The sequence below is a fragment of the Hyperoodon ampullatus genome, assembly GCF_949752795.1.
Source record: "Hyperoodon ampullatus genome assembly, chromosome: 11".
In the NCBI taxonomy this organism is placed as follows: domain Eukaryota; kingdom Metazoa; phylum Chordata; class Mammalia; order Artiodactyla; family Ziphiidae; genus Hyperoodon; species Hyperoodon ampullatus.
The window spans coordinates 41687760-41757701 of record NC_136924.1 but is presented as its reverse complement, the minus strand read 5'-3'; the positions used below and the strand labels follow the sequence as shown (position 1 = coordinate 41757701).

Genomic DNA, 69942 nt, shown 5'->3' with positions numbered 1-69942 from the left:
CCCCGGCACCCAGCACAGGTAGGAGAATGTGAGCTGAGACCCAAAGGATCAGTAGGTGTCGGCAGGTGCAAGAGAAGAAAGGATGTCCCAGGCAGAGGGTGTGGCACGTGCAAAGGCCCAGGAGCCTGAAAGGGTAACTGTAGCTCACTGTGGCCAGAAATGAGGAGTGGGCTAGGAGGGCAGGAGGGTGGGCCTGGGGGTGGGGGTGGTCAGATCCTTTGGTCAAGTTGAAGACGCTCACAGGGGGAGAACCAGGCACCCCCGTAGCCTCGCATCTCTGCCTCAGAGGTGGGCACCACCTCGGGCCAAAGGAGATGGGAGCCTCTGGGCACCTGGAAGCCTGTGGGGAGACCCCCGAGTGAGAGGGGGCTGTGCTCGGGGTCCTTCCCAGCTGGGCTTTGGGACCAGAATGAGGAACTCACCGGGCCACGTTCTTGTGGATGCCGGACGAGCAGTTTAAGGCTGCGTGAATCAGTAACTGGTTGAAGACGTCTCTCTGAAAGGTCAAGTGGGCACGTGAGGCTCTGTGACGTGGGATGAGGGATAGGGACGCCTGCCCCCTCCCCACTGCAGGCTGGCCTGTTCTCAGGGACAAGCTTACTGGGGGGTGTGAACGACAAGGACTCTCCCACACTGTGGGCGCCAACACCGCAGAGACAGAGGCTGTGGGGCACAGGGGCTCCCGGACTGGCCCTCGCGCTGCAGCTGCTGCCTCACCTGGGCGTTGCTGCCTCCGATCTGGACAATCCGGTAGCGGATGGGCAGGAGCAGTTCCACCACACCGTCGGGGTTCCCGCTCTGGGCCTCCACCAGGGCCTGGCACAAGGGCAGCCCCACGTCGCGGGCCAGGAGGTGCTGGTAGTTCTCCCCTGGGGACCTGCCAGCCCGAGAGGGTGCCCTCAGAGTCCTGCAGGGCCTCGTGCTGCGCCCCCCACCCCGACTCTGGCGCCTGAGGTGGGGGCTGTCTCCTCCTCAGCCCGGCATCCCTGGCTCCATGCCTGACACAGTAGGTGCTTTGATCAGGTGACCTGACAGAGGACAAGCCGCCAGGGAGGGGAGAGAACTGGGCTCTAAACTCAGTTCAACTGCGACGTGGCCTTGGGCAGATGCCCCACGCCTGGCCTCGGTTTGCTCATCTGTAAAGTGGGAGTAGCAGTGCCGCCCTCGCAGGGCAATGCAGGTAAAGGCTGGCACTGGAGTTGGCGCCGGCCCCCGGAGTGAACAGCTGTGGCAGGCTTTGTCTTCCCGTTGCCCTCAGGTGGTGGTTGATCTGGGTCGTGAGGGCTGGGGGCCTGAAGCTACGTCCCCAGCCAAAGCCCGCAGTTCATGCAGTTCAGCCCTGGGAGGAGGGGCAGGGCAAGAGGCCGTGGGTGGCTACCCTCCCCCAGGCGCCCGGGACAAACCACCAGGGCTCGTGGGTCCCACAGCTCTAGCCCTACAGGCAGGAGACGAGGGCTGGCCACCTCCTTGGTGGCCTGTGCGGTGCACAGCCCGCTTCCCTGGACTCTCCCTGGCCCCCGCTGTGATTGGGACCGGCTCAGGAACTGTGCTGGGTGTGTGTCATCACGTCACTGCCCCTCACTCTCCTACCAGCCTGTCCCAGCAGATGAGGACACAGGCTCACGTCAGAGAGCTGAGGCCCTGTAAGCGGCGGGTCTCTCTGGTTCCAGGGCTTCGCCGCATCCCCTGCGCGTGACACTGCCATTGAGGCCTAGGGGATGGAGAGGCTGCTCTGTGTCCTGGGGGAGCCATCTATACCCTCGCAGGGCACACCCCGCGGGGACGCACGCCCAGGCGGGGGGTGGGGATTGGACACCTGGGGGCACACAATTGCGGGGGATGCACACCTACGGGGACAAACACCCAGGAGGCGCACACCTGCGAGCAGCCCTCCAAGGGTGTCTGTGCAGCTGTACCCACCAGTGGGGCCTCCAGCCCCCCAGGGCCCTCTCAGCAGGGTGGGGGACACCCTGGTGGCTCCGGGCCCTCCACGTACTCGCTGGCATCCCGCAGGGTGGTCAGCAGTTCCTGCGTGGTCCGGGAGTCCCCAGCGCCCAGGGACGCCATCAGCAAGTGTACATCGTTGAAGAGCAGGATGTGGTCTCGGCTGTGCTTCTGGGTCACAGACAGGACATCTTGCCACCGCTCACCCACAGACGCCCCTGGGGACACGGGAGGACACCCGCAGGCCTGACACGAGCGCTGTGCACACGGGCCTCTGGCACCCACGGGTGGCTCCAGGTGACGAGGCTGGGTGACGCCGGCAGGTGGTGTCTGGCCTCAGGCTTAGGCTTTGGGGGCCGGTTTATATTAACTTTGTTTAATCATAAAAGCGGCAGATGGGTAAGGTAGAAAGCAAATTAAAAAAAAAAAAAAAGCTATGGAAGGGTATTAAATGAGGTCTCTGGACCCTTTGACAAACCCCAAACCACTTTAAAAATCCTTCCCCTGGTTCTCACTGGGCAGGCACCTGACACAGCACAGCACAGTGGAATTCATGAAAAGCATCCTTCCGCCTCTGGGTCTGGATCTCCGGCTCTGGACAGTCCCTCCGCTGCCCCACTCTCCACCACCGCCTCCCGCCTCCTGTCCCTCCCCGCGCCTGCAAGTTTTACCCGAGTTTTCCTACTGCTCCTAGCGGGCTCCTCCCGTGACCTTGTTGTTGCCCTTGACTTCCGTTTCTCCGCCTGTCAGTTGGACGCACCTCTGAAGTTTCCACTCTGCATGCTGAGGGAGCAAGCGGCCTTCCTCTTCCCTCCACCGGCCCCGAGGCACCCACACCGTGCCTCCCAGCCTCCAGGCCGGGCCCCTCCTCAGGCGAATTCAGGGGGGCCCAGGCTGCGCCTCCACAGGCGAAGGGTCAACAGGACTCAACTGCCCCCAGGCCCCTCCCCTCTCCACCGAGTTCCGGATGGTTTTGGCTGGACAGAGACACAGGCCTCCACCAGCCTGGGTTCCAGTGTCCCGGCCTTATCCCCTGGACGGCTGTGAGAGCCCCTCACTGTTCTCCCAGCTCCTCACGGATGCCCCGGCCTCCAGCCCGGCCCCCCCTGGCTCAGCCCCCCTGCTGGACAGAGCCCGGCCAGCCCTGCCCCGCGGGCTCCCCGCAGACCCAGATGAAAGCCACACTCTTCCCCTCCCTCCCCGGCTCTCAGCCTCCTCTGCTCCTCTGAGCGCACGGACCCCACACTCCGTCACTCATCCCCATGACAGGCCACTGGCTTCTGGGTCCTGGGGGCTTCAGATAGGCTGCTTCCCACCTGTAACATCCTGTCCTGTCGCCACCCGGCAAAACCCTACGTTCCCTTCCATGGCTCACATTTCACCTCCTCTAGGAAGCCTTCCCAGAGCCCCCGGAAACAGCCAGTCCTGCCCGGGCTTCATCCCCACTGACCCAGGACCTACAGTGGGTACAGGTTTGGCTCTGATGAGCCTGGGGGAGAGGGGAGAGCTATCTGGTACCCCAGTGGTTGGCCATAAGCCTTCCGTAGCCCTCAGGGCTATGGGCAACCCCATCCAGGCTCCCTGAAGAGCACTGCATGACACTGTTGGGAAAACCCTCCCTCTGAAATCCTAGGGAGTTGAGAAACTGAGGTGGCACCCAAAGACAGGTGGCCAGGCACCACCCGTGCCGTGCAGGCCTGGCAGGCAGGCTGTGGGAACGGCAGGTGCCAGCAGGATTCGGAGCCTGAGGCCTGCACACCGAGGAGCGGAGGGAACTGGGAGAAAGGGCAGCAGTGGCCTGGCCCACTGGCCTCAGGCCAGCTGGAAGGCAGCCGCAGAGCTGGTACCTGAAGCCGCACCGACCCAGGACCAGGAGTGGGCCCTGGAGAAACTCGCTAATGAGCTCCTGCCGGCCTGAGCCCAGGCCGTGGCACCATCCCCTCGGGTGGGAGGAGAAGAGCCAGAGGAGAAGGCCAGACCGGGTACCTTCCATCTGCAGCCGGTAGAGCATGGAGCAGCTGTCCACCACGTCCAGCATTGCCCCGCTGACCCGCAGGCTGGGGAGGATCTGGAAGACAAGGGCACAGAGGGGATGAGGGGCTGCAGGGACGGCCAGAGTCCACCCATCTGGGCTGTGTGTAGGGCCTGGGCAGAGCCAGCCCTCAGCCAACAGGAGCTACCACCAGTGTCCCCTCCACCCCAACTCTCAGGGCCATTCCCCTCTCCAAGGGCCTGGACCGCTCCAGCTGCCCAAGGGACACTGGACAGACTTGAGAAAGAGCCCACCGCACTGGCACCTGGGGGAGCACCTGCCGGGCCCTGGTACCTGTCACCTCCTGCCCCCAGCCCTGGACTATGATGGCAGAGAATCATCTCGCCTGACCACGATTCCACATTCAGCTGGTCTACATCTCACGGCACACAGCTCTTGTCACCCTTCACTCTTTACTACGAAATCCCGACAACTCGAGAGGATGATTTATAGGAAACTTTACTGAGTGTTTTTCTCTGGGGTTTAGATCCTCAAATTACAAGCATTTTTGTGACCCCAGGCTCTGCTATTAAGCCCATGGTGGGGTCCCCAGCAGTTGCAAGTTAGGCTTTTTTTCCCCTCTTAAACATACCTAGGGGGTGGAGGGAGGGGGAATAGGGAGTTAGTGTTTAGTAGGCCAGGAGTTTCAGTTTGGAAAGATGAAAAAGTTCCAGAAATGGATGGTGGTGATGGCTGCACAACCACGTGAATATACTTAATGCTACAGAAGCGTACACTCAAAACTGATTAAAACGGTAAAATATGGTATGTATATTTTACTACAGAAAAAAGAATTCCTGGGGGGCTTCCCTGGTGGCTCAGTGGTTAAGAATCCACCTGCCAATGCAGGGGACATGGGTTCGATCCCTGGTCCGGGAAGATCCCACATGCCGCGGAGCAACTAAGCCCATGTACCACAACTACTGAGCCTGCGCTCTAGAGCCCGTGAGCCACAACAACTGAGCCCACGTGGCACAACTACTGAAGCCCACGTGCCTAGAGCCCATGCTCTGCAACAAGAGAAGCCACCGCAATGAGAAGCCCGCGCACCGCAATGAAGAGTAGCCCCCACTCGCTGCAACTAGAGAAAGCCCGCACACAACAACGAAGACCCAATGCAGCCAAATATTAAAAAAAAAAAAAAAAAAGTCTGTAATAAAAAAAAAAAATTCCTGGGAGTTCCTTATGATCTAGTGGTCTAGGGTTGGGCGCTTTCACTGCCATGGCCTGGGTTCAATCTCTGGTCAGGGAACCAAGGTGCTGCAAGCTGCGCGGCTCAGCCAAAAAAAAAAAAAAAAAAAAAACAAACTCCTATGGGCAGATCAATGTTTTTAACCAAAGAAAAGCAATCTAAAATGACTGGAGGGGGACTTCGCTGGTGGCGCAGTGGTTAAGAATCCGCCTGCCAATGCAGGCGACATGGGTTCGAGCTCTGGTCTGGGAAGATCCGACATGCCGGGAGCAACTAAGCCCATGCGCCACAACTACTAGGCCTGAGCTCTAGAGCCCGCGGGCCACAACTACGGAGCCTGTGAGCCACAGCTACGGAAGCCCGAGCGCCTAGAGCCCATACTCTGCAACAAAGAGAAGCCATCACAATGAAAAGCCTGTGCACCGCAAGGAAGAGTAGCCCCTGCTCTCACAACTAGAGAAAGCCTGCGTGCAGCAACGAAGATCCAACGCAGCCATAAATAAATAAATAAATAAATTTCTTTTTAAAAAGAACATAGAAATACATTTAAAAATAAAATAAAATAAAATAATAAAATGACTGGAGGGAAGCCTGAGATTTCAGAGATGACCAAATGAGATGTGCAATCTACCAACGCCCATGGGCAAACAGAGTCAAATCCCATTCCGGGTTTCGACACCGCTCTGCGAGAGAATCAATGCCGTGAGGTCTTACACAGGAGCTGTGCTCTTGCTCCAGCTGTGGGTCTGGCTGGGGTAATACTGATTGGCTCAAAGATCTGTTAGAGACTGAAGGGTAAATCGCTGCAGTAAACCAAATCGGGTGCAAGCGTGGACTTACGTGGTCATCATAAATGGTCAATGCGGCCTCGTATTCGCCCTGGAAAAATGAAGTTCCCGGATTAACACGTGGAGGAGGTGAAATGTGATGCTGAGACATGAATTGCAAATGGCCTTGACAAAGCCCCCGCCTCACAGCCGTGGTGGGTCTCAGGATGGGAGGAGAGGAACCCACCTCTGCCCCAGCCCTTCGCTCCCCCGTGTAGAAGACACAGCAGCAGCTGCTGCTGCTAAGGGAGCCCTTTCTGCGAAAGCATTATTCTTCCTATGAAGCTCTTGTCAAGCGGCTGCCAGCTTTTTCATGTGTTTCTTCTAGGATTGTTTTTCCCTTTATTTTCCTTACTGCCCATTCAGTTGGGTTCACTGCTTTCTTGGAGACACTGTATCACTGCATTCTGCCTGTGATTACAGGGTCCTCGCCTTCCAAGCATTTCTCTTTGGACATTTAGGGAGCTTCTAGATTTTCTCTACGATAAACTGTAAGACAAACCCTTATAAATGGGACCCAGTGGTGGAATCACTGGGGTCAAGGTGTCCCCACACCCTCATTGCCACTGGGGCAAAGCATTCGGAGGGTCTCATGGTTCATTCAGCTACATCCGTGAGGTGGGAGCCTAGCAGTCCACTACAGCGGCAGGCGCTCGGGCTACCCTGTCTCCACAAATGGCACACAATACACATGATTTCCAAGTCCAGACGGTGCAAAGTACCTAAAGTAGTTTAAGCCTGAAAAGCTATTTGAAAACATGAATGCTCTGTTGCATCAGGACACCACTGAAATGTGCAATCACACCGTACTCCTCCACAGGATACAAAGTATAGCAAAAGGTAGAAAAATACTTCTTTCCTTGGACATCTTTATAGGATAAGACAGCCGGTCATCTTACCTTTTCAATCAGATATAAAGCCCAGTGCCAATAATTATGACAAGCAAGCATATCAGAGTCCTGGGGAAAGAACGAGAGAATGAGAGAAAAATCTGACAGCCTGTTGGGGGGAGGGGGGAAGCAGCTGTTGTTTTGTGCCAATGCAGAGCGCCACAGCTCTGAATGCAGGAAACACTTCTCAGGTACCCGCCCTGGCCGGCCTGTGCCGGTGAGTCCATGCCCCATCTTCTCCTTTGGCTCTGAGCCTCGGTGAGTGGTGTGCCTGAATTTTCTGAGGATGCTGAGGCTGAGGTAGGCTGGCATCTTAGCCCCAGAGCGAGAAGGCAGGAGAACCAAAGCCTCACCTTCCTTAGGTGTGGAGTGGAGAAAATGAATAAGTCTATCCAAATGGCTGCAGGGGCCCACTGCATCCAAACAGTGCAATGCATCCAGTAAAACCCTACGGATCAGTGAGCCCAGGGCCAAACTCCCTGCAGGTCCTGTCAGAGCCCACAGAATAAGGGGAATGGGGTGACATCTAGACGGCTGCAGCTGGTACGCTTTTGGCCCTACCATGAACACTAGCCTACGGGGCTGCGGCTGACACTTCCTTCTCTGCCTGCATACCACCTCCCATCCCCTGGAAAGGAACTGACGATGCCTCCCACGGCCCACGTCTACCTGGCACCTGTATTTGAGGGTGCCAACCCACCCAACTCCCCCCTCCCTTACAGGCCACTGTAGGCCTTGGCGCCTTTGCTTAAGCCGATCCTACATCTCCCTGTCCTCTGCCTAGCAAATACCTACTCGCCCTGCAATACTCAGCTCATACGTTGCCTCCTCCAGGAAGCCTTCCCTGACTGTTTCTCCCTCAAGCCCAGTTGGGTGGGATGTCTCCTCTGGGTTTCCACATTCCCAAGAATGCCCCTGGCATGGTGCGGTCATGCGCTGCTAGGTAACTGCTCGCTCCACTTGACAGGCTTTTTGAGGACAGAGAGGTCTGGGTGGGACTCTCAGTGGGGTCCCCAGGGTGGGGCACAGCCTGGCGCAGTGACTGGAGAATGGACTGAGCCACAGCCAAATGCCTGGGGCAGGTGCTGGAGGAGGAGGAAAGGGAGCCCCAGGCTACATCGTCCACCCCAGGGCTGTGCAGCCAGGCCAGAGGCTGGCAGGAGCCACTGCAGGGACGTATGCAGGCATCAGGGGACGAGCGCCTGTTGGAGATGGCCCCAGCCACCTCGGGCTGCCTATTACAGTCGGACTAACACCGATGGGGACTCCTTCGGGACAAGGGCTTCACAGTTGTTGCAACAGCAGGTTTTCAGGTAAGGAAACCGAGGCTCAAAGGGATCGCGTTCTCATCCTGGGGTGGAGCCAGGCCTCAAGCACCCAGGCCCAGGAAAATCGGAGTCTGGGAGCAGGAAGTAAGTGGAATACAAATGACCTGGCCCTGGCCAGGCCTCCACGGCCTGCCCCTCAGAGGACACGGCAACTCTGCGCTCCCTCCACCCAGACTCAGCACCTGCCGGGGAGCCTGAGGACAAGGGTTCGACCCACACTGTACCCCCACCCCCACCCAGGGCCTAGCTCGTGCCCAGCGTTCAGGGATCCTTAAAAAGATCTGGGGGCTTCCCTGGTGGCACAGTGGTTGAGAATCTGCCTGCCAATGCAGGGGACGCGGTTTCCATCCCTGGACTGGGAAGATCCCACATGCCGCGGAGCAACTAAGCCCGTGAGCCACAACTACTGAGCCTGCACGTCTGGAGCCCGCGAGCCACAACTACTGGGCCTGTGAGCCACAACTACTGAAGCCCGCGCGCCTGGAGCCTGTGCTCTGCAACAAGAGAATCCACCGCAATGAGAAGCCCGGGCACCGCAACGAAGAGTGGCCCCTGCTTGCTGCAACTAAGGAAAGCCCGTGCGCAGCAACAAAGACCCAAAGCAGCCGAAGAAAAAAGAAAGATCTGAGTATGAATCTAATGAGGTTATAGTTCTCAAAGGTTCTCTTACACCAGTTCGCCTGCTCTACTTAATACCCCTCTTGGAGAAGCCAGGAATCTGCCTTCTTGTAAATTACTTCTTGCTGGCCTGTCCTAGGCCAGGGACCTGCTGGGAGGAACTGAGGTGACCATGCCAGTCCCCTGTTCCCTGCCTGGTTCCTGGTCTCTCTGTGGTTTGCTCAATCACTGAGCATCTGCTGCCCGGTGCCAGGCCCTGGCAGAGACTCACTGTCGTGGTTGGCGGTGCCCTGGGAAGCCCACCATAGCACAGAGAAGGGCAGGGCAGCAGACCGCACCTGGACAGGTAGCCAGGCTGCATGCCAGAGACAAACTCAAGGACAACAGGTGCGTGCAGAGGGAGGGCCACAGCGGCTGGGCGCAGGCAGGCGCCGGGGGTGGGAGCAGGGAGGCCCCTGGGTGTTAAGGCCCCAGGAAAGGGTCTGGAAGGGCTTGAGGGGTCTGGATGGCATCCACGCTGCTGCCTCACCAGGGCCCTGACCCCGCACACCAGCCCCACCGACAGTGGCTGGGCCGTCATCCCTCCCGTCAACCCCTGGCTGCACCACGTGCTCCCTGAGGATGCTCTCTGGTTCTGGGGTCTGTGTCGAGTCTGCTGGCCAGTGAGCTCACAGTTCTCACCCCTGGTGGGCTCTCGTTTCCCCTTTCTTATCCATTCCTTCTACAACCTCAGGCCACAGCCAATTCTAGAAACACCTTCAAAACATCAGCAGATGTTGGGGAGCTGTGGGGTTCCCAGGGGATTCGGTTGCTTGACAGAAATGCCTCCAAGTGGAAGATGAGTTTTCCCCAGAACTAAGCCACGCCTTGTAACTCCATCTGTTAATCCCTGGCTTAACTTGGGGGAACAAACAGAATTTTCCAGGCAGGTGGACGGACAGGAATCGTACCTTCCAGTGGGTTTCTGAGCGCTGCATGAACTCCAATCCATCCTGGACCTCTGCTTTCATCTCATGAATATGGGCGATGGTGTGCACCGACCACGCGTCCGTCGGGTTAACAGATAAAGCCTACGTGGCGGGGGTGTGGGGGTCGGGTGGGGGACAAGTCGAGATAACGTGGGTGAGTCAGGCTGCCCGGTGACAAGGCATCCCCAAGCTGTGCAGGGGCTCTGCCTCAAAATAACGACCCCAAAGACCAGCCCGTTGACCAAACACCAGATGCTGCCAGAGAGGGTATCACTGCCCATTTCACACATGAGGAAACTGAGGTTCAGAGAGGCTAAGTGACTTGCCCGGGCCCACACAGTTGGGTGGCACTGGGGTCTCTCCAAAGCAGGGGCTCATCCAAGCCCCTGGCCCCCAGCCCCCTGCATACAGCTGAGTCACTGCCCAGTTTCCCCTGTGGTGAGACTTAAGGCCGCCTTCCTCTCGCAACTGCCGCGGAGGCCAGTGGACACTGAGTGTGTGTGCTCCAGGGGCTCTCGGCTGCCCCTCCCGACTAGCACACATGCAAGGACCACATGTGTGGCTTTCCGGGCTCGTTCTGGTATCACTGCTAGTAACAACAAGAGCTGCTCCGATGACTGTTGGACTTGACAGTGACGACATGGCAGGTGGGACACGAGGTCCGACTCCCATCTCACGGCAGGTAGTTTAGCTCATGGTTACTGAGCGCCTACTGATCCTGGCACAGAGCAGTAAGCCGAGGCTCACCATGGGCCTGTGGACCATCCACACGAGCCCAGGTCCTCCACACCTGATCACGGGGTCCCCCCAGCCCTGCCACCTCAGGCGCCCACGCCTTTCACAGAAGCAGAATTGGGAAGGCCCAGTACCTTCACCCCTGGCCTGGCACCTGCTGTGGGGTCTATGCTGGCAGGTGGTCCCCAGCAAGCCCCACCTCCCTGCTGCAGCCCTGACTTGCATGGGCCCAACCAGTCCACGTGGGGACACAGAGAAAGGTCACATCTGTAGGGAACGATGGGTAGCCCAGGGCAGAGCCCTGCAGGACCAGGACCCTTCAGGAGACCCCAGGGGCACAGCTGAGCAGGCTGAAGGGACCTGCTAAGCACGCTGTGGAAGGCAGAGGCTCGGGGCAGCAGGGCCGCTCTCATCCCCCTGCTAGGATTAAGCTCCCCACCCCTCGCTGAGGGGTTCCTGACCGTCTCCCTCCCAAGGTTCCCTGGGACAGAGCCTACAAGGCCAGAGCAATCCGGCCCTGCCTGCCCCCAGACTTTGCTCCCAGCACCCGGCCCACCCGCCTCCGCCCTAAGTCTCAGTCTATCAAGTGCTCCATGACCCTGAACTCTGGCTGCCGCTCTCCTTCCCCGACAGCTGCCCTTTGCTCTTCCTGCCCTGGGCGTTCAGCCTGCAGACAAGGCCCACGCGTCACTACTGTGAGGCCTCTCCAGACTCCAGTGGAGCCTGTGCAGCCCACCCTCACTCTCCTAGAAGCCTGGCCTTGCCCAGTAACCATCTGTGGTGGGCTGGTGCTGGGGTCAGAGTGTGGGTGCCTGAAGGAGAAGGGGCGTGAAGGGAGCAGAGGGGGGCACCCCGTGCCACCGCTTCCTGCTGCTGGCGGGTGTGAACCTGCACCTTTTGGTCACTCTCTGACTTCTTGAACCATCCTGCCAGCCCTCAGGTGCCCACATAGACGGCACCCAATGGGAGGGTCCAGCTGCCAAGGTCTCCAGGGCAACCTTCCTACAGCTGACCCCCTGGATGATGGCGCCTGGTCACCCAGGCTGTGGAGCCAAGATTGCCGTGAAGCTCCCTGTGCCCCTCGGCGGCCTGACTCAGGGCTAAGGCACAGACCCCATCCTACTGTCAAATCTGGGCTCTATTCTATAAGTAGAGTGGTCATCAGAGACCCCACAGGCCCTGTGGGCCCCCGGAGGGTGCCGGCTGTCTCCCAGGGAGGGGTGCTGGGAGCCAACTAGGGCAAAGACTTGGGGGGAGAGCCCTGGCTGGGTGCTGGGGAGCAGGTCTGTCCAGGCAGCATGAAGGACTGTGCTCAGGTGGCCTGGGGGACTGTGGCTCTGCCTTCTGTGAGCTGTATGGCCATGGCCTTGGCCTCTCTGGGCCTGGTCGCCCTCCTCTGGGCAATGAAGAGTTCAATGCCCCACTGCAGAGGATCGAGCTGACAGGAGCGGCGTGTACACTGAGTGCCAGCCCTGAGCCAGGCACAGGAGTGGTTGTCACCCCCTTGTGCGTGGCGGCCCCTCCCTGGGACTGTTTCCACTCCCGCGAGAGGAGGAGCTGGAGAGGGCCTCTGAGAGCCAGAGATGCTGAGGCTCCCGGGCCTGCAAGCGAGGGACGTCCACGGTGCCAGCCAGCCCATCTCCACCAGCAGGGAAGGAGGGGCCCGGGCCGGCAGGAAGCGCTTAGCATCCCACCCTGTTCTGTACCCTTGGCCGCTGCTCTCTCCGGATGGGGGCAGTGCTTAAGAGAAGGGCTGGCCAGCAGGACCCCAACGCCAAGTCAGGGCCCACTGGAAGCAGTCTGATGAAATAAAATTTATATCTTAAGGCAGGACAAGAAAAATTGAACATCAAGTTCTCTCTCTGGGCTTGTTGGAGCCTCCTCCCTCCCTCCCTCATGTGCAGTGTGCACGTGTGTTACACATGCACCAGTGCACCTCAAAGATGGGAGTACCTGCTGGACTGTAAAGGTCAATTCTTCCCTTTTTTCTGATGCCAGTAACGTAAGTTCTTAAAAGAACGTGTGCTTCCCAGCTCTGCAGGGGGTCATGGTGACTCACTGCTTGCTTTGTCTGTGCTTATCCGGACTATGTATCCTTGGTGACCTCTACGTAAAATATCAGGATGTCATTTTGATGTACGATCCTTTGTCTCCAAAAGGCAGATGACTGTATGACTGTACCTTTGAGTTCTAACAGGCTGAACAGTTCTCAGAACTTTCTGAGAATCTGCTTCCTGGGTTACAATCCTCAGCTTGGCTTGAATAAAATTCCCTTTTTTTTTTTTGTTTTTTCTTAACTTGATAGTTCATTGAATTTTCGGCGACAAGCCTCACTCATCACTCATCTGTCAGCTCCTGGAGGCTTGGTGAAGTCAGTGACACTTAGAAACGTGAGGTCCCAGCTGGGAGAAGTAACGCTGATACTTGCTTCCCCACCTACAAAGTCTGGGTCCAGCAGCGCAAACTGTGGGCCCTGGAGACACGGAGCTGGGGGCATGCAGAGCTGCCACTCTGTGTGACCCTAAGCAAGAGGGGTGGACAGAACCTCCCTGGGCCTCATTCGCCTTCATGGCCTGGGTGGGGAGTTTGCTGAGCAAGGCGGTTTTGCAAACCCAGGGTGGGGAAAAGGGGAGGGAGCTGCCCTATCTGTTAACATGAGCCCTCCTGGTAGGAAACGAGGTCCTGAGTAGGTGGGGTGCAGCGTGCCTGGCGTGCTCTCCTCCACCTGACCCCACTTCACAAGGGCTCAGGCATCTCAGGAAGGGGCCACTTACTTCTTTGGCGAGCTTTTCTGCCCGATCGTAGAAGTTGGTTTCCATCAGTCCAAAAGAATAGATGCCTTTCACGTAGCTGAAAACAGAAGAAAATTATTTTTTTTAAAAGTGCACTAGAACCGTTCAACCCACAACATGACCCATGTCGGTCAAACTGTGTCTCCCCCAAAATGGTACGTTTAAACATATGCCCTAACTTGGAATTAGAGTCTTTGCAGATCATCATCAAGCTCAAGTTAAGATGAGGTCATCCTGGATTAGGGTGGGCCCTATATCCAATGACTGATGTCCTTATAAGAGAAAGGAGAAGGAGGAAGGTTTGGACACAGGCACACATGGACACACACACAAAGGACAGACAGTCATGTGGAGAGAAAGGCAGAGACTGGAGTGATTTCAGACTTGCCAGTCCCCACAGTCACAGGAGCCAGTTCCTTAAAACAAATACCTTCCCCCCCATACACCCAACCCTGCTCCATATATATATGTAAATAGTATAGATATAGATACAGATATACACATCCTATTGGTTCTGTTCTCTGGAGAACCCTGACTAATACAGCTCTTCAATCTATTAGTCCACTTGACCTTCACAACAATCCTATGACTAAAATGCAACGGAGGTGATCATGTGTGGTGGTCCCTAGGGCTGTTCATGGTTAATCCAGGCCTCCCTCTCCTCCCAGCCCAAAGTAGAGTTGCACTTCCTGACCCCCTGTGAGTGGGTGACTGGATTTGACCAGTGACTCGGGAGCTGCAGGGCACACCCTTCACTCTGAGCACTAATGCCATTGTGAGTCCCCCAGGAGAGCTCTTTTCCCTCTTAGCAGCTGGTGTATCCCGAGAGCAGTTACTTCATCAGCTGGGATCCTGGAGGGCAACAGTGGCAGGGGTGTGGAGCCTCAGCTCTCCTATGATGGACAATGAGAAACTAACCTTTGCTGTAATAAGCTTCGGAGAAAAAGATCTAGAGGATGTTTGTTACTGCGGCAAAAATTATCTTGTGCTGACTGATGCATAATAGTACTACCTCATTCCCAGGACGGGATAAAGATCAAATGAAGACGTGAAGCCTTTTCACCTTTTTTTTTTTTTTTTTTGGCCAAGCTTCGCGGCTTGCAGGATCTTAGTTCCCCAACCAGGGGCTGAACCCACACCCCCTGCAAGGGAAGCGTGACGTTCCAACCACTGGATCATCAGGGAAGTCCCACCTTTTCACTATAAAGAACTAGGAAATAACAACAGTAGTCTCACTAGTTTTAGGGCAGGGCCAGGAGAGTTGCCATGTTTTTAGGGCAGAGGAGAGAGACTAAGAAACAGAAACGATGTGATTTCCAGCTGGCAGCTACCTGCTAAGGGGGATGTCGGGTGTCCAGAAGGGATAAATTCGAGCCACAGAATCTCTCATCTGTTCCTGGTAGCCCAGGTAAAAATAGGCATCGTGGGAAAATTTCAGGGCCAACATGTCTGTCGGGTAGTCCTGGAGAATCTGTTCCCACAGCTCACAGGCTTTTGGAAGGTTCCTGGAAGCCAAGAGAAGTTTCTCAGCAACACTGAACACAGTTCACACACGAGGAGTGGAAAAGGCTTAATTTCCTGCCAGTGTCACAGCCTGAACTGAACTGGTTAAAAGATACATGTAAGTTTCTACGTTAGGTTGTGGCTCAGAAAATTGAAAAGCTTCAGTGGGAAGTTTTACTCTCTAATTCAAGAAAAAAAAAAACTAGTTTAACAAGTTACCAAAGACAATTTCACCTGAGACCGTGAACCAGCTGCAGGAAGCCTGAGAGGTGGAATTCCACCCCTCTGCTGACATCCGTACCCACTTGCCAGGAACACCAGGACAGAACTCTGTCACTGCTTCAGAACGCCTGTAGCATCAGCTCAGGTCACCCAGCTCTGCGGGCATCTCTCCTGCCCAAGCAGACACAGGGGCTGTCCTGGGGGCAGGCAACAGGGTCAGGACTCCCACACACAGGGGGACAGACAGCCGTGGGAATGACAGATGCTCACAGGTGTGTGAGGGCCAGGAGCATAAGGGCGAGGGTTTTCTTCTTTCTCCTATCTCTTACCTATTTCTGTACTGTGGTCCTACTATTTTTGTAATGAAAATAATAACCAATTTATTTAACGAAACACAGTAAGTTGCTTTGCATGCTAACCTGGGAGTCCTAACCAACCACGTCCTCATTCAGCAGTCAGCTGAGGACACAGCAGCAGGCAGGATGCGATTCTCAATCAGGCGGGCACGGGAGTCAGGGTGAGAATCCCCCCGAGGCCCCCTCCGCATGGCGTGGGGGCGGCCCGTGGCATCACCCAGTGTGGCCTCGGAGCACCAGCCCCTGGCCCAGGGAGGCCCCTCACCCCTTGGCAAAGGTCTCTACTGCAGACACGTGCAGCCGTTCCCGCTGCGTCAGGGGCTGAGTTTTGGAAATCTCCACCATCGTCTTCACAGCCAGGTCCAGCTCTTTGTCCAGCCTCACGGAGCTTCCGGTGCCAATGAGAATGAGGCCATTAGCGATGGCGTGGCCCAGGGCTGGCGGAAGGTGGGAAAATAGCTGGTGATTCGGATGGTCCCACCCAGCCCAGCCCAGCCCCGCATGTGAAATAAACACCCAACGTCCCAGGAGGGGCAAGCCAGGTGGCCGCTAGGGTGTGTCCCCACCGCCAGTCCAGAACTCAACTCCTCACCAGGCTCATGGAGGGCATTCTGGGGAGTGCCAACGTGTGGAGCACCTGCGCCCCCTCACCAGATGAACTGGTTAGGGGCTGCCTATGGGCTCCTCTGGAGCCCCGCTTGCTTCCCTCTCAGCTGCTACTGTCACTACCACCAGCACAGGGCCTCCCAAGGGCCACCCGGTAGATGCTGGTCCCCAGGGGGGGACTCCTGGGGGGCCGGTCCCCAGAGGACAGAAACCATGATCCTGTCTTGGCTGCTCTCATTGGCTGAGAGCTTGGGGGCCGAGGAAGATGGGGGTGCGCCTTGTGGCCCTTGTAGCACCCTTGCTGGCAGGTGTGCTGGCCCCCAGGTCTTACCTGGGCTTCCCAGCCCCCACCTTGACAGAGGAAGGGTATCCGCTGGCGTTTGGAATTCAGTCCTTGGCCCACGCTTGGGATCTAGGACCCAACCACAGTGCCAGGACCACCCATGTGGCCCCTGCTTCTGACCTGGGGCCAGGGTCTGCTCGGAGAACCTGAGGCCACGCCTGGACACTGGCTCCCGTGACAGCTCCCTTCATCCCCTATTCTGCGCCCCGTGCCCTCAGTGGGACCTGGCCACAGTGGGGGTCCCTGATGCCCTCCTGTCCTCAGCCCTTCTGCCCAGCCCAGAACCTCACCCACACTGGGCCACCCTCCTGGGGTTCCAGAATGCACTGGGCTGACCCCGTCCGTGTGCCTGCCACACACATGGCTTGCCTGTGATGGCAGCCTCTGTCACCAGGTCGGCCCTCCCGGTCACAGCTGCTGTGGGGTTGGCCTCGCTAGTGCCCAGAGAGGCTGCAGTGGCCACTTCTTGTGTTCCGAGGGGTCCAGACTTTGGACTGAGACAAACTTGTCTGATCCCAGTGCCCCAACTACCAGCTGGGTGGCTTTGGGTATATTTCTTACTCTCTACTCTCTCTGAATCTCAGTTTCCTCATGTGAGAAATGGGATCAGTGTCTTCCCTGCACAATTGACGTACGGTTAAGGAGAACATTTGAAAGACACCTTCTATGGAACCTGGCATCTTTACGGAGCAGCTGGTACTCCAAGCACAGTGGTGGCTATCACCTTCCCTCCCTCCCAACCTGGTCACTGCCACCAGCCCTGCCCTCCCCAACCCAGCTGAGTCCTGCAGTCAGGGAAACAGTGAGGGGCTGGACTCGTGAAACGGGGCTTCTCAACACAGGGAAAGCATCACTCACCGAAGGTCGGATCTGCTGCTTTGAGCTTTGACAGGCAGCCCTCAATGCCACCAAGGCTCTGGTCATTGGTCCATTTTACGTACTGAAATTTAAAAGGTTAAACAAAGCTGTCCCCAGGGAGTTTTTAGTTCATGTAAATGAAGATTTGTTTCAAAACCTTGATTTTTTTTTTTCTTTCTAGAACACTGGTATTTTCTGGACCTTAGCTCAAAGAAAACATAACTGGGTTGATTTCATATGAAGAGACTGAATACAAGGAACTCAAGGCACATTTTCTAGGGCTGGTGAGGCCACCATTTCCAAAAAAGAAACATCTAAAGGAAGGTTCTTCCTGACAGGTGACCTGCCCACAGTGTCGGCCTCGTCAGCCCCAAGAGGGGCCTTGACATTGGGTACCAAAATAGGAACCTTGCTACTTCCTATTCATTCCTTTAAAAAAGAATCACAGTAAACATTCATTATAGAAAGGAAGAGGCATGAAAGCCAAAAGATCAAAAATATCCTTAATCTCATCTCATTATCATTTTTGACAATTTGGTGTATTTGTTTCTAGTCTTTTTTTAATGCCTAATTTTTTTAAATAAATTTATTTATTTTATTTATTTTTGGCTGCGTTGGGTCTTCATTGCTGCGTGTGGGATTCTCAACCACTAGGCCACCAGGGAAGCCCCTAATTTTTTTTTTTTTTTTTTTGTGCGGTACGCGGGCCTCTCACTGTTGTGGCCTCTCCCATTGCGGAGCACAGGCTCCGGACGCGCAGGCTCAGCGGCCATGGCTCACGGGCCCAGCCGCTCCGCGGCATGTGGGATCCTCCCAGACCAGGGCACGAACCCGTGTCCCCTGCATCGGCAGGCGGACTCTCAACCACTGCGCCACCAGGGAAGCCCTAATTTTTTTTTTTAATATTTATTTATTTTTTGTCTGTGTCGGGTCTTAGTCGTGGCACGCGGGATATTTATTTCATTGTGGCAGGTGGGCTTCTCTCTTGTTGTGGCGCGTGGGCTTTTTTGCCCTGTGGCATGTGGGATCTTAGTTCCCCGACCAGGGATTGAACCAGCGTCTCCTGCATTGCAAGACAGATTCTTAATCACTGGACCACCAGGGAAGTCCCAGCAAACACATTTTAAATGAAAAATACCTGGCCCAGGTCTTAATTTTTAAAAATCCTAAAACCATTATAATGCATTAGATTTTAGAATGTGCCCTATCAGTTGTCCAACTTACATCTACACAGAATTAGCACATGTATTTTAACAAGACACAAGGGAGTTGCCACAGAGACGCAGACGCACAGCAGGGGCGGGGAGAGAGGTGGGGTGGCTGCCGCTGCACTGGGGAACTTTCCCTGCAACAAACTGTGCTCTGCAGAGGCCAAAAGTTGCGGGAAGGGGACAAATAGACAAAGAGCTCAAATGCACACAGCGGAGGTCCTTGGCAAGCTGACGGCATTTCACCAGTTGTTTCTTGTATGGCCCTTACGTTTCTAGAGGCTTCCCTGGCCCTTATGCTGCATGGACAGAATCAGTAGGTAGCGATTTCACCGCCCTTGAAAAAGCCCAGCTCTAGTTTTCCATCAGTGTGTCTAGACCTAGGTGCATCCTGCCGCTCTAACTCACTGCAAAAGTCAGCTCAGCTCTCTGGACCTCAGTTTCCCCACCTGTCAAGCAAAGTATTTGGACCTTACCTCTGAGACTCCCCTAGTTCTAAGACTATAGGCTCCTTCACTGGTGTTAGAAATGACTGGTAATACGGTGGAAGGTCTTAGAACAGCCATAGGTGGGAGCAGTATATTCACAGATTAGCCCCAGGAGAGGGGCCCCATGCCTTAAATGGAGGAGCCCCACACCAAACCCTCAGCACCCTCACAGGCTAACGCCTGCCACCTGGGGGACCTCTCAGCCATGCCCTGGGCAGGCAGAACTGTTCCCACGCCCTGGGGGTACAGGTACATGGATTCTGTTGCAGTCGATTTCTCAAGTCTGCATGCAGTTTAAAAAGCATCCATCACTTGCTGAGACATCGACTGTGGGGCTTTGGAGCGACCTGAGCCATTGGTCCTGTGCAAGCATGCTTCAAAGCATTATGAAGAACGTTCAGGTCCCCGGGAAGCCCTCATATACTCAAGTTTACCAGGAGATTTGGGCAGGAATGGGGTTAACGGGCTGCATTGCTTATAGAATCAGGATAAAGATGTAAGTTTTGAAAGCTTCGAGTCCCGTGCCTGCTCACGTCATCACTGACCAGCTTTACTTGGAGAGCACATCAGCTGACAGGCAGTTTGGCTGTAAACTTAAGCAAGCTGTGTTAGCTGGAGCTAGAACATCACTGTGCACGTGTGGAAGTACCATTTACTTGCGGCACGAATAAATGCAGCTGTAAGATGCACCCAAAAAAATGTTTTCATGAAAATAAAAACCATTCACCAATTTAAGAAACCGCCCTCTGGACCGTTACAGAAGGGGCCACCACTTCTCTCCACGGGCATACCTGGGTCAGGGTGGCATCAAACAGCCTGCAGGCCTCGTTGCTTGGGGTTGAGAGAGGGAGCCCGGCATCCTTCCAAGCCTACACACAGCAAGAAGGGGTCTTATTCCATGTAGCCCTCCAAACAAACACACACACGAACCCCAACCCCCAAGCACCGAAGATGCTAATGCCTATCATCCTGCAGGTATGGGCTCCCATAAGACCCATCCCTGTGGGGCAGGCACAGACTCCCAGATTTCATAGATGATGCCGTGTAGAGAGAGCTGAGCCCTGGGGGGGACAGATCCTGATGCAAATCCCAGGGGCCTCTAAGCAGCTGAGTGCCCTCAGGCAAGGTCCTCCCTCTGACCCCTGTCTGGCCCCTCTGTGAAATGGGGCTCTGGAGGATACGTGGGGTGACTGTAAAGTGTCTGCCAGGGAGCAGACGCTCAGTAAGGAGGAATCCCCGATCAGGCCGCAGGGAGGTCTGCCAGGGCAGAAGAAGGGCTAGTGCTGGAGGTCAAAACCAGGAGGGTGGTCCTGCCACCTGGCTGGCAAGGTGCCAACCACCAAAACAATTCCTCTCATCTCCCCATTTTACCAGATAGTTCAAACCTTCAGGAAACATCTCCAACTAACTGAACTGTTCACTGTAATCGCTGTCTCGGTGTCTTGCCAGGGGCGCACAGACAGGCGACTCCCCGGTATGGAGAAATGACCTTTACTCCGGCCAGCCCAGCGGGCGGCTCCTCGGAGTGGCTGTGCGCAGGTCCCCTCGCTCCTCTGAACGCCCCTTCCTCAAGTGCAAAATGGGCCCAGGCTTCCTGCCCCCACGGGTCCCGTGGGAGACCCTCACTAACGCCCAGCGTCCCCGCTGTGTCGCGCCGGCGTTAAGGGGCTAAGCTTTTTAGGAGGACCTGGGGTCTCCGCGGGGCGGGGCCCCGCTCCGCAGATATTCCGGAGGCGGGGGTCACAGTAGGGTCCTCTGGTCCCTTCCGTGCGCCTCGGACGCGTGCCCGTCTCTCGGGGGCCGTGTCCCCGTCGGACCCCTGGCAGGGCTGACCCCCGCCACCCCCGGGGTCGTGGGGCCGCGGGGGACCCGGGCGGGGGCGGCCTCCGCATACCTGGCAGTCGCGCAGGGGCGCGGTCGCGGCCATAGTGCTGGGTCGGTGTCGGGGGCGCGGGCTGCGCGCGCCGCCGCGGGCTTCCGGATTGCAGGCGGGGAGTCGAGGCCCGGGGGCGAGGCGGGGCGGCCCCCGCTCTCCGCTCGCTCACTGGTCCGCTTCGGACACACCCACCTCTCCGGGCCGGGTCCCCCGGGCGGACCCCTCCGGCTCCTTTCTCCGGGGCTGCGGGAACTCGAGTCAGCTCGAGGCGAGCAGCTTTGGTGTGCGCCCCCGCCTCCCCCATCAGACAGGGAGCCTGGGGCGGAAGGGCCAGAGGGCGGGCCGGGAAGTTCCTCCCTTTGGGGACCCTCTGGGAGGGGACTGCAGAGTCCCCTGGGAGGCAGAGGAGCCCTGGGACAGCGGTCACTTTCAGGCTCTAAGAGTCCCACTCGGCAGCCGCGCGTGCGTCAACACATTCACAGAGGTCATTTTGACCTGTGGTCGGGCCTTGCCCTGCACCCTCTCCAGGGCAGAGGTTGGAGTGGCGGGTAGGGAGAGTGTCTTTGAGACCAAAAAAATGTGAGGTGACATTTTCCCTCCCCTTGCCCTCACGCCTGCAAGTAGCAGGGCCTTCTGGAGGCCCCTAGACCTATGCCCCTGCAGGGCCTGGGCCTGGAAGCTGGTGTTGGCTGGTGGCAGCAGCTTTGAGCAACCAGTGGGATCAGGGGCTGTGGTAGGCAAGCCCTGGGTGTGGCCATGGGTGTGCAACCTGGACAGTCGTACAGGGCCTCACACTTAGAAGGGCCCCGTGCTTGGTGGAAAGCTCAGCTGTTGCCATCTTGAAATCCTTAACAGTTTTTGAACAACGTCCCCACATTTTCATTTTTCACAGCGCCCTGAAAATCATGTAGTCAGTCCTCTGACAGCCAGTCCATTAACAAGTGCATCTCTTCTGAATTCCCCACTGCTCACCACCTCCACCATCACTAACCCTAAACTGAGTCAGGACCAGCTCACTTGCATACCGAATGTTCTTCCAGCAGTCAGGCCTGTCCCTTTGATTTCCCTGGACCCCACTTAACTGGCCTGTCTCCTTTCATTCCTGCCCACCTACAGTCTATCTCCCTCACAACAGAAGGATGCTTCCCAACTGGAAATCAGATCAGGGCCCTTCCCTGCTCAAAACCCTCCAAAGACTTCCCAACCCACTTGAGATAAAATTCAAATGTATGATCGTGGGCTCTGAGGCTAAGCTTGCTCTGGTCATCAGCCATCTTTCCAACGGCATCTTCTACCACTTTCTCTCCTCTCTGCTCACTCCAGCCCCACTACTAACCTTCTCTCTCGTTCCTGCCTCCACGCATTTGAACGTACAGTTCCCTGTGCTAGTTCTGCCGCTCCCTAGCTTTTTGTGAGCCTTGCTCCCTCATTTCTTGCTGATCTGCCGGCTCAGATGGTGCCTCCTCCAAAAGGCCTTCCTTGACTCCCCTATCTCATCCTCATGTCTTATCTCTTAACCTGCCTTATTTTTCTTCATATCATTTATCACACTCAAAATTATACATGTTATATCATGCCTGGGTTATTTTTGATTGTCTCTCACCCCCATTACAATGGAAGCTCCTTGAGAACTGGGCCTGGGGCTGATGCCTAGAAAAATGCCTGGTATGTAGTAGGTGCTTGAGAAACATGTGTGAAATGACTAATGCTAAATGAATTAATGGGGAATGAAAGGTAAAAAAAAAATCAGAGATAATAAGGTATAATAAGAAAACAAATAATTAGGTGATAGACCTAAATCCAACCATATCAATAATTACATGAAATGGTGACAGTAATTACATTAAATGTTGATGGTCTAAGTACTCAATTAAAAGGCAGAGATTGACTGAGTGGATAAAAGAGTAAAACTCTATTAAATGTTGCCTATAAAAGACCACTTTAAACATAAAGACATGAATAAGTTGAAAGTAAATGAATGAAAAAACATATGCCCATAGGCAGTAAGCATAAGAAGGCTAGTTTGTCTATTTTATTTTACTTCATTCCCCCCCCCCAGTTTTATTGAGATATAATTGACATAAAATGTGGCTATTTTAATACCAGGTAAAGGAAACTTCAAAACAAAGATTATCACCAGAGATAACGACATCTAGGGGCAATTCATCAGGAAGATATAACCACAAATGTGTATCTACCTAATAAACAGAGTCCCAAAATACAGGAAGCAAAAATTGACAGAATTAAAGAATGAAATAGACAATTCCACAGTTATAGTAGGAGAGATTAACATCTTCTCTCAGCAATTGATAGAACTAGACAAAAATGCAGAAAAGACATAGATCTAAGCAACACTACCACCCCTCTTGACCTAACTGCCATCTACAGAACACTCCACCCAACAACAGAATACACTTTTTTTTTCTTTTTTTTTCACATTCTTTTAAAGTTTCATGTAACATACATTCAGACCACACGATGGGCTTTCAAACAAGTCTCAATACATTCAGAGATAAAAGTCATACAGATTGTATTCTCTGACCATAACAAAATTAAATTAGAAATCAGTAACTGTGAATATTTTCACAGAAACTGCAAATATCTGGAAATGAAACAACATACTTGAATTCACAGGTCAAACCAAAACAGGGGAAATTAAAAATATTTATAATTGAATGATAATAAATATATGGCAAGTATGTTGGATGCAGTGTTTGGGGGAAACTGACAGCAGTAAATGCTTCTATTAAAAAAGAAGATCTAAAATCAATGACACAGGGTTTCACCCTAAGAAAGTAGAAAGACATATACACACTGCTATATATAAAATACATAACTGCTAAGTACAGCAGAGGGAACTCTACTCAGTACTCTGTAATGACCTATATGGGAAAAGAATCTAAAAACGAGTGGATATATGTGTAACTTCACTTTGCTGTACAGCAGAAAATAACAAAACATTGTAAAGCAACTATACTCCAATAATAATTTTTTTTTTAAAAAAAGGAAAACTAAGTAAGAAACCCAGTGAGCAGTCCCCCTCTCCCTCCACTCAGTGAGCCCACTGACCCTCTCGCTTTCCACCGCTTTGTAGTGAGTTTTCCCAGGGGGGTGGGCTCCTGCTAAGGGGACTCCTTGGAGGGGCAGGAGACTGCGCCACAGGAACCCCACTAACAACCCTGACCCGAGGCCTACCCAGGTGTGGGCACGGGCCAGCCGCCCGCAGCCCCTCCCCACCCCGCCCCCGCCCCGTGACCCCGCGGCCCGCGCCCCCGTGGCCGTTGGTCCTCGGGCACCTGGCCGTTGGTCCGCGGCCTCCGCAGCGCCTCCCACTTCTCGCTCCCATGCGGCCGGGGCCGGCGCTCCTCCTCCTGGGCCTGGGCCTGAGCCTGAGCGGTGGCCCTGGCCGCCGCCCTCCGACCTCGCCTCCTCGCGGGGCCCGTGCCACCGTCCCCAGGGTGCCCGGCTCGCCGTCCGGCGACCTCCTCAACCGGGAGCCCACCTCGGCCCGCCGCGCCCCGCCCAAGGCCTGGGTCCGCATCCCGGCGCGGACCCGGGCGGCCGTGGTGCGCTCGGTCAGGGGCGCCCGGGGCCTCGGGGTGCGCGGCGGCGGCGGCGGCGTTGGCGGCGGCCGCGCCCACCTCAGCCTACGGCCCCGCGCGGCCCCGGGCGGCGGCGTCATCCTGAGCGGCCGCCACGACCTCTGTCAGCGGGCCGGGCGGCTCGCAGGCCCGGCGCCGCGCTGCCTCCGCGCGCATGTCCTGCTGCGCGCCCGCCACGCTGCCGCCGCCGCCGCCGCGCCCGCCCGCGTGGACCTGCAGGTGTGGGCGCCCAGCGGCCGGCTCTCCCGGCGCTGGCTCGCCCGGTTGCCGCGCTCCCTCGGGCGTCTGGAGTGGACCTCCCGCCTCGGGCTGCTTGGGCCCACGGTCCCCACGGCCGCCGCTGCCGCCACCCGCGTGTCGCCCCGCTCGGCGGTGTCGCCCCTTTTGGCTCTGCCCCGCGGCCCACGCTCCTACGCGGGCTTAGTGGCCAGAACCAAGTGTCCCACGGACGGGCCCACGGCTGTTGTCTTAGAGGCTGCCAACCCGAACAGTTCGCAAGCCATGGAGTCCTCGGTGTCCTGTCAGATATCACGCTCGGGGGCCTGTGTGTTGGATCTGGTGAGGATCAATAGAAATGACGATTCTCCCCTGCAGCTGACCAGGAAGATGGAAGTCACCATCAATGCCACGGTTAAGGCCCGCTGCCCAATCCAAAGGTTCTTTGGTCAATATTGGAAACTCTTTTCCGTGGCCTCTGTATCTGACAAGCCGGACTGGACTAAACCTTTGCAAAACCCACCTTTCAAGTCAGAGAACACTCCATCAAGTATACGTATCTCCGCACATTCTTTATCTTGGGGGGTGTATCTGCTTAATTTCTCCGTGTACATCGTCACATATGATCCAAAGATACCTCTGAAGAAAGACTCAGATTCCATCTATATCATCATTGTTAGAAGTCCCCTGGAGGCGGTTATTCCTGGGGATACCAACATCACAGTTAATTTCACAGATGGGCTGACTCTGAATGGAAATATGTCCTCTGATCCAGAGGCAGAAAACCCTTTAGAGGGACTTCATTTTTTTTGGTACTGAACCACAGACCCAAGAAACTACAATGGACATGAAATTACAGTGAGGAGCAAGGAAATCTGTCTCCCAGAGCAGGTTGATCTCAGGTGGACATGGGCCTCTGGTCCTATACTCACACTTTTGCCAGAAACACTTCACGGCGGCCGTGTGTATTTTTTCAGACTGGTGATCCAGAAGAACGACAGAACAGCATTTTCTGATAGGACAGTGCATGTGCTCCAAGGACCAGCACCTGTAGCAAGCATTTCATGTATTGAAAATTGTGATACAGTTTTGATTATATCAGAGAGATTTTCTTTGTCTCTAGAATGCCCGCGTTGTAAAGCAGGTCATGATGTCTATCGATGGTCCATTCTGTCGTCTTCAGGTGATAAGATGCCATTTGATTGGATGGGGCAGACTACAACTGGGCGGAATGGTGCTTATTTGTCTGTAAAAGCTTTCGCTTTTCGGCGTTTTGTTGAAGATAAGTTTTGGATTTCTCTAAATCTAGCAACCTGGGGTGGATCGAGCTTGGTCTTAAGGCATCCCTTCGTTATTCACCACGTCCCTGAAACCACAGAATGCAAAATTGATCCAGCTAAAGGAATTGCATTCATTACTAAATTTGTTGTCCATTGTAGTAGTTTCAAGGATAAGAACATCGTTCTTACATATAAAATAATAGTTCCTGATGTGCGTGGTTTTGGTGAAATCAGTTCTTTAAAAGAGAATAACTTTGGGTCCATCGTCTATTTGGGGAAGGATTGCACAGCGCCCCCTTCCTTTCTCCCTGTTGGTGTGTTGGCCAATCATTACGCCTTGAAAATATATGCTCAGGCATATAATACCTCTTTGGGAGCTTTTTCTCAGGTGACTTTGTACGCCACTGTACAGGCTCCCACTGACATAAACTCATCAAGGACTGTGCTGCAGGAGTTATTCAATTCCACTACGGGACCAGATTCATCGCTGTCTACTTTGCTTCAACAGCAGGATTTTTTACCTGCAGGTTATTTAATGTATATTGTAGCTTCTGTCTTGAATAGCATGAAAACCGACTCACGTCTGCAAGCTGACCAAATTAGACTCTGAGAACACCTTTTCAATCAGTCTTTCATTCTTCCTGTAAACACTTTGGTGGAAATTAGCCAGGTGGTCATGACTGTTACTAAATTAACGCAGAAAACCTCTGAGTTCTCCTCAGTTGTTCAGAAACTGGCCACGGTGAGGATTTGGCAAGCAAGCCAAGCCCTCCAAGAGTGTCACCAGAGAGATAAGCACATTTCTTCTGAGCAAATAGAAAGTGTAAGCACTGGAATATTAACAAGTTTGTCTAATATCCTGAAACTGATGGTTCGTCATGAAGTGGTTGAAGAGCCTTTCCACGTCATTGAATCTCTAGCAGAGACAGTATTGGCTGTGAAAGTGCCAGAGGATAAGACCACTGCAATGAGGACCTCCAACTTTAACATGTATGTCAAGAAAACGGAAAAGTGGAATGTTACCAAGTTTTTCAGCACTGAGAAACACTGTCGAAATTGTTTTTATCCAACCCTAAATGTGAGCAGCGTTCCTAGTCTGCCTGCCAATGCTCCAATTTCTACAATGTTTTGTGAGTTTGCAGATGACCCTTTCCCTTGGCTAAATTATGGGGAAAACATTTTGACCGAGGTGGTTGGATTCCGAATGACAGGAACCGAGGCTACCGGTGACGTGATTGAGATCACACCTGATGTAGTGGAAGTGTACCTCATCAGAAAAAACTTGAGCTTTGGGACTTTTAATCTCACGGTAGGACCCAGCAAGGAGTCTCATAAAGCGGATGAGTCATTGAGAAAGACGACGGGGGCATTTAGCTTTGAAGTGGACAGCAGAGCAGGGAAGGAGGTGTTGATCCACATTGTGACGGAAGTGGCCGTGTTGTTCACAGCGTTGGTGTATGCTGGCCATCAGATCACACCCACCGCTTTGATCGCCACCTACCTCGTGCCCCATCGCATCCCTCCAATTGCCAAAGACAGTGACCTGTTTGACCCTGACTGTACAGTGACGGAGGCCCGTGTGGTTTGCCTTCCCCCATCCCTGTTGAGGGTCATAGCTCAGCGAACCAGCTCCTCTGAGTGTACCGTCGCTGTGGTTCTGCAGGCACCTCATTTTGTCCTAAAGCCCAATGACGTTAGTGAGAATTTCTGTTTTCAGCACTCAATGCTTGGACATGTATGGGATCCAGAGCGATTGGAGCGAAGATACCTGCGTTGTTGGAGAGAAGACCACCTGGAAGAAAGTGCACTGTATCTGCAAGAACCCAGGGCAGGCCAAGCGGCAGCTGGACGCAATGAAACTAGCCAACCTTCACCTGCGTACCCACTATTTGACGGCCAAGGTGATTGTGGTCCCTAACCCCGTGGATCTACGATTAGAGGTCATCAAGAACATTACCCAAAACCCCGTGACCCTCTTCACTGTACTTTTCATTATGCTCTTGTACATAGTACTAGCGTTCTGGGCCTTACACAGAGATGAAATGGACAAGTGTCTTAGGAAGCATGTGATAGTTTTACCTGATAACGATCCTTATGATAATGTATGTTTCCTAGTCACTGTTTTTACAGGAAGCCGTTGTGGGTCTGGGACCAGGGCCAATGTCTTTGTCCAACTGCAGGGAACAGAGAGTAGCAGCGATGTGCATTGTTTAAGCCATCCACAGTTTACAACCCTCTACCGAGGAAGCATCAGCACTTTCCTCCTAACGACAAAAAATGACTTGGGGGACATCCATTCCATCTGCGTGTGGCACAACAACGAGGGCAGTTCCCCTAGTTGGTATTTAAGTAGAATCAAAGTGGAGAATCTGTTCAGCAGACACATCTGGCTGTTCATGTGCCGGGAATGGCTTTCTATTGACACCTCTTTGGACAGAACCTTTCAAGTAACCCCCCCAGATAAGTCTCTCAACAGAATGGATTTTTTCCTTACAGATTTAAGTTATAGGCTGGGGAGAAGCCACATGTGGTTCTCTGTTTTTTCTGGTGTCATTGCTACACCATTCAGTAGGCTCCAGAGACTGTCCTGTTGCTTAGCTATGTTGCTGTCCTCCCTTCTGTGTAATATTATGTTCTCTAATCTAAATAAAGAAAAAGAAGCGGAGTCACAAGAGGGGAAGTACCTCAGGTCGATGGTGATTGGGATGGAAAGTGTCTTAATTACCATCCCTGTGCAACTAATGATCACGTCTTTGTTCATCTGTTCCCAGAGGAGACCTCAGGGGACCCTAAGGGAGGTCGCTCCTTGGAAGCATCCGTGGACACCAGCAGCAAGTGAACACTGGGAAGAACGATTAGCAAAGTGGCACGCTCATGAAACTGACAATGCACACTCCCAGGAGCTTGAAAAGCTTCCTCCTACTAGGAGAAGTCCTAGACTTCCCAAGGCTTCTGTCAAGGCCACCTCTAAAAGACGGCCCCAGCCCAAGCGAGCAGAAAGCAAGGTCTCCCACACCCAAAGAAAAAATAAAAACGCCAATAACCCAAATGTTGAAGACAATCAAAGTGTTTCTTCTGGAGAGCACTCTCCCCAGCCCGGTGCTACACCCCTCAAAGAGAAAACCAGGATTGTTCTGCCGTGGTGTTGCGTTTATGTCGCATGGCTCTTGTTTTTTGTCACTTGTAGCATATCCTCATTCTTTATTGTATTTTATGGACTGACTTACGGCTACGAAAAGTCAATAGAATGGCTGTTTGCATCATTTTGTTGCTTCTTGCAGTCAGTTTTTCTGGTGCAACCATCTAAAATTATACTCGTGTCAGGCTACAGAACAAGTAAGCCCAAGTATTGTAAAAACCTTCCGTGGGTCGGCAACTGTTGCTACAGTGAGATCAAGCTGCAGAGCATCACGAAGAACCCAGAGGAAATGCGCAGGTGCCAGCAGCACATCGTCCAGCTCCGAAGCTCAAGGATGTACCAGCCCCTCACTGAAGACGAAATCACAATATTCAAAAGAAAGAAGAGGATCAAGAGAAGAGCTTTACTGTTCCTGAGCTACATCCTCACTCACTTCATGTTTCTGGCCCTCCTGTTGAGCCTGGTCACCCTCCTACACCACACCGACGGCTTTTACTATAATCAGTTTATTCGTGACCAGTTCTCTGTGGATCTGGCGTCGGTGACCAAGCTGGAAGACATCTTTCGGTGGCTGAACAGCGTGCTGTTGCTTCTGCTCTACAACGACCTGCGTCCCACCTTTCTCCCTGACAGCTCCTCTAAAATCCTTGGCCTGCCACTGATGAGGCAGGTGAGGGTTCAACCTGGAGAGAAAACCTGCCTGCCTGCCAAAATCTTCACGCAGGACAGCCTCAAAAGAGAGATTGACTGTCACCCCGAATACGGCACTGACCCAGAAGACACAAAAAGCTACTCTGGGTTGTGGAATAGAGTTAGTAAGCGGGCTATAGACAAGACTATGAAAGGATTTACTTACAAGCCTCGAGAAAAGAGATGGGTGTACTATTCCTATGGGCTATTGCATACGTACGGGTCAGGAGGGTATGCGTTCTATTTTTTTCTGGAAGAGCAGCAGTTTAATTCCACACTGAGGCTCAGCAAACTCCAGGGAAGCCATTGGCTGGATGAGAAGACATGGGCTGTGATTTTGGAACTAACAACTTTTAATCCAGACATCACTCTCTTCTGCAGCATCTCAGTCATCTTTGAGGTCTCTCAGGTAGGAGTTGTGAACACTTAGCCTGTCTGCGCACTCCTTCTCCCTTGCCGATTTCAACAGAAAAACTTCCGCAGAAATCTACTTGTACATGGCCATCCTCATTTTTTTTTTGGCCTACGTTGTCGACGAGGTCTACATCATCACACAAGAAAGGTCCGCCTACGTGAGAAGTGTATATAATTTGCTCAACTTTGCTTTAAAATGCATCTTTACCGTGTTGATTGTGCTCTTTTTCAGGAAACACTTCTTGGCTGTCGGTATAATTCGGTTTTACCTGTCGAACTCTGAGGATTTCATTCCCTTTCATGCAGTGTCTCAAGTAGATCACGCCATGAGGGTGATTTTGGGTTTCCTGTTGTTTCTGACAATCCTGAAGACCCTCAGGTATTCCAGGTTCTTTTACAATGTGCGTCTCGCACAGAGGGCCATCCAGACTGCCCTTCCCGGCATCTGCCACGTGGCACTAGTGGTGTCCGTGTATTTCTTTGTCTACATGACTTTTGGTTACCTGGTATTCGGGCAGCACGAATGGAACTACAGTGATATGATTCACGCCACGCAGACAATATTCTCCTACTGCATTTCAGCTTTTCAGAACACGGAATTTTCCAATAACCGGGTTCTCGGGGTCCTGTTTCTCTCATCTTTTATGCTGGTGATGATCTGCATATTGATCAACTTATTTCAGGCGGTGATTTTGTCTGCCTATGAGGAAATGAAGCAGCCCGTGTATGAGGAGCCCTCAGAAGAAGCGGAAGCAATGACCTACCTGTGTCACAGACTAAGAACTGCATTTGGCTTTCTGTCCTTCAAATCCAAGGCAGAAGACGAACCCAAGTTCTTTGTCAACATGGTGTATGGGCAGCCAGAGAAGAACAACAGCCGGTATCTGGGGCTGAAGACCAGAAACATTAATGGGAAGAAAATGGTTTATCTCGTTGTGTGATCCATGACAGTTTCAAGGTCCACAGGCCAGCTTCTCTCAAATGCTCAGTTTCTGGGATTAAGGAATGTTTAATGGCTCAGTTGTGCTTTCTACCCGTGTCCTTCACAATGCACACCCCCTACGTTTGGAAATATCCGCAGTCTTGGCCTCCCCTTCGGAACTTGAAAGGAGGGTGTCAGAGTGCAGTGCAGCCTCTACAGAGAGAGGAGGATGACAGCCTGTGAGTCCTAGGTTGATTTCCCTGTGGCTGGGAAACGGGTGTCTTTGGAACCTGCTGCAGTTTAGAAGGTTAGAGACCCAGATTTGGGGTAGGGAACTAAAAGGCCCCCTCAACCTCACCCCACCTTGCCAGAAGCAGCAGGAAAATTCTGCTGCTTCTGTGCCCCCCTCCCCGGGTCTGGGAGGCCAACACTTGTGGTTCAGTGCCTCAGCCCCGCTGGCTGTTCCCTTTGCACACAGGGCTGCAGGCCCTCCCCCCGCCTCCCAACTCCACCGCCCACACTCCAGCCGGGCCAGGGCCTTGTGATGAGTCCCAGGAGTTGCCCTTGTGCCTGGGAATGCAGGGATGTGGACCTGGGGGTCAGAAGTCTGAAGCTTCCCATCTACTTAAGGCCACTGCAAGTGAAAGATGTAAAGTGTAATTACGTTTTCTGGCCATGAGACGTGACTTTTATTAAACAGCAAGAAGGTGTGTGTGGGTGTGGGTTCACACTGAAAGATAGTAAATATTCTATATAATGTATATAGCAATATATACATCCAGGATTTGGGCTTTGGGTTATTGATGGCCTGGTGGATTGTTTAGAAAACATTGTTTAAGAAAAATGGGCTAGCAGCTGTTGGATTTTTACTCAGAAGCATGCTCATTTATGTAGATGCCACTTTAAGCTTGATCAGAATTAAATGTGTGATTTCTTCTGTGAGAGCTGCAGTGATTCCTGTGAGGGGGTGTGTACACCGATGGCTCCTGCCCTTAAAGTCGAGGGCCAGCAAAGGGGGACAACAGGCAGGTGGGCAGCTGCTCTGTCCCAGGTGTTTGTTACTCACTTGGCGCCCCCGTAGTCCTGTGCTGCACGGGAATGGTCATGGCACGCTGCACCTTGGCAGGTACGGGCATGCACACACGCACGTGCACATGCGTTCCATCATTTCCTCCCCAGGGGAGGCCTGAGAACCTGGGGTGGGGGGTGGCCTTCTCTGCCAGCTGAGATAAAGAAGAGGTTTTGTGACTCACCCAAGACCACCCACACGGTTGGGGTCAGAAGGTCAGTTCTGGGTTTTCTAACTGCCCTGGTGGGACGTCTCGGGTGTGGCTGGGCTCTGGCCACTGGTTCCAAGTGAAGTGCACGTTCATGGTTAGCACCTCTCATTACCACCTGACTTCTGAACAGGTTGGGAAGGCGTAAGCATGGGGGCCAAATGTTTACTTTTTCCTGGGGTCTGGTCAGGTGCAGTCACCCATGGAACGCAGAACGGGGGAGTGTAAGCCCCAGGTGATGTGCAGGCGACATGGGGCAGGCCTCGCCCTAGAGGCTTCGAAAACCCAGGCAGACAAGGCAGACTCGGGTGCTCTGTGTCTGGGTACACCCAGACATTCTTCCCAAATTTAGGATCAGCTGAAGTCTCTACCCCTCTGGTGCTGTGGGAGGCCCAGGGTTACACTAATTGGCCTCCCTTCCCTGGAAGAAAGCCCCCAGGCCTGCATAGCAACTCATGATTCGGAGCTGTGAGTGACAGGGTCATAAAGGCAGGGCCCAAGTGGGTAGTCCAGGAACAAGGAGGGGGTGGGGGGTGGGGTAGGCTGAGTGAGGACCAGGGACAGCAGCTGCAGGCCCCTCAAAGGAGACAAGACTGTCACCTTGTGGCTACAGTGAGAAGTCTAGCAGAGTCACAGGTCTGTTTCCACGCATACTGGGAGAGAGGGGAGTGCCAGGGGCCTTCTAATGATAGAGCAATGACAAGTATTTATATAGTTTAGAAATATTAGAGATGCCAATTATAACATTGTCAGTGTGAAAATTAATAAAGGGACACCTCACTAAAATGGAGTCGGGAGGCCAGAAGTGGGGGCTCTCATGCACGTACCACTCAGGCCAACATAGATCCCAACAGGAAGAGAGGTACCATGCCTCTCCGGCAGGAAGCGATGCTACCTTACTAGGCAGCAGGAGGAAGGAAGGTTTTCTCCTCGCCTGGCAACAGCCCAGCCAATGAGAGACTGTCACAACTCACACTAGATTTCCTACTCCCAGTTTCCTCCAATGGACAGTTTGTTTATAAAAGCCCCGCCCAACTTCCCCTTCTCTATAAAAAAAGTTCCCTCTCCTTTGCTTTACCAGACTTACGTGTCCCAAATTGCAATTCTTTGCTGCTCCCGAGTAAACCCATTTTGCTGGTAAAAATAACCGCTGGTGAAAACAAAACTGGCTGTTTTACTGTTTTAGGTTAACATCAGGAAAACAAAGTAACGAGGCAAATCAAAATTCAGGTTTCTTTAGAAGGTCATTTTCACAGGACATGGCAACAATTTCTAAAGGAGTCTTTTAAGACGCCTTTGTTCCCATCATGTTTCCAGGGATAGGCTAGGCATGTTCCAGAACAAGTTGGAAACAGTTATGAACACCCTCCCAAGTCTGTATTGCACAGGAAAATAAGATAAATGTTCTTGGATTTGTTCTCCATGTAGCCCCTTATTAACTCAGAGTAGTAGAACAAGTTTTAGATGCAGAGAGATGGCTCCATCTGAAGCTCCATGTCCTTCATCTACCTCAAACCCTTTTATCAATTATGAAGACTTGCATTTGTAAGGCCTGCTTCTGTATGTATATTATACTCTTAAATATTTACTTCAAAGCTATACACCGTTAAAGGCACTTTGTCCATTGGCAATAAATTCAGGTCTCTCCATGCATCCTCCCTCCACCACTCCACAGAGGGCCAGCCTTTCCCTTGAGCTAGAAGAAACCTCCAGTGTCTCTTGTGGAAGACTTCATCTGGGTGCTGGTTACACTGCTGTACTTACTTTGTGAGAATTCATCTTGCCGCACACTTAGGAAGTATCTACTTTTCTGTATGTATGTTACGCTTTTAAGAGTTTACTTAAAAAACTAAGGCCTGCTTCTGGAATTTCATTAGCACTAAAAGCAAAGTGCCAGCCTTTGGACATTAACTTTACTGGCAGAAATGCAGAAAGGGATGAATAAGATTGGACTTAACAGTGAAATGAGGTATGTAAGGAAGTAATCCTCCAGAGTTTCCCCCTCCTTCTATTGCTGTTAGCAATGCTTTGCTTTAGATTCTAATCTGCATTCAATTCCTTATTTTTCAATTTTCAAATTTCCTTTCTCAGGCTTCACTTGAATATGCAATGTATAATACTTGTTTAGTGTCATGATTTTTAAAAAGCTTAATCGTTTAAGACAACATTTATACCATGTCTTATAAGTCCTGCCACAACATCTAGGTAGTTATATTCCCTGGCAAGGCCACCCCTAACGTCGTGGGGTCCAGGCAGGATGACAAATATCTGCATGTCTAAATATTTAAAGGTTATAAAACAAGTTTACAAACCATTACATAAAGTATGTTATAGCCACCTATCTTGACACCCACACTTTCATAAGGGCAAAATTAAAAATTATTTGTAAAGCTATAGTTTTTATATAGAGGAAAATGGGCAAAATATCAAAGATAACTGAATTACTATTGTGTACCTCTGGGTGTTCTGTTGGTGGGCCACTGATCTTTGGATGAGTAAAAAAACATACATAATCCATAAATTATTGTGTGTGTATTCTATAAAGTTTAGTTTTATTGAATTCATTTCAGAAAAATCATCGTGTTGATAATAACAAAGATTTTCACATAACTGTGTTGTATTGACAATAGTGCCAAGTTAGACAACCTTTCCTGAGTCTTAATAGTTTGCAGATAGTTTTTAATGATTTCAGCTGGGAGAAACTTCACTCTGCTGAGGGAGTAGCAACTGGAATTGTCAATAAATTTCTGAAAGTTTTAAATTTAGAATTGAACCATGAGTATTGATATCATGTTTAAACACTGTAAGGAGGGTGCATATAAAAAGATCATTATATTATATTACCATTATATTAAACATCATTATATTCTCCTTTCATTTCAGCATATAAATGTCATCATTAATTCACTGTTATCATCATTTCTTATAACACATCTAGATCCATCCAGTATTTTTTAAGTTTTTCACCTTTCACATTTTTCAGCACTGGGATTTTATAAAGAAAACTGAAAACTGCAGTGGGTTGCTCACTTTGTTTAAATCTCTGTCGGATAGAGACTGTAATGATCCACAATGGTCAGAAAACAGTCTCTATGGAAATTAGTTTTGAGATTATTTGTGCACGACTCTTCTTCAGACTCCAGTAGATGTTACCGTTTCCTAGTTCTAACTTCCCTACGTTGTATTTGAATGTCATTTTAGTGGGTTTTTCAAAAATGCACTTTATTTATTTATTTATTTTTTGCGGTACGAGGGCCTCTCACTGTTGTGGCCTCTCCCGTTGTGGAGCACAGGCTCCGGACGCGCAGGCTCAGCGGCTATGGCTCACAGGCCCAGTCGCTCCGTGGCATGTGGGATCCTCCCGGACCAGGGCACGAACCCGTGTCCCCTGCATCAGCAGGCCGACTCTCAACCACTGCGCCACAAGGGAAGCCCGCACTTTATTTTTTAGAGCAGTTTATGTTCACATCAAAATTGACAGGAAGTTGCAGAGATTTCCCATGTACCTCTCTCTGCCCACACACACGCATAGCATCCCCATTATCAACATCCCCTGCCAGAGTGGGAGATCTGTTATAATTGATGAACCCACACTGGCACACCATAATCACTCAAAGTCCATAGTTTACATTAGGGTTCACTCGGTGTTACACATTCTATGGGTTTGAATAAATGTATAATGACATATATCCACCATTATAGCATCATATAGAGTATTTTCACTGCCCTAAAACTCCTGTGTCCTCAACCTTTTCACCCCTCCCTCCCCCCAACCCCTGATCATTTTAGTATCTCCAATATTCTGCCTTTTCCGGACTGTCATAGAGTTGGAATCATACACTATGTAGCCGTTTCACATTGGATTCTTTCACTTAAGTCATATGCACTTACGTTCCCTCCATGTCTTTTCATGGCTTGATAGCTCATTTCTTTTTAGTGCTGAGTAATATTCCATTGTCCGGTTGGACCACAGTTTATTTATCCATTGACCTACTGAAGGACATGTTGGTTGCTTCCAAGTTTTGGCAATTATGAGTATGAATAAAGGTGTAATAACCATGTGTGCAGGTTTTTATATGGACATAATCTTTCGACTCCTTTGGGTAAATATCAAGGAGCATGATTGCTGGATCACATGGTAAGAGTATGTTTGTTTTGGTAAGAAACTTCCAAACTGTCTTTCAAAGTGCCTGCACCATCTTGCATTCCCACCAGCCATGAATGAGAGTTCCTGCTGCTCTACATCCTCACCAGCATTTGCTGGTGTCAGTGTTCTGGATTTTGGCCATTCTAATAGGTGTGCAGTGGTATCTTATTGCTGTTTTAACTTGCATTTCCCTGATGACGTAGGATGTGGAACATCTTTTCATATGCTTATTTGTCATCTGTGTATCTTCTTTGGTGAGGTGTCTGTTAAGGTCTTTGGCCCATTCCTTAATTGGGTTGTTTGTATTATTATTGTTGAGTTTTAATAGTTCTTTGTATATTTTGGATAACAGTCCTTTATCACATATACCTTTGGCAAATACTTTCTCTCATTCTGTGGCTTGTCTTTTCATTCTCTTGATTTAGTGCTTATTTCACATGCAGTTTCTTTTGGGAAACCATTTTTTTCTAAAGCTTTATTAGATATTTTTAATCCTTTTGGAGTTTTTGGTAAGCTTTTTCTTATATTAATAACTCTGGACAGCTCAAATCAAAATTAACTTTATTTTCTGACAAAGACCATGATTTGCTCTTTGAATATTATTTCACTTTAACTCTTCCAGTGCAGCTCGTAACTTGTCTAAACTGTCTAATGGCTTTGACAGCATTCGTGGGATAACCAGTCATGTATCTCAGAGTGGATTTAGGTCAAATTTTAAATGCTTTATCAAGTGGCCCATCTTTGGGCAGATCCAAAAATAAAAACCAACAGTATGTAATCTTTGAATTGATCCAAAGAGTGCCATTGCTGTAAGCACAGTTGAGGTCACATGCTCTAGTAGCAAAATATAAGGGCTCGCTAATTCTTGAGGCTCAGGGCAGGAGCCGCTCTTGCTCAAGTCCAGAAATAGTTCTTGTTGCCAGCATTACTAAGACACCTTATATAATCCTTATTTCTCGATTCCCCAAAGGAAAAAGTCCCAGACCTCAGGGCTGCTGGCTTCAGAATCATCCCCTAGCCCCGTAGAATGGTGCCTCGAATACACACGAGTAGAGGGGCCAGGAGTGGGGTGGGACGGCCACTGCAGGTCTAGGGAAGCCCTTGTCTGAGCTTCGGGACGAGGAGCTTGGGGTCCAGTGCAACTTTTGGTAGCTGACGTGGTTGGTGCCCCAAGGTGAAGACCTGGAAGTTGAAGGATGGTGGTCCCAGATGATGACGGGCATTGCAGGCCACTTAGGCCACTTTAAGGTTTTGGAGGAGTACAGTGACAAGTCCCGGCTGCACACAGCTTTTAAAGGTCGCAGGAAGCCACAGGGCTCATTTTGAACCCATTCTGTCTGTTGCCTTAGGGCACATAGTAACCACTGCCTGCGGCCCTGGCCCCAGGCCCCGGAGGCTTCCGTCCTAGTTGGGGGACGGGTAGCATGAGAACTAAAACCAGGGCATTTCGGTCCGAAGCGCGCGGTGAGAGGAACCACGTGGGGATGGAAATGCGGCTGGGGCCGAGTTATCTGTGGGCCGCGCACCGGCGGCACCGACTCCGTGGAGCCCGGTGGGAAACCCAGAAAGAAGCTGAGAGCCTTGGAGCAGCCAGGACGTCAGGCCACATCGGCGTGAGCTAGCCAGGGGCTGCCGAGCCGCTGCCAATCCCGAGAGATCGGGTACGCGAAACCGCAGCTAAGCGGAGTGCAAGGCGGAAGTCCGCCGCGAGGCCCCGCCCCGCGCCTCACCGCGCACGCGCCGTGGGCTCGGCCGCGCGGCGGCGGCGGCGGCGGCGGCGGCGGCGGTAGCGGCGGTGAGTGGCGCGGCCTGGCGGCTTGGCGGGGACGTGTGCGGTTGCACCCGGGTCCCTCCCGGCGCGTCTCGTGCGTCCGGCCCGGCCTGGGCGCCTCCGCGGAGCCCTGCGGGGTTCCGAGCGCCGGAGGCCCGAGCGGCCTCCCACGGCGCTGGGGGCGGGCCGCGGAGCCTGCGCCCCGTCTCATCCCCGGAGCCTGTGCCCCGACTCATCCCCGGTCCCGCCCGGACTGCGCGGTGCCGCGGAGCCTTTCGAGGGCATGTCGGCTGATTCGACATAACCAAGGGAAAATCAATGGACTTGATGACAGGGCAGTAGAAATGACCCAAACTGAAACACAGAGAGAAAAGAGTGGAAAAAAACAAACGCAGAACAAAGGGTCCAAGAACCGCGGGACAACATCAAAGTTTAACGTATTTGCGGTTGGAATCTCAGCGGGAGACAAGAAAGAATGGGGCAGAAGAAATATTTGAAGCGGTAATGGTTAAGGATTTTCCAAAAGTCATGAAAGATAACTAAACCACAGCTCAAAATGCTTAAAGCAGCCCAAGCAGGATAAATAGGTTTAAAAGGAAAAAAAAAAAAAAAGTAGTTGTATAGTCAAACTGTCGATAGCCAAAGGTGAACAGAAAATCTTCAGGGCAGCCAGAGGGCAATTCCATAGGTAGACATTGGGGAAAACCCTCCAGGTGGCAGGAACTGCAGGAGCGAAGGCCGGGGCGTGTGTGTGTGTGTGTGTGTGTGTGTGTGTGAGAAAGTGCAGGGAACACCTAAAGGACAGTGATGGAGCCGCTTGAACTGCAGCCTGCTGTATGGAGGAGTGGGAGCTGGACGGCAGAGTCATTGGGAGATAAGTCCCAAGTTAAAGAGGCCTTAAATGCCAAGGAAGGGAATTTATTCTGTAGTCAGGTGGGGAGCCCCTTGGCTCTGAAGCACCACCCAAAGCCTTGAATTTTGTCATTTTTTTAATGCATCTATTGAAATGATGGTGTGGTTTTTCTTCCTTATTCTGTTGCTCTCATGAGTTGGCATTCACTGGTTTTCGAATGTTGAGCCAACATTGCCTTCCTGGGTTGAATCCACTCTGTCGTGACGCCCTAGGCTTCTTATGTATTATTGAATTCAGTTTGCTAATATTTTGCTAAACATATTTGCTTGTGAAGGATATTACTCTGTAGTTTTCCTGTAGTAGCCTTGCCTGATGAATGGTATCAGGGTAATGTTGGCAGTTTTGGTGTCCATGTAATATTGGCCTCAAAATCACTTGGGAAGTGTTCCTTTCTCTGTATTCTGACACAGTTTCTGTAGGTTGGTATTACTTCTTCCTTAAATGCTTGACAATTTGCTGGTAAAGACATCTGGGCGTGAAGTTTTGCTGGTGTTCTGTTTCTTTTTTTGTTGTTGTTCTTTTTGTTTGTTTTTGTTCTATTTCATTTTAAAGAAAAATTTTAAATTATGAATTCAGTTTTCTTAATAGATAAAGGGCTATTCAGGTTTTCTATTTTGAGTCACTTCTGATAAATGGTGTTTTTTCAAGAAATATGTCCATTTCATCTAAACTGTCAGATTTATTTGGTAAAAAAGATCACTGCATTGCTTTATTATCCTTTTAATGTCTGTAGTCTTAGTGATGTCCCCTGTTTCATTCCTCATTGTGGTAATTTGTATTTTCTTCCTGTTTTTCTTGATCAGTCTAATTAGAGGTTGTCAACTTTACTGACATTTTGAAATGACCACCTTTGGTTTTATCGGGTTTTTTTCCTATTGTTTGTCCATTTTCTGTTTCTTTGATTTGTGTTATTTATTATTTTCTTCTTTCTGTTTATGTTGAGTTTAATTTGCATTTTTCTAGCTTCTTAAGGTAGAAAGTTAGACGATTTACTTTAAACCCTCCTTTCCAATTTAAGCATTTAAAACAGTGAATGTCCCTGTAAACACTGCTTAAGCTGCATTCTACGTATTTTGACATTTTGTATTTTAGTTTTCATTTAGTTCAAAATATTTTCTAATTTCTCTTGTGATTTCTTCTTTGAATTATGGTTTATTTGGAAGTATATCATTTAATTTCCAAATATTTGGAGATTTTCCATGTATCTCTTTGTTACTGATTTTAATTTAATTATTATGGGTTTGGAGAATGTACTCTATGATTTCAGGCTTTTAAAGTTTGAGGCTCATATTATGGCCCAGAATATAGTCTATCTTGGTGAATAGCTCAAGTGCGCTTGAAAAGAACGTGCAACCTTGAGCAGGTCTCGTCACTTACTCTGAACTTGAGGTGCCTTGTCTGTACGGTGCCCTTCTCACCTGTGGGTAAGGAGCAGGCAGTGGGGAGCTTTGAGATGTGGGTAGCTCTTGGTTCTGTAGGCGACATGCCCTGTCTTTTGACCTTGCAGATGGCGTGTGAGGCGGAGCGCCGTCCCTTGGGTGTGTTTGAGTGCCAGCTCTGTGCCTTAACTGCTCCATATAGCTACGTGGGGCAGCAGCCCCCCGGCACCCAGTCTGTCGTGTGAGTACCAGGGTCCCAGCACCCCAAGGAGCCCACCCAGAGCTGGCTGACCTAAGTCTGACACAGGGCTTGGGTGTTGTGTCTGGGGCCACCCGGCCCGGGCTCTGGGCACTTCAGGTGTGACCCAAGAAGGCACAGGGCAAGGTTCGAGGGCCATCCGGCTCTCCTAGAACCTCCCCGTCCCTTCGTCCCTGTTCAGCCCAGAGTCCAGCACCTGCTCCAGCTGTGGGGTGGAAGCACTGTGGCTCAGGCTGAAACAGCTCAGCAGCTGGGAACGCAGGGAGCTGCAGAGGCCACCGCGTCTGGGGCTGGGCCTTGTCACTGGTCCCGCTGGTTCCTACGAAGACACCTTCTCAGCAGGAAGCTGCCTGCCTTGCGGCTCTTGTACTGGTGGGAGTGAGCCCTGAGGACCAGCTTCCTGTGCATCTGCCCATGGATGGCCCAGAGGAGAGCCAGTGGGTCCCGGGGCTTGATTCTTGACCTTCAACTTGTCCTCCATCAGAGGCCACCTTGTGGGGATCTGACCAGTACCTTACGTGGGACGAGCGGCGGGGGCCAGGCTTCTTTCCTCCGGCCCTGAGGACCCTGGGGTGTTGCCTCGGATCCTCTTGGTCTCCTTTCTGATGTGCACTGTGAGGCCAGAACCTTAGCCAGTGTAAAGCGCCCTGTTCTTCCTGTGTGGAAGCAGGCGGCTTGGGAGCGGGTGTCATCCGGAGGTGAGGGGAGGGCTTGGAGAGCTCGCATGGAGGCCTTGTGCCCGCCCACCGCCCTGCTGAGTCAGGCTGGGGTCTGGGGGCCGAGTTGCAGCAGCCCTTCTTTGGGCCGAGGAGGAGTGGTTTCTTTCCCTGCGGTTGACACGGAGCCCGAGCAGGTCTCATTTCATCCCAGCCTGGCGCCACTCCTTGCCTCTCTGCTGCTACTTGGTGGCACTGGGGGCCACCCCTCCCCGCGGTGAGCACGCGTGGTGAGCGGGCCCCGGGGAGGTCCGTGCAGCTGGCTACCTTTCGTCAGCAGAGGTTTGGGCCCTTCTGCCCACTGGCACCACTTCCTGTCCTGCAGCCTCCTGGAGGAGAGCTACGTCATGAGGGACCCCTTCACCCCCAACAAGGACAGATTCCTGATCCTCGGCTCGAGATGCAGCTTATGCGGCAGGCTGGTGTGCGTGGGCCCGGTGGGTAAGCCGTGTGCGGCCGGGGCCGCCTTCCCTCTCTCCCTGTGGCTGGGACCTCACGTGCGTGACTGTGAGACAGGTGACACGTGAGCCTTTCCCGGGGACAGTGTGAGCGGCAGCCTTTCCTGGCCTTGGTGGTCCTGGGAGCCCTCACAGTCACGCAGCTGGTCTGCTGCATTATGGGTGGGTCCCTGCAGCCAACAGAGGGGTAGGGGACAGGCAAGCTGGGGTCAGTTAGAGGGTCTCATTGGGGTTTGAGGAAGAGAGATCCTTGGAGGCTCTGGGAGATGCTGCAGTGTGCTTCCCATGGTACTCAGGCTCCTCTGTCCCCCTCTTCTTTCAGGAATGCAGTTTATTCTACTCCAAGAGATTTTGCCTCCCCTGTGTCCGGGAGAACATTGATGCTTTCCCTCAGGAAATTCAGCAAGACTTGGAGAAAAGGAAAGTCCCATCCAAGAGGCCCGCCAGCCAGCCTGGTTCTCGAACATGAGTCCAGTCAGGTACCAGGTCCACAGCAGTGCGCTGCACGGGGCTCCTGGCCAGCGGGCTTCTGTGGCCTGGCTCAGAGATGAGGCCAAGCTGGGAGCCGCCGTGACCGACCTTGCATCTGGGCCATCGGGAGCCGTGTCTGCAGCCGAAGGGAGCTGGGGTCCGCCTGCAGCAGCAACAGGGCCAGGAGCCACGCAGAGAGGGTGCCCAAAAGGCAGACCCCAGACCCCGGTGCTCCGAAGACCGCAGCACCCCTGCCCTCACGGCCCCCACCGTAGCAATTGGTGAGACACTGATTGTGGGCTCGCCACGTGCCTGCCAGTTCTTAGAGGGCAGGGACTGCTCTGTCCAATTCTGTAGTTTCCGCAGGACCAGTGCACGCTGCCTGGAGTGTGTTAGAAACATGTTTGATGAGAGGATGAATAAAGAGCTTTTACTGACCGATGTTTGTGCTGGGTTTTGTCTTCTGGGGCCACACTGTCCCAGGTCCGCTCTGTCACTGGACTCTACAGGTAGAGACCACGTCAGCTGTGGGGCTGGGGGACTGTTCCGGGTTAAGGGCAGACCCTACAGCTGGGGATTGGTTTTTTTCAGAACAAACAGTTCATCTCATAGCATCACTGAAAACTCGCCAGGTAATTTTTAAAAATAGTTTATTTTTTAAAACCATTAAGGCAACACTGTACCCTGAAATTAACTCTTTACATTCATCAGTCTTACAGTAGGACATTCCAGACATTTAAGTTCCCATAAATTCAGGATAGAAATCAATATATACGATCAGTTCAATCTCCTAAAGGGAAAATGAGTAAGACCCAAAATTAAAAAAAAATTAAAGTTATTTTATAGCCATTTTCTAATTGCCTGGAACCACTGCCAGTAAAGTGACTAAGAAGATTCCATTTGCTCTCCTCCGCACACCCCGGCTTCCTGCGGCCCTGGATTCCCCACCAGTCACACCCGGAGGGTCTGAGCTGGAGAGAGGGCGTCAGAACCTGCTCAGAAAAGATCTGCTTTGGAATTGCTCCTGTTTAGTATAAAATACAAAGGGTCTGTCAGCCCCTAAATACTTTGAGAGTATAAGGCACCCAATAACAGTAACGATAAACACACCAAGGAATCGAGCTCAGTCCTGGCTTTGGGAACCTGCACCACTCTGCCACGTGTCTGGCAAAGGCTCCCCCTGGGTTTGGGTGTGACGGACCTGTGGGTCCCGGGGGCGGTACAGATACACAACAGGAAGAAATCTGCCAAGGTATGGAAAACATCATATGGGAGACTCACGGGCTCTGTGGCTTCTGCTTTATACTCTGGGTTGGGCTCTGGAGGCTGCAGAGACCCAGCCATTGCCAATCACTGCCATCAGCATCTTTCAAATTGCAAAGTTCTTTGGTAACAACCCACAGGTAGTAATTCCCTGAAGAACAGACAGCTACTTACTACACAGGAATAGTTCATGGTCTCCAGCAGGATCCTGCTGTGCGAAATCGGTGACTTCTGACCGGGGTCAGAGGCAGCCTTGCTGGTAGAAATGATAAAACAGACTCACTCATTAGTGCTTCTTGCATGTGAAGCATGAGGAAGGGAAAAGGTTTACAGGGAAATGAATTCCACATGGCTCAGGAGAGAAGGAAAGCTCTGATGTGTGTGTGTGTGTGTGTGTGTGTGTGTGTGTGTGCGTGCGTGCAGTTGTATTTCAGTTGTGATATTTCAGCTTCCTGTGTGTTTCCAACAAGTCCAGGAGCCAGGCTAGTGAGAGTATACGTCAATTAACACTGATTGCAGAAGAATCCCAATGTTTGCTATTAGATGCATGATTGTGAGTAAAATATTTACATTAGGATTTTTTTAAAAAAACCTCAAATCACAGTATTTAAGATATAGCTATTAACATAGTTCTTTTTTTACCATACAGTGTAGAAAAAATAGTGATACTCAAACCCAAATACTGTAATTTTACCGAAAACTGCACTGAGTGGTATCCATCTCGTGTGAGGTACATTTTTTTTAGGCCTGAAAAAAGGACCAGACCGCCTGTGCCTTTAAAAAGAAAAGACATTTGCCCAAAGTGAATGATTTGACCTTGAAAAAATAAGCCACTCACTTGTGTTCAGGGCCTGGAGACTCCGTGGCCCCCACCCCTTGTCAGGGGAGCCAGGGCTCGTGGTGGGGAGCTGGTCTGCGCTCCGGCTGGCATGACGCTGTAATGTTCATCACTTAATGAATTTTAGATGCTGAGGGTGACAGCGGGGGGGAGAAGGGCAAGAGAGGAGGAGGCTGATGTATTACCTTCTCTGGGGAAAAACATGGAAGCTTTTCACATTCCACCCAAACTAGCAAACACATTTGAAATGAAAAATACCTGACCCGGGTCTTAATTTGCTATTTGTGATGTAAAAAATTGATATTTCTTCGATTTTTTTCATATGATGCATTTAACAGCCGCGGGGCCTGAAGTCCTTGATGTTTACCAGTTGCTGTAGTCAAGATGTGACCTTGATGTGGATGCAGCGTGGTCTTGTTCCATGTGGCAAAGGATTCCAGAAAGATGTGACTGCATGTGTTCCCCCTGGACCACGGCACATAGCTCCCTTTTCTCACGGGGGTGGAAATAAACGGTTACACTTCTCTTATCTCAAACTGAAATTCTGAGAAGCAGATGGTCTGTCGAGAGCCCCCCTCTAGATCTGAGGAGTCCGGGTGCCTCAAGCCGGGAAAGGGCATCTGGAAATGAGCCCCGGGCGGCGGCTTCTCACTCTCTGCCCTAATAAGCAGCCATACCCACAGCAGCCCACTCTGCTGAGGTAAGTTTAAGGACCTGCCGCGTTCCACAAACACAGCATCATGCAAAGCGTTACATAATTCTTTAAATGAAAGCGTGAAGACGCGTTGTCTTATTCTTTTCCTTGCAAAACTTCCATTGTCACATTTTAGTTTGTCCTGTAGTTTCCACAGAAGTAGAATGGGCCTCCTGTATTCTGAGTCAGACCAAATTTACTACCTTTGTTCTCACTCCCGTGTGTTTCATGGGCTGAGGGTCCACGACCATTTTCCTGAATTGTATTAAAATGGCACCTAAAAATAGATACAAAGCTCAGCAAAAACTTTTAGATCTCAACCTTTGGAGCCTAACCTTAGATCTTTCTGCGCAGAAGGTCCCTAGAGGAGAACATGCCACCAGAAAAGTCCTTGCACTGAGGAGGAAAGCGCCCAGTTAGCAGGGGGTGGGGACGCTGTCAGCATTCACTGTCACGGCCCTTCGATCGCTCCTCCCAGCCGAGCTGTCTGCGGAGCCTGCTGTGCCGCCTGGAAGTCACTGCTGTCAGGAAGGCAAGAGTCCCCTTAGCTGACAGCTCCATGCAAAGACTTGGTTGGTAAGAATCCATGATCCCGGGGGAGCCCCGTAAATCAGCTTGGACCAAGAATTAAGAGAAGCTGGGCCGCTTACAAAACGAGAAGAATAAATACAGACAGTCTGTCTTTGGAACCGTCCAGTGCCCGCACCACCAACGCCGTGGGAACAGTGACTGTGGCGAAAATCCTCCCTGGACACTTCTTAATAATCGCTGAGCCCCCCGCTGGTGGCATCGGTCTTAGTTTGCGACATCTATGGACAGTACAATTTCCTTGCATCTCCTGAATCGACACCACTGTTGTGAACCGAAGAACAAGTGACCCCTCCAGGAACACGTGCAGCCCGGGCACCGGGCTAACCCACAGGGAGCACCTCGCCGCACCCTTGCCCGTCTTAAATGCAGGGGCGGGAAGTGCGGGAAGCAGGCCACCCCTGGGGCTAACCCTGCACCGCCAGGCGGCCCTTCGTCCAAGCTGGTGTTTCCACTTGAAGACGGAGCTGAGGATTGGACGTGACAGCAGGAACTTGCATGGACAGTGCAGGTGGGGAGCTGTGAGCACCTGGCACCGTTTTCCTCGTGGGATCTGCACTTTGAAAGGCCACACAGGTGGAAGAGGCACTTGAAGGTGGCTGGTTTTCCCCCGGTCCCTGGAAGCCCCCTCAAAGGCCAGGCCGGTAACCAAGTTGGTCTTAGCTGGGAGTGCCGGACTCCCTGGTTGAAACAATGGACTTACATTTAAACAGGACTTCTTAAGACATTCCAGAGACAGGTGTGGTCATTGGGTCAAGACAAAAACAAAAAACCAAAAACCCTCCATCGTGCGTCTGGCCACCAGGTGTCCAACGTGCGCAGTGTCACAGTGGCTTGAAAAGGAGTCAGGCACAGAGGGGCACAGGTGGGGCTGGGGTGTGGCAAGGCCTCGTGAAGCCACGGTGTGACTCAGGCTTGCACGGAGGCATCTCTCCACCCTCATCTGCCAGGATTTCCCCGCGAACAGGCTCATGCATGGCCAGCAGGCGTAGCTCAAGAGGAGGTGGCCCTGGGTGAGCAGGTCACCCGGGTGCTCAGCAGTGAAAGGGTGGAGTCCTCACCACTGGACCACCAGGGAATTCCCAAGGCTCCCTTTAAGCAATAAAATTCCTTTAAAAATCCACATAACCTTCCATTTCTCAGTGTGCACACAGCAAAGGTGAGCATCCAGCCTCTGAGCCCTAACAATAGATGGTCTGACTAGAGCTGCACCAAAAGGCCCAGTGTTAGGTGGACCTTAATTTTAACAGTATCTTTTGATAGCTCTATTGAGGTAGCTGTCATGCTGTAGGTTTGGGGAAACAGTAGTTGCTCAATTAATAGTACTTATCACCATACATCAAACAAAGGATCTTATGTGGGCCTTGAGCTTCTGCTCAGATCTTAGGCTGCTGCCCTTTGCTGGGACGTCCACGGTCCTCAAGGTCGTCTGTTTCCTTAGAGTTTCACGTGGCCCAGTGTAGGAAACGCATCAGTACCGTGGAAAGGTGCGTTCTGTGCTTTTAAAGTAGAAGGAAGGACTCCCTTTAACAGGGACAGCTCTCACGGACATTCTGGAATTCTGGAATTCTTTCCCCTCAATTCACATTCACTGTTTACCCCTGTGCATATATCCTCTTTGGGAAGATGCTTGAAACGCCTCTCACCGGAGAGCTGTAGAAAGGTCACAGGGAAACCGGAGGCCAGGCAGGCAGCAGGAAGGGTTCTGGCGCTCTGGCAGTAGTCAAAATGCTCCTCTGACGGCTGGGGCGCCCTGTTTCTGACAATACTGGACGTCAGGGCAGCGGCGTCCTGCATGTGCAGCCCTCAGGCTTCTCACAGGGTGGCAGGGGCAGAAGGCAGGGCATGGGGCCCCCAACTGGAGATGCCCAGGAGGCAGAGAGGAGGGGCGTTGGCAGGACGGCAGCAGGGTGTCCTGGAGGAGCCCCATGGTCCCCCTTCCCAGAAAAAGGCTGCCTGGTAATCTGTGGTCTCTGAGGAGTCTGGCACTTTCTGTGATAACAAGTTGAGGAAAGGAAGAACCAGGTTTAAACAGTGGCTTGAAGAGCGGGTCAAGGTTGTGAAAGGGGGTCCTGCCATGTCCTGCATCCAGCAACCCGGGCTGCCAGCTCCACGCTTGTGGTTTGAAGCTTCTGGAACCTGCTTCCATTGGACCTCATGCTGACAATTGCGGAAACCTAGCAAGCAAGAAGTGTGCTCTTTAAATAGCTACTATTCGAAAAACTACCATATATTGAACTGGTGAATAATTCGTCTATATTTGACCATCAGTGCTTGGAGAAATCTTTGATTAGGTGACCACAAATACTCTGAGTGGCAATTAGTGACTCTGTTATTTCAAATGAATTTCTTCCTATTAACAAGTGAACAATGTCAAGTGGCTTTCAAGCTGAGGTCCTCTGTGGCTTCGCCAGGGGCATCGCTGGTGGTCTAGCTGGGCCCCAAGGGGACCAGACGCTCACTAACGCCGCTGATGCAGAACCTGGGCCCGCCGTCAGCTTGTTCCCGTGGCACGTGTGAGCTAGGAGCTCTTTCGGACAGGCTGTATGAGAAGCTAAACAGAACAGACAACCCTTCCAAAAGCCTGAGTCTCAAGGCTCACTTTCCGACGCTGTGTCCATTTGAATAGATCTGTCCCAAGACACCAGAGCAAGAGGCCACATACACCTGGCACCGGGATCCTGCCCCGAGACCTTGGACAAGCCACAGGCCTCCAGGCTCATCAGCCCAGGGAGTTCACATTTCAGGAAAGAATGGGGACACGGATGCACCCTGTGACTCAAAGCTTAACTCCTTTCTGACTTAGGGCAACCCCTGATTGGTGTCATTCTGAAGTGGAAATGCTTTGATTTGCTTCCAGCAGATCCTCTGATTGGATCTTAAAAAAAAATAAAGATAAAACACACCACTAAACGTGTAATGTGTAAAAGGATGTCCTAATTGTAAGTTTTGCTTTTTTCTAGTTGAAGTCTCACAGTTTTATTTACAATAATGCTGATCTTGGGAAGTTTATGAAATTCAATCCTAGCCATTCTTTAACGGCAAATAATAATGACCTTATAGAACCAAATTTCCTAAAGATAGAGGGGGAGGGGCATCGAGGGTACAACCAGGTCGTAAATGCTATTGCCCAAGAGGCATCCAGGGGCTGCACTGGCAGTATCGGCCCAGTCTGGCTCGGGGGAGGCACTGCTGGAAGTTCTCTGATGGGACCATTAATCTACCATGGTGGACAGAAAAAGAGTATTTCCAGGTCCATGTGCTCCAGACAAAAACCATAATCCATACCACCTTCCTAACTGGACCAAGGTTGAAAAGTTGATCTTTAAGGCTGAAACAGATATTGCAGATAATGGCAAAACTACCTTACATATGTAGGTGGAAAAGGAAACAACTCTCAAAATCTTTGTAAAAACCACCAGCCTGTTGTGCATCCTGAGATGAGTAAAACCACCATTTCATATCCACCCCACACCCCCCCGCCCCAGCCTGCCTCGTTCATTCTCCAGATGAGACCCCTGCCCCCAGGCCACACTATAAAGTCACCTGTGCCTCGTCTTCTCCACTCCAGGGAGCAGCTACCACCAGCAAGAGTTATAAAAATTAAGCCGCATGTTTAAAAAAGCAACACAGAAAAAGACCAAGGAGCTGCCTTGACAGAGGGGGCCCAGAGCAAGATTTACAAATAACTTGTCACTTTGCCCCTGGAGACGTGACCATGGCCCCCAAACAGCCTGAGTCGGTTGGTTCAGATTTGATAGGAAATGGAGGTGAGAGGAATGGGAAACTGACATGCTTCAGAGTCTGTCTTGTTCCTGTTGACCACAGACACTAGCTTTAAACAGGCAGAGGACCGAGTCCAGAGGGCTCGTGAGACGTGGCTTTCCGGGATCTTCTACACAAACCTGGGAACAGGCTTTTTCACATATTAGTTACACCATGAAAACAGCGAACTGAAACAAAACAATTGCTGCATTTTGATAGCTTATTGAATCATTCTTTGACATTCTAAATCCTACGATTCAAAACCGGCATGTTGTCTTTCTTCAAATTCAGGAAACTTTTTAAATACCTAACCTTTGGAGACATCTAGGTTTACAGGATTATAAAAATTAAAAAGTGCTGATTAGTTTTCAAAATTATAAAGGAGCACAACAGTCAAAACGTGGTGAAAAGGGAAGACAGACCACGTATTCTGAGGTTAATTCACCAGTAAATTCCTAATGTGACAAAGAAATCTGCATTGATTCACATCGGGTGCATTAAATCAGACCACTGAACACCATTCTGCGTAATTTTCCAAGTCCTGACTAATAGCTGTTTATCACCAGCATTTCTTGAAGCAATGGTTAAAAAAAGAAAGAAACATGGAACAGGATTCCGGTTACCTAGAGCTTATACTTTCCTCTGTCCCAGGTTCAAATGCTGACATTTGTGCAAAGTTGCGTTGCTCCCATCTCTCACTTGTAGTGCTGTCGCCTTTAAAAACACTTGAAAAGTTTCTTTTTTGTGTGCATTTCCAAGAAATCAGTACATATCCCTGTAAATTTCCTGCAGCAGCGGGTGCAGGGCGGCGTCGGACTCTGTCTTCTTGATCACCTGCACCAGTTGCGCATGCTCCGTGACCAGCTGCCGCAGATCTGCCATCTTTTGCAGGAGTTTTGGGAAGAGAAAGACGTCATCGGGATGGTTGCTTTCTAAGTGAAGTTTGAGCACGTGCACGATACCCTCCTGCATTTTTTCAATGTGTCCCACATTTAGAAGGCCAGGCCGATCTATCCTCAAAAGAAAGCAGAGATGTTTGAGTGCAATTACCAGCATGCTAATACCTAATAACTGTTTTTCAGTTTGAGAAACCTTTTTTTTTTTTTTTTTTTTTTTTGCGGTACGCGGGCCTCTCACTACTGTGGCCTCTCCCATTGCGGAGCACAGGCTCCGGACGCTTAGGCTCAGCGGCCACGGCTCACGGGCCCAGCCGCTCCGCGGCATGTGGGATCTTCCCGGACCAGGGCACGAACCCGTGTCCCCTGCATCGGCAGGCGGACTCTCAACCACTGCGCCACCAGGGAAGCCCTTTTTTTTTTTTCTTTTTTTGGCGACGTCACTCAGCATGTGGGATCTTAGTTCCCAGACCAGGGATCAAACCTACGTCCCCTGCAGTGGAAGCGCGGAGTCCTAATCACTAGACTGCCAGGGAATTCCGGAACAACCAAACATTCTGATTGGACACGGCCTTTTTTTTACCAAAAGCTCAGCTGCCTTTAGATGCTGTCAACCTACCTAGAAGATAGAACTAGATTTTTCCCAAGTCGCTGGGCCTGATAGGGGCAGACAGGACAAACACTCATTCTTAAATATTTCTACAACCTTAAAATGACTAGCTACCTTACAGGGTGGCCGCTTCATTTAGGATTTATCTGATTACCACCTGTCAGGGGAAAACCTGTATGTAGAGTAACTATACATACAAACTGCTTTTGCATAATATGGAAAATGAAATTCTTCTTCCTGTGTCTTCTTAGGTGCTCGGTTTCAACAATATTTAAGGCGTGTGATTATGTTTGACTTCGGTTTTGTGGTATAAAGCACCGTTACAGGTACCTTCCAATATAAATCAGCTGAAAAGAAGGTGGAGCCAGAAATGAATCGGAGGATGGATATGGGAGGATGCTGAGGTGACCCAGAGAGGGGAGGTCTGAGGCTTGGTGCAGGAAGGGTGATGTGGACACCAGGTGACCTCCCGGGGTGCCTCAGACACAGACACCAGACTTCCTGGGACAACTCAGATCCATGCATCCTGCCCTTGGTCCAGAAAATCAGCCCCCACCATCCGTATTCAATAGGCAGTGCTCTCTTTAGGGTCCCACGCATTACTAGGATTTTCAAAAGTGTTGCTCATGATGGGGATTTTTCATTTTTTGTTTTTTTTGGTTATAAAATACTTACTAAGTTTTTAAAGAGAGAGATTTAAAAAAATAGTAAGTGAACCCCCCCTCATAATTTTAACCCCGTCATACAGATTTCATGTATATCTCACCAGACATTTTTCTGATCTATGATTAAAATTTCTTTTATAAAGCTGTCATACTACTTATAAATAGCTGTGCATTGCTCTCCCCACAACACGACATCTTGAGCGTGCAAAGGAGGGTGACAGATTACATTCTGTGCTTTTTGCCAGAGCACAGGACTTCCTCCACCTGTGCCCAGCTGGATGGTCAGAAGGACAGACTCGTGGAGCTGGGCCACCCTCACTCAGCTCCACGTCCAGAGTCCGGGCAACTGTGGCCAGCCTCAATTCCGAGAGTGAGGGACTCGTGGGGGACAGTACAGCTTCAGGCAGCTTGAGGAGGCAGTGGCCCCTTCGGTCTCCCCTAAGGCTGGGTAGGGTCAGCCGAGTTTACAGTAGAGGGTTGACCTTCTTAGACCCAGGACAGGACTATTTAAAGGAACGTGACACCGAGCCAAAAACCTGGGGACTGCAGGGCCAGCTCCCCCGTACAGAGGCCTAGATTCTCCTTCACTGGGATCCATTTCCTTTGGCAAAGCACACTTTGCAGTCACTGACAGTTAGCTACTGATATTTTTCATTATGAAATAGCATAAATATACCAATAGAGACAGCAACTGTACTAACATCTGTATGACTTTATAGAATACTGTCTGTAATATGGATATAATATGATAATAACATAATTATAACACTGTCGTCCCTTGGTATCTGTGGGGGATTGGTTGCAGGACCCCCCGAGATGCCAAAATCCACGGATGCTCAAGTCCCGTATATAAAATGGCATATAACCTATGCACATTCTCCCATACACTTTAAATGATCTCTAGATTACTTGTAATACCTAATACAATGTAAATGCTATGTAAATGGTTGCTGGTGTGTGGTAAATTCAAGTTTCGTTTTTGGAATTTTCTGGAAATGTTTTTTTCTGAATGTTTTCAATCCGCAGTTGGTTGAATCTGCAAATACAGAACCCACAGATATGGAGGGCCGACTGTATATGATGATATTATATACCATACATTACAATATTATTACAATTATATCTGATATATAATAGATATTAGATATAATAGATATAATTACATTATAATTATTAATGATACCTAATCTTCCATTATATTCTAAATAAATATATATTCATGTAATTACAGATAGAACATTTATACTTTACAAATGTGTTTATATATAATAACATGAAGTTTGGGATTAACATATACACACTGCTATATATAAAATAGATAATCAACATGGACCTGCTGTCTAGCACAGGGAACTCTACTCAGTATTCTGTAAAAACCTAAATGGGAAAAGAATCTGAAAAAGAATAGATATATGTATATGTACAGCTGAATCACTTTACTATACACCTGAAACTAACACAACGTTGTAAACCAACTATACTCCAATATAAAATAAAAATTTTTTAAAATAAAGAATAAAAGTTCTGAAATGGAAAAAAATAACATATGCTATAGTATGATATGATATTGATATCATTCTCACTGAATTCTGGTTAGTGGCAGTGTGGGGCTCGGACACCCTCCTCCCCTACAGTGTTGGCTCCACCCCACTCACGTCGGATTTACCACCGCCAAATTCTCTAGGTAGGAGGCTGTGATTGCCACAGCACCAGCTGGTGAAATCAATAACTTACCTCCACAGCAAATTATAGCAGCCACAAAAAGGGAAATATCACTGTCGTCCAGCTCCAGTGCATTAAACTTCATTGCAAAATCGAACTTGGGCTCCATGATATCACAAAATGGTTTTCTTAGGCTTTTTAGGAATTCACGAGTTATAAAACCATTTCCATATGCTACCAGCATCCCGTCTTTATTCATCACAGAAGACAGCATTGCAAATATGGCCTCGTAAACTCCATATTTCAGCAAAGTGACTTGGTCGTTCAAGTCCAAGTTTGCGAACCCCGGGATGGACTTGGCGAACTCCGTGAGCTCCGTGACCGTCTCCACAGACGTGCACTGGCAGCAGTGGAAGATACGGACCTCTGCCTCCTTATTCTGGATGCCGTTGGCCACCAACTTGGCCACGAGAGTCTTCTCGGCCATACATAACGTCTCCATGTCGTGTATGACAAAAGGCTGACAAGAAAAACACTGGAATAAGTCAGGTAATTGGCGACAAGCTGTCTTCTTAATTATCAAGAAACTGATGAGTAGCTGCAGTATTCCAGCCACCTGTCGAGAATCAAATTATGTACAAAACACAGTCCGCATTCTTAAACAATCTCAAAATTAGTTGGGGACAAGAAGACATTTAATAGAGGACAATATAAATCAGTAAGATAATAATCATCATCGCCTAAAACTGGGTGGGGATTTCATTGCTAAGAAAGTGAAGTTCTGGGAATTCCCTGGTGGTCCAGTGGTTAGGACTCCGTGCTTCCACTGTAGGGGGCACAGGTTCGATTCCTGGTCGGGGAACTAAGATCCCGTATGCCGTGCAGCATGGCCAAAAAAAAAAAAGTGAAGTACTGATTTTGGCAATAAAGCTAACAAGAAAGAGAATATTAGCAAAGCACTTTAAATATTTTATGATATTCTCTGAATTCCCAAATACTACTGCAATAGCCAGTAATTACAGTAATTCTTAATTTTGCATTTTATGAACTTCGCAGATAACCATCATCCAACACTGACTGTTGAATGAATAAATTTGGCATGTAAATAAATACAAGTCAGAAAGTTGGCATTTGTGTGGAAGTAAACAAAAAAGCATTGTTAAACCCTTGCTCTCGGGGGATAAACCGGAAAGCCTTGAAGGACCCTCGTTTCCCAGTACAGGAAACTGAAATCTTCCCACCACTGTTTCACGTTCTGAGACAAATACCAAATCCCCACGGCAGCTCCCTAAATGTGGCCTTGCCATGTGCATCTAAACCCACCGTTCCTGCCATTTTATAAAGATCTAGCAGAGGAAGGAAGAGATGGTTGGCCATGTTATTTGAAGCCAACATGCTCAGAAGTGATGATGTATCTGGTGGGGCTTAGAAGAATGGGCACAGATACCGCTGCTGGCCAAAATTTATGCCAGCTCTGTGTGCGGAGCAGAAGAAATGGCAGTCTCTGAGGGATCTCTCTGATTCTTAATGTGTTCTACAGACCAATAATGAAGTGGGCTGAGGCATTATTTTCAATCCCCACTAGATGAACATTGAGTGTATAAGAAGCCCAGTGATTTTAAGAATCACTCTGCCAGTGGGCAAAACACATCACTGATAGTGCCTCTGTGCCCACGGCACAATGTGTGCCCTATTTCTGGGCTCACAAGAGCATCAGGAGGAATCACAGCACAAAGCCATCTTCCGGGTACCTGCTGGGTATACCTGGCACAGAGGTGGATGTGTTGGGATAATGTGATGCATTGCCTACAAAATGTTTAAACAGAATTAGAATTTGCAAGATAGTGTTGGACAAAAAAAAAAAGATCTGATTTCACATCTGAGGAAAGGGAATATTTTTAAAATTATCTGTGAATGACTGAAAACAGTCTGAATACAGAACTCAAAGCCCAATTTCTAACAATCTCAAGTTTGATGACGGAAGACTAAAACTGTCTCTCTCCAAAGACTTTAAAAGCAGGCCAGGACTTCCCAGTGACGCAGTGGTTAAGAATCCACATGCCAATGCAGGGGACATGGGTTCAAGCCCTGGTCTAGGAAGATCCCACATGCCGTGGAGCAACTAAGCCCATGCGCCACAACTGCTGAGCCTGCGCTCTAAAGCCCGTGAGCCACAACTACTGAGCCCACGTGCCACAACTACTGAAGCCCACGCGCCTAGAGCCCATGCTCCGCAACAAGAGAAGCCACCACAATGAGAAGCCTGCGCACCGCAAGGAAGAGTAGCCCCTGCTCGCCGCAACTAGAGAAAGCCTGTGTGCAGCAACAAGACCCAACACAGCCAAAAATAAATAAATAAGTAAATAAATTAAAAGCAGGCCAGATTTACCACTGTTTTGAGAAAGTTTTGGGGGCAGTTCTGCTTCACAGGAAGTTGGAGCTCGGATTTAAAGTATTAACGTTTATAGGATGGACCAGAAAAATGTTTTTAAAGGATAGATGGCAGTACTCCCTCAATTTCAGAAAATATTATAAGGCCACCTTGACTTTATTCAAATCACTGGCTTTTCAAAAGTACATTCAGCAGAAATAAAGGTGTTACATTTAAAAAAAAAAAAAAAGAATGCTGTTGTCAAAAAAAAAACCTCGAGAAACACTGAGTTAAATAAAGTTAGAGCCTACCAGAGTCTTTAACATGAGTGTACACCGTGGATCTTTAAGAATGGGAGTAGCATAAACAGTGGTTCCCAGTGTTTGACTGCAGAACGCTTATTATTATTATTATTATACTGTTGTTGTTATTTGGTAGGACATCTCTTGGACTAGCACAGACTGGCTACACAATTTGCAGGGCCCAGTGCAAAATGACATGTGGGGTCCCTTATTCGAAAGTGCTTACGAATTTCAAGACAGCGACAGAGCATTAAACGTCAGCACAAGGCCCTCTAAGCAGGGGTGTTGTGAAACTGGACACATGCCCAGGACGCTGGCCCTGGACTATTTTTATGTGGAACATTCTCTCATAAACGGAGACTTCAATGGTAATAAATATTTCATTTCATTTTTATAAAATTATCGCCTGGATTTTAAAAGGCAGGCCTCATTAACAGGCAAAATTAGAAATGATCTGAATTCAAAACAAGTGCTAACATTTAAAAAATCATGTTTATGACAGCCAAAGAGATATTATAGAGTAACACCCTTGAAAGTTTGCCAGATTTTATTGAGAAACATTCTTGATTAGACTATTTTAAAAATCCAGAAGCTTATATTTAACTTTGGAATATTCTTTTTATCCTCAAGCTTGAATATGAATATATCTGATGTTACGGGTGGTCATTTCCAATCAGTGAAGCACACTGTAAAGCTTTTAAACAGCACAAGGCAGAAAGCTGCCCACTTTCCCCCCATGTCACTCCACGCCAGGACCAGAGGTCTCCCCTAACTGATATATATTTCCCTCGCTCACACCTGACACTGTTCTATGTGTGTTAATGATGTTATTTATAAGAATTCATCTCCAAAACACATTGAAACAGCATTTTCTATGAAAAGTTCAGCAGCAGCATCTTTTCGGAGAAATTTAATTGTGACTTATTGGTAGAATTGCTTCGGATGAAATGATCTAATAAGCTCTTGGGTAGGTTTTACTACACACTTCTAGATATAGTACAAAATAGTATGTTTTTCAAGCTACTGACAAGTTATAGGTATAATATTTCAATATAACACAGCAGGCCAAACCCCATGGTGTGGTGTGAGGGGGCTGCCATTCCAGGATGCCGCCCCTCCCGGCAGCTCTGTCTCTGACCCAGCACAGATGGAGCAGAGACTGTGGCCCCAAGCTGGATGCTCCAAGCTCTGGGGCGCACTGGGCTGGACGGGGAGGTAGGAGGAGGGCCATGCTTCGACATATAGAGGAAATGGGGTGGGAAGTGAACCCAGCTTGGAGCAAACAGTGCCATCAAAGGCAGTGGCTGGCCCTGGACACTCCCTTTCAAACTGGTACCTGCGATGCTCTGGTTTGGAGGTGGGCAGAAGCAAGCAATTGACTCTCAGCAGTACCCCGAATTCTGTTTTTCCTCTCCAGTGAAGCCCAGTGCTGGACTATGGGTCTATCATTTATTTCCTTAAGACCAAAAGACAGATTCCTCTCCCAGAGTAACTGTGTGATGGTCCTCAACTGTCCAGATTTCAACTCTGGCCGCGGGTGATGGGCTCCTTCTTAGAGCGCGTGGATCTCAGTGGGGTGTGAGAGGATACGCCATGGAAATCAAGTTAATATTAAACAAGAGTGTTTGGTTCTGAGTAAAGATGACTTTTAAGTTTGCTTTGCTTTGCATTCTGAAAACCCAAGGGAGATGTAGAAGAACTCAGCAAGATCTAAAAGGATTCCAAGAGATCAAAAATTTGGGTTGCTTTAATTTGGGGCTATACGAATCATTTCCAGGATGGAAATTCAAAGGTAGAAGATTACTTTGCTTTCACCCTTGTGATCTGGAAAGGGTTAGGGTGGAGTTTCTGCGAGCCTCTGGGGCTGCCCAGCATGGGTGTGGCTTTACCGATTTAACAAGAGTTTGCTTGAACCCTCCTAAAGTACCTCAGCCTATTTAATTGGAGAATTCACCGAAGAATGGAAAGACTCAGTAAAAAAGAGGTTTGGTTTGTTCATGAAAGTAAGTAGCTCGTGAGATGCTTTATTTTCCTGTGACTAAAAATTCCAGCTTGTAATTCCCAATAAAGATGGCTTCAAGCTACTCATTAGTACAAATCAAACCTGTTTCACCACTCTCACAGGAGAAAGGCAAAACGTCTTTATTCGTCAACCTTGGGCCATCCCCCTCTTTGAAGGTAGCTCTGAGATTAGGCCTGTAACGGAGACAAAGGCTTAGCTAACTGTGGGGTGGGGACAGGGTGGCATCAGGCAGGGGAGGCGAAGTGTAGGCGTCCACAAGGGGCAATCTTAGCTGCTACCGAGAAGGTCCAGAACCGTCCAAAAAGACAATAAAGTTCCTGTAAACAAAGGACCCTTTCTAAGCCCCGAGATGTCATTTCCTTCTCATTGGAGAAGAAGAAGGTGGGCAGGGGGTAGGAAGGGGGAGGTCGGAGAGGAGAAGGTAGTTTTAGGGGAAAGGATGTGAGAGCACACTCTGAGTGGGAAGTGAATAGTTTCATTTTCTGGCATTAAAATAGGGATAAAAAAATCACTTAAGAAGCCACCCTAGAATCTGGTAAACTATTAACCAGACTTTTTGAGTGCATTAATTACATAGTCATTATAAGAACTTGGTTGCTAGGAGCTTTGAGGTGGATCAAATGGGACGGGAGTTGCTGTTGGGCTATGTTTTATAGTCTCTGAGGGAAATGTTTCCATTGCATTGTCTCTCGTTTGCGTTGGGGATAAATATGATTTTCTCAACATTTAGGACATATTTCCTCAATCCTCCTCTTCGACTCAGCTGACCTGTTGCCAAAGGAGCACTTCAGACTATAATAAACAGCAGCAAAGCCACCTACCGGATTGTTGCTGGCCTTTCCCGCGAGGATGACCCGGGCCTTGACCTTGTTCATGTTGAAGTTCTTCAAGTAGGCCTCGTAAATCCTCTTGGCGAGAGATTTGAGATCTGCGGTTTCAGAATTTTCTAGGTCATGTTCACATGTAAGGATTTCTGCTTTCAATTTTGCTTTTTCAGATCTTGGCATTCGTCCGAAACGAATTGCTGGGGGTTGGAGGGGAGAAACGGAATAACGGAAAACACAGAGAAATGAACAACAAAACATGGAACGAGGACTAACAGCTGGATGAAATGTTCACACCACGGGTTAAACTATGAGCAAACATTCATGGGTAAGTTAAAATCCACTTCTCAGCACTATTCAGCTTTCTCCCTTGGAGAGATGAAAATAAACCTCAAACTCCATATATCCTGGACTTTTAAAAAAGCTTAAAATTAAAGGTAGCACCATGACTCACTTTATCAGTAGGATGGGCTTAAGGTCACTTCATGTCGTTAGGTACATAATTGATCCTTTCGGTTAAGGAGATGAAAGTGAGCCTTAGAAGGAGTTAACATAATACCTTTTTCTTTTTCCAGAAGGTAGACATGCAACTCTTATGAACACATTATTTTAAATTCACTTTCCTGTAGTAATTGGCAAGTTCTAAAATAAGAGTATGGGGACTTCCCTGGTGGTCCAGTGGTTAGGACTCCGAGCTTCCACTGCAGGGGACCCAGGTTCAATCCCTGGTCGGGGAACTAAGATCCTGAAAGCCGAGCAGCACGGCCAAAAAAATAATAATAATAAGAGTAGGATTGAATATAATTAAATTCATAATATGGTAAAATGTTTGAAATGGCACATGCTTCATACATATGATATGAACATTGAGACATCCCAGTGGTTTCCAATGGGTTTCAAAATCTGATATCAAAGTTGTACCATTTGAAGTTTCTAACAGTATTTCTAAGGGTTCTACTAGATCTCTGTCATTTGAGGCTTATTTTTCTTAGGCTATCATGTTACAAAATGACCTGAGTATTAAATGCTGCAGCACATTCATTCAAAATACAGTCTGTTCCGACCCGATAAGGGGGGTAAACTGAGGCATGGGTGGGGAAAATGTGATAGACAACCTTACCTACCATTATGGGACATCCCAACTGAAAGGCACTTGTGAAAACGACAATACTGGCACTTATTCCGATTCTTTTTCTGAATCTTGCAGCTACGGTCACATGTGTCATATGCCAGCTTTAGCCGAATAGTTCTCCGAAAGAAACCCTGCGGATTGATATACAGTTTATTAAAGAATATGGACCACTGAGGAATCAGTGTCATTCCTTTATTCACATCTCCTGTTGCTCATTTATTGTCTTTTTTTAAATGAATGAAATGTAGAGAAACAGTTCATCTATAAAGTCTGATGTAATTGGGGCAAATTGAAAATTTGAAATTTCATTACATGTAAAAAGAAAAACAATAAAATGAGGCAAAAGTCAAAGTAATTTCAACACGCCCTCACCTGGCCTGGGAAGACACAATTACGGTCTCCTGAAGAGTGACTCTGCCTTGCCAAGATTTATACAAATGTGACTTTCTCTTCTCAGAGGACAGATCCATATTTGTGACTAAAAAGTTCTAAGAATTTTTACAAGAGAATATTAACTCTCTAAATGACAAAGATTATATAATAAAAGGAAGCCAGCTGGTTGTAAATAATTTTCTTGCTTTATAAAAGTATCTTAGGGACTTCTCTGGCAGTCCAGTGGTTAGGACTTAGCGCTTCCACTGCAGGGGGCATGGGTTCCATCCCTGGTGGAGGAACTAAGATCACATGTGCCATGTGGTAAGGCGCGACCAAAACAAAACAAAAACAAAAAACAAACAAACAAAAATATCTTAAACTTTACTTTAGTAAAGAACCAACTTTACTATTTAGCTCATAAAAAAACAAAAGTAAACAAAGGTGACTAATCATGGTCCTGCAGAAAAGGCCACTTTGCAAGTAGTTTTTTCAAGGTATGTGGCTGGCAAATTGTGAAGGGTTTATATTTACACTGGGCTCTTTCCTCTTTGCTTTCTGGTCATCCTTCCATAGTTCTGCTGGAGGACACGGCCTGACCCCCTGCACTGCAGGCCCTGGGTCACCTATGGTTAGAGGTCCAGCTGAGCTGGCACAAGAATAAGGATATATACAAGGGTGCTCGTGGCTCGGGTGGCCAGGCCCCCAACATGCAGGAAGGGACTGCTGGGGGACCCTGAGCAGCTGGGGAGGACACAGCCACGGGTCTGGTCGTCGCCCAGCACGTGCTGCAGGATCCTGACATCTCTGATGGTTGTGAGAACCACTGCCCTCCGTGACCTTCTGATGAGGGTGGAGAGAAAAAGTGGACAAAACTCTCTGACCTCGCATCCAAATGAAGGGAGCCTCTTTAATGTGGTTTATTTTCTGTTAAAGAACACACTCTCTACGTCACTTACAAAGAACAGCCCAGCAATATGCCATAGACTTTCCAAAGAGAGAAAGGAATGTGTTACGTGGGTCAGTTTCTGATCTACAACTTGAGCAGACCTTTCTTAGTAGTGACAAACATTTGTGTATAAAATAAAAGGAACCACACGTAGTCCCCGAAAGGCCACCTTTCTCCCCATCCAGGGTCCACGATACCTTGCAGCCTTCACATGCGTGAACTCCGTAATGGTAGCCCGAGGCTTTGTCCCCACAGATTCTACACTCGATGTTCAGTGCTACGCTGGACGATTCCTCGGCGCTGCCAGGAACCACAGGGTAAGAGATGGACGAGGGACTCGAGGCTGGTGAGAGGGTGTCTAGGAACACAAGTGGAAGATTTACGAATATTCACAGCCTCGCCATCCGATGTCGAAACCAGCTTTCTGAGGATCTGAGTTCACGGGTGAGGCATTTAGTGGGGAGGCATCAGCTGGTGGGCAGGGCTCCCATGCTGCATCCACCCGGGCCTGGCCCTTGCACACCCTCTGTGCTCCCACAGTGACCACGTCGCCAGCATCCCCGCTGGGGCTCCCACCCAAGGGGCTCCCCAACTAAGAAACAACTTTACTTTTTAATCCATAAAAAACAAAACAAAATGGACTAAACCATGGCCCTGCAGAAAAGGCCACTTTGCAAGTAGCCTTATTCACACAAATGGTTACAGCAGCTTTATTCCTTTTTTTATGGCGGCGGGGGTGGGTATACTATTTTATTAACATTTAAATGTCACCAACAATGAGCTCAAGTATATGCTAGCCACATGCTCAGATTTTTTTTTTAATAAATTTATTTTTGGCCGCGTTGGGTCTTGTTGCTGCACGCAGGCTTTCTCTAGTTGCGGCGAACGAGGTCTACTCTTTGTTGCGGTGCGCGGGCTTCTTATTGTGGTGGCTTCTCCTGTTGCGGAGCACAGGCTCTAGGCACATGGGCTTTGGTAGTTGCAGTACGTGGGCTCAGTAGTTGTGGCACACGGGCTTAGTTGCTCCTGCGACATGCTCAGATTTTTGACACAAAGATAAAATGGACAGACAGCTGTAAGGGTGCAATGTATTTAACACTGCACAATATAGTCAACAATTAGACAATCTAGGGGGTGGTATAACTATACACTACAAGTATAGTGACAAGCCCTGGAACTGGAGGAAAAACCCGCCATTCAGGACTTAGCAGAGGTCCTTGCAGCAGCTTTATTATTCTTGGTTGTCAAAAATCGACATGTCCTACACAGAACTCATTGCTTTCTTTGCGTCCTCCCTTCCAGCCCTTTTGTAATTGTTAACTCAGTAAATGGCATCAGAATATAGAATAAAAATCCGAGTGGGCAACACAAAAGCACAATCCATGAAAGAAAAAAAAAGAAGCTGGACTGACTTTTTTTTTTTTTTGCAGTGTGCGGGCCTCTCACTGTTGTGGCCTCTCCCGTTGCGGAGCACAGGCTCCGGACGCGCAGGCTGAGCGGTCATGGCTCATGGGCCCAGCTGCTCCGCGGCATGTGGGATCTTCCCAGACCGGGGCACAAACCCGTGTCCCCTGCATCGGCAGGCAGACTCTCAACCACTGCATCACCAGAGAAGCCCTGTGTCGTAGTTTAGATTCTACATATAAGTGATATCATATGATACTTGTCTTTCTCTGACTTACATCACTTAGTATGATAATCTCTAGGTCCATCTATGTTGCTGCAAATGGCATTATTTCATTCTTTTTAATGACTGAGTAATATTCCATTGTATATATATATATATACCATGTCTTCTTTATCCATTCCTTCGTCAATGGAAATTTAGGTTGGTTCCATGTCTTGTCTATTGTAAATAGTGCTTTAGCAGCTTTAGTCTTTTTTTTGGCTGTGGCATGTGGCCTGTGAGATCTTAGTTCCCCAACCAGGGATTGAACCCAGGTCCTTGGCATTGAAAGCACAGAGTCCTAACCACTGGACTGCTGGAGGAATTCCCCAGCAGCATTATTCTTAATTGCCAAAAATCAGAAGCAACCAAGATGCTTCAATAGGTGAGGCCAATCCCCAAAGGCTACAAACTACATGATTCGTAATATCCGACATTTGTGGAAAGGCAGAAATAGAGCAGTGGTAAAAAAAAAAATCAGCGGTTGGAGTAGGGGTCAGGGAGGCAGGGCTGAGTAGGTGAAGCCCAGTGGCTTTTTGGACGTGGTAAAACTATTCACATGAAAATGTAATGGTGAATACAGGACACAATGCACTTGTCAAAAGCCACAGAATTTTACAGTACAGAGTGAACTTTAAACGTGTGCAAACGAACAAAAAAAACTGAGGAGGTCCAGAGATTCCAGGATGGCACACAGAATGTGATGATACAATCTATATCACAAATGTAAGAAACATTTGTAGGAAACCTCGCTGAAGATATTCGTGTAAGTGACCTTGGAAACGAATGGAGTCTGTGAGGCCAAAGGCAAAAGAACTGCACCTGGACACTGTCCCCAGCCAATAAAGTTGTTTTCCACAGGGCTTTGGGTGAGCAGTTTTGATGCCACCGCACTGGAAATGAACAACTAATTGTTCATTTAATGATGGTGACTGAATGGATGGCTGGATGGTGGGCCAGGTCTCTCACTGTTGGAGTGTGAGCTCATTGATGAAGCGACAGGAGGAGGCTAAAGTGGTCCATGTGGTGGTGGATTAGAGGTGCAGACATCTGTTTGAACTCACGTTTACCCTGACATTGAGACGGACAGCTATATACAGAAATACAGACGTGTACATACATGTGTTAGTATGTACACATGTATGTCTCTGCTCTATCAGCTGAGAGAGCCTAAAAGAAAAGATACTCCAGGGAATTCCCCTGCAGTCCAGCGGTTACGACTCCGCACTTTCACCGCCGAGGGCACGGGTTCAATCTCTGGTCGGGGAACTAAGACCCCCATGTCGCTTGGTGCGACCAAAAAGAAAAAAAAAAAAGATACTCCAATAGCAACCTGAAATGCTTAGTGGGAACAGTACTGAGGGTTAAGAGGTGGTCCCGTGACCACCAGTCACGGCGGAAAAATCTCAGAATCCTTGGGGCACTGGGTAAAATACTCAAAAGGGTTTTGCCTCTGAATTGGGGCAAAATTACTTCTAGAATCAACACTGCTCTGGTTCCGTCTAACAAAGCTTAACCACAGGACCTGAAAGGATCAACATTTTCCACGTAACTTAACTGCATTTCGAATAAAACTCAAGAATATTTGTGTAAATGCAAAATTCTCCATCATCAACAAAGTTCACAAGGTATGGTATCTAATAACAAATTGTAAAACATGCAAAGAAGCAGAAATGCATGACTCATTCCACTCCTATCTCCCCAAGAGAAGTGAAAGCACTGTCCATACAGAGGTGTGTACGTGAACTTTCCCAGCAGCTTTATCTGTAACAGCCAAACCTGGAAACAATCGAATGTTCATCAATAGCGTGGATAAACTGCGGCAAATCCATACGGTGGATTTTAGAAAATGAACTGTTGATAGATGCTACCAACGCAGATGAATCTCAAAATAATTTTGCTGAGCGAAAGGAGTCAGACTAAAAAGAGTACATACTATATGATTCCATTTATATAAAATTCTAGGAAATACAAACTGATGGATAACGACAGAAAGCAGATCAGTGGTACCTGGGGAGGGAGAGAGGCATGAGGGTGGGGAAGAGGGATTACAAAAGGGCACAAGTAAACTTTGGGGTGAGGGGTCTGGAATTTGATTGTGCTGTTGGTTTCACAAGTCTGTGTGCGTGTGTGTACATCCAATTGCACACTTTAAATATGTGAAGCTTTTTATATCAGCAAAGCTGCTAAGAAAAATTGGGGGGTGGGGTGAGAAAGATAGATGGGCTGAGTAAGCAGCCTCACCCATCTGGTCTCCCAAGGAGTCAAGTTTAAACTGAATGCGTTTTATAGACGGCCCTCCCGTATTTGCAATTTACATAACTTAGAAATATCACCCAAGGGAGCCATTACATACAAAGATGAAAAATCTAATTTACAAATAAGAAATCATTTTATCTCTCAAATCAATTGTAAACAATAACAAAGAAAAGCCTGGAAAGGAGACAAAGCAAGATTTTAAGAATTTTGAGATGACTCCAAACGGCCAAAAGGATTAATAAACACAGTAAGGGGAACTGAAGTGAAATAAAAATGGATGATCACACACCCACCACCTTAACGGCCAGGGGCCAAAAGTCAAGGATGTGTGTCTAGTACACTTCAGTGCAGTCACTTTTTTTTTTTTTTTTGCGGTACGCGGGCCTCTCACTGTTGTGGCCTCTCTCGTTGCGGAGCACAGGCTCCGGACGCGCAGGCTCAGGGGCCATGGCTCACGGGCTCAGCCGCTCCGCAGCATGTGGGATTCTTCCCAGACCGGGGCACGAACCTGCGCTCCCTGCATCGGCAGGTGGACTCTCAACCACTGCGCCACCAGGGAAGCCCAGTGCAGTCACTTTTTGTAAGTTCCCCTTTTTTTTTTCTTTTTGCCATAGTGCAGACCCCATCACAAACACCGGCACAGTGCAGACCCACGTCCATGTCCCCTTTTAAACAGTGCCCGTCCCCAGTGGGCTTGCTGGATTTAGAGCTCGTGCACTTTCAGCCACTCTCTCCACGCACACGGGTTTATCAGTGAACTTGGCTGCCAGCGGAACACAAATGCTCCCTTTCCCACTGTCACCCAGGTCAGTGCACAGCCGTGAAAATCATCTTCCTGGAGTGGGAAGACATGAACAGACGGTCAGGGAAACATGCTCCAGACCGAGATCGTGACACAAGGGGACCCACGGAGGGGAAAGAACATAGAGACCTTATACCAGACACTGCAGGGAGAACCTTCTTTATTCCCCAAGAGAGCCTGCACAGTCCGAGCTCGGAGCTCAAAACCACACACACACACCTCCTGGCCAGTCCAAACCCAACTCCTCCAGTCCCAGCCAAGACCCACTTCTTTTAAGGCCTGTGTTTCCTTATTAATTTTCTGTCTGGAAGATATGTCCATTGGTGTAAGTGGGATGTTAAAGTCCCCCACTATTACTGTGTTACTGTCGATTTTCCCTTTTATGGCTGTTCGCATTTACCTCATATATTGAGGTGCACCTATGTTGGGTGCATATATATTTACAATTGTTATATCTTCTTCTTCTTGGATTGTTCCCTTGATCATTATGTAGCGTCCTTCCTTGTCTCCTGTAAAAGTCTTTATTTTAAAGTCTATTTTGGGGCTTCTCTGGTGGCACAGTGGTTGGGAGTCTGCCTGCCATTGCAGGGGACACGGGTTCGAGCCCTGGTCCGGGAAGATCCCACAGGCCGCAGAGCAACTAAGCCCATGCATCACAACTAGTAAGCCTGCGCTCTAGAGCCCACGAGCCACAACTACTGAGGCCGCGCGCCACAGCTACTGAAGCCCGTGCACCCAGAGCCCATGCTCCGCAACAAGAGAAGCCACCACAATGAGAAGCCCGTGCACCACAAAGAACAGTAGCCCCCGCTCGCTGCAACTAGAGAAAGCCCATGCGCAGCAACGAAGACCCAACACAGACAAAAATAAATAAATAAATAAATAAAAATAAATTTTAAAAAAATTTAAAAATAAAGTCTAGTTTGTCTGATCCAAACCCCACTTCTGCCAAGAAGTACAGTGGAGTCAAGTCCACCCCAGGCAGGGCTTCCTTTAAGTCAAGGTACAATTTACACCACATTATACTGGGGTGGCTTAAACGTTGCTCAGAAAGATGAACTGTGCAATGATTTCCTCTTTCCCAGTGAGGTTACCTGAGCAGACCCCATGTTTTATTTCTTTGTATCTGCCTTGGCTGATGCCTGATGTAGTTTTTTTTTCTTACTGTCACCATCTTGAAATTTATTTTTTCAGTTTTAATATTTTTTTATTGAAGTATAGTTGATTTACAATGTTGTGTTAATTTCTGCTATACAGCAAAGTGATTCAGTTATACATATATATACATTCTTTTTTTAAATATTCTTTTCCATTATGATTTATCATAGGATATTGAATATAGTTCTCTGTGCTATACAGTAGGACCTTGTTGTGCATCCATTCTATATATAAAAGCTTACAAGGGAGTAGGGAGATGGTTCATATACATTTCCAGATAAAAGAGAGTGATTTTTATTACAGTAGGAGTCTCTGCTTTAAAGAAATATAAACTCACAGCATTTAAAAAATGCAGCTGACTGCTGAATTTCAAGCATTATGTGATTTATGTACAGCTTTTAAAAAGAAGGCATACTTGTTGGTTATTTATTTTAAATATAGCAGTGTGTACATGTCAATCCCAAACTCCCTAACTATCCCTCCCCGCCAGGTAACCGTATTTAACATAAATAACCAACAGGGACAAAAAATTAAAATTAAAAAAAAATCAGTCACCCAGGATGCACTCAAAGATTTGTCCACAAGGAGGTCTGTTACAGAGCTATTCATCATGGTGAAAAATTACAAACAACAGGCTGCTCAGGTAAGTTACATGCAAGAGATTACTCTGTAGTGTAAAAATTATATTTTCATGTGAAAAATCAAATGAGCTACACATTTATGATGTGTGCACTCTTATGTGTATATTATACTTCAATAAAAAGTTTATCCAAAAACAAACAAAAAGAGAAGGCATACTATGACATGCGAGACACACCTGAAAAGTTTCAAGGCCCAGTGGCACTGCATGTCGTGCTTTTACACATCTAAAGGTTTTAATGCAGAGAGATGTGACTTCTTCTCCAGGTAAAGAGAACAACTTTCTCTGTGGAAAAAAAACATTTCCAGATAAAGCTTTCTAGGAAATAGCACACTTACCTGTAATAACGGAGCCATCGGATCCTGGACCACTTCCTAAATACTGGTATTCTGTAAAACTGAAGCTTCCAGAACTGTCCTCACCAATGGACTGAGAAATATCTTGAACGGTTCCCATTTCTTGTAGGAATTCTTCAGAGAGTGGACTTTCCAGATCCTCAGCCTCGAGTGGGGAGAGGGGACCAATCGGGCTCTCCGTGTCCACCATCTCAACTGGATGGAGATGGTCCCACTGCCGGGCTCCACGTTCCTGGGAGGAGAGAGAAGTCGTGGGTGAAATGGACAGAGAAGAACACTGGTTTTCCTTTAACAAAGACATCATTTATCAGCAGAGACACACCTGAATTCATAATCTAAAAAGTAACATTGTTGGCCACCTTACCTCCGCTTGACTCTTGACAAGCTTATTAAGAAAATGAAAATCTTTATTATTTTTTTTATTTTGGCCAAGCATCTTGCAGGATCTCAGTTCCCCGAGCAGGGATTAAACCCAGACCCCTGCAGTGAAAGCACCGAATCCTAACCACTAGACCACCAGGGAACTCCCAAGACAATGAAAACCTCTAAACGAGAGCACGTCTCAGGAGCCAGAGCCGAGCAGGCCGGGAATCATTCATGCACTGTCGAGCACACACTGTGTATCCGAGGTAGACGAAAACAGCAGAGGACACACATAAAGTCCCCGCTGTCCCGGAATGCACCTTCTGGTGGGGACATGTCTGGACAGTCTGATGGGGATACAGCGATGCAGGGGGAGGATGGGGAAGGACACTGCCCTACAAGACCGGCCAGGGAGGACCTCTCAGAAAAGGGGCGCAGACACCTGCAGGAATGAGGGAGTGAGCTGTACGGACATTTTGGGTAGAATATTCCAGGAAAAGGAGCGGCAAGTGGAAAGCCCCCAGGATGGAAGTACACAGGTATGTCCAGGCATGTGCAGGCCAGTCTGGCTCAGGTGGGAGCCCAGGGGGAGTGGGACAGGCAGGCAGTCAGCACACACGCTGGAGGCAGTATTATATGTTCTCCTTGCACCCCTGGGGGGGAGTCATGTAGGTATCCCTAAAGAATGAGTGCGTCATAACAAATATATCGTAGAGTTAAAAAAATCTAAACATGTCAGTCCCCAACAGCGCTAGGCTGCTTCAACTCACACACAGAAGAACGCTCTCCACGTGGGCACTGCTATGGGCTGCACCGTGTCCCCCCAGATTCCGCTGCGGGGGTCCTAACCCTTAGCACCTCAGAATGTGGTTGCCTTTGGAGATAATAAAGAGGGGATTCCACTAAAATGAGGTATTTAGAGGGGGCCTTAATCCAATCTGGCTGGTGTCCTTATAAGGAGAGGAGATTTGGACACACAAAGAGAGACAGCGGGGTGCACACACAGAGGGGCGACCACGTGAAGACCCAGCGGGAAGGCTGCCACCTGCAAGCCAAGCAGAGAGGCCTCGGGAGAAACCAAAGCCGCCGACACTTTGATCTTGGACTTCCAGCCTCCAGGACTGTGAGAAATAAATGCCTGTTGTTTAGGGGCCCCAGTCAGTGGCCCATTGTTAGGGCAGCCGAGCACATGCGCACAGGTACAAAGTCAAAAAGGCGGTCCTTCCCGCGATGGCTGGTTTCATGCTCTTGCTCAAGCCTCTGAAACCACTTCCTGTGACCATCAGCCTTGTGTCCGTTCTCCT

The 69942-nt window shown here is 49.5% G+C and overlaps 4 protein-coding genes across 7 annotated transcripts in view; 2 read left to right on the top strand and 2 right to left on the bottom strand.

The window, feature by feature from the left end:
• Positions 1-20837, bottom strand: part of TTC38 (tetratricopeptide repeat domain 38) — a gene marked incomplete at its 5' end in the record, with an annotated part of 22739 nt that extends 1902 nt beyond the window's left edge. Inside the window, 13 exons of the mRNA XM_079714433.1 lie at positions 423-496; positions 718-877; positions 1997-2162; positions 3931-4012; positions 6009-6047; positions 6895-6954; positions 9782-9901; positions 13309-13384; positions 14658-14831; positions 15673-15844; positions 17215-17296; positions 19702-19779; positions 20805-20837. Of these exons, the coding sequence (XP_079570559.1) occupies positions 423-496; positions 718-877; positions 1997-2162; positions 3931-4012; positions 6009-6047; positions 6895-6954; positions 9782-9901; positions 13309-13384; positions 14658-14831; positions 15673-15844; positions 17215-17296; positions 19702-19779; positions 20805-20837 (1316 nt within the window). The remainder of the gene's footprint in view (positions 1-422; positions 497-717; positions 878-1996; positions 2163-3930; positions 4013-6008; positions 6048-6894; positions 6955-9781; positions 9902-13308; positions 13385-14657; positions 14832-15672; positions 15845-17214; positions 17297-19701; positions 19780-20804) is intronic.
• A 6251-nt stretch (positions 20838-27088) lies between these two features.
• PKDREJ (polycystin family receptor for egg jelly) lies at positions 27089-31068 on the top strand (the record flags this gene model as incomplete). The annotated part of the gene is made up of 4 exons (XM_079714915.1): positions 27089-27581; positions 29209-29821; positions 30183-30275; positions 30360-31068. 4 exons carry the CDS (start codon positions 27089-27091, stop codon positions 31066-31068), a joined length of 1908 nt encoding a protein of 635 aa, XP_079571041.1.
• A 7173-nt stretch (positions 31069-38241) lies between these two features.
• On the top strand, positions 38242-42872 carry CDPF1 (cysteine rich DPF motif domain containing 1). 2 transcript variants are annotated; one of them, XM_079714497.1, is made up of 4 exons: positions 38242-38745; positions 40665-40777; positions 41837-41948; positions 42292-42872. In XM_079714497.1, exons 2-4 carry the CDS (start codon positions 40665-40667, stop codon positions 42436-42438), a joined length of 372 nt encoding a protein of 123 aa, XP_079570623.1. In that variant the 5' UTR covers positions 38242-38745; the 3' UTR covers positions 42439-42872. The 2 variants fall into 2 exon arrangements, with proteins under 2 accessions (XP_079570623.1, XP_079570622.1); XM_079714496.1 differs by having other exon boundaries at positions 41792-41948.
• Positions 42873-50307: 7435 nt separating this feature from the next.
• On the bottom strand, positions 50308-68471 carry PPARA (peroxisome proliferator activated receptor alpha; the record flags this gene model as incomplete). 3 transcript variants are annotated; one of them, XM_079715648.1, is made up of 6 exons in its annotated part: positions 50308-50598; positions 53494-53941; positions 58939-59141; positions 60066-60204; positions 61592-61752; positions 68258-68471. In XM_079715648.1, the coding sequence occupies 6 exons, from the start codon at positions 68463-68465 to the stop codon at positions 50351-50353; spliced, it is 1407 nt and encodes a 468-aa protein (XP_079571774.1). In that variant the 3' UTR covers positions 50308-50350. The 3 variants fall into 3 exon arrangements, with proteins under 3 accessions (XP_079571774.1, XP_079571773.1, XP_079571775.1); XM_079715647.1 differs by having other exon boundaries at positions 58954-59141; positions 68258-68465; XM_079715649.1 differs by lacking the exons at positions 53494-53941; positions 58939-59141 and having other exon boundaries at positions 68258-68465.
• Positions 68472-69942: the final 1471 nt, after the last annotated feature.

Coding starts and splice junctions, on each gene's coding strand:
- CDPF1 (XM_079714496.1), top strand. CDS start 40,665: ATGGCGTGTGAGGCGGAGCGCCGTCCCTTGGGTGTGTTTGAGTGCCAG. Junction 40,778..41,791: donor CCCGGCACCCAGTCTGTCGT/GTGAGTACCAGG, acceptor TTTCGTCAGCAG/AGGTTTGGGCCCTTCTGCCC. Junction 41,949..42,291: donor GGCTGGTGTGCGTGGGCCCG/GTGGGTAAGCCG, acceptor CTCTTCTTTCAG/GAATGCAGTTTATTCTACTC.